This window comes from Pyrus communis, chromosome 4, assembly GCF_041283825.1.
Source record: "Pyrus communis isolate YQ-2024b chromosome 4, ASM4128382v1, whole genome shotgun sequence".
NCBI lineage: Eukaryota > Viridiplantae > Streptophyta > Magnoliopsida > Rosales > Rosaceae > Pyrus > Pyrus communis.
The window spans coordinates 12742747-12814835 of NC_142568.1; the positions used below are offsets into that span (position 1 = coordinate 12742747).

The following is a 72089-nucleotide window of genomic DNA, read 5'->3' on the forward strand; positions in this document are numbered from 1 at the left end:
ACTCAAGAAATGTTCACATTCTTTTCCAAAGAAGGGGATGTATAAATTGTTGGTGGTTTTAATCAGTGTATGGCATCATGTAGATCAGGCCATATTCTTGTCCAAAGACTTGTAATAATTGCATGATAAGATCCTTGAATGATGGCTATACAATGAAGGTCAATGTCAGTTTATATCTCTTGCCCAAAGGTGTGATATAAACATGCATTTAACAATCACTAATGATTGTTTCAAGTTTTCCAGATGATTTCAACTGGTGTATCAGGATAGATTTAAGGACTGGGAATCTTCACGTTTTGAGATTGTGCCGCTGCTGTGTTATGCGGGCAGAAGCAGATGCTGAGGTTTTCAACACTAATAATCTCTATGCTTGAACAAATGTTTGAATAAATCTTCACCAAAGTGGGATTTTATGGAAATTTTGGTCTGGGAAAGGATGCATGGAGTGATTCAATTTCTAAGGCTTTAACTCTTGTTGACGATGAAACCAAGCGAAGATCGCAGGGCCTCAGGAAGATCTTACTGGCCTCGGTCTTGGCCATGGTGGCGGAGACGACGTTTCCGGTAGACGTTACGAAGACTTCCATTTTGCTGCAATAATGACTGCTCCAACGATCATGGATTCAATTGGGGGAAATGCCGAAAATGGCAAACTCGTTTCTCGAGGAGGTGTTGGACCATGTGTTCTCATTCATATAGACGGAGCAGGACCGGAACTTGATCGCGATAGTGTGTGCAAGTTGTGGTACGAGATCAAACGATGGTGCTGGCGGTGGATTTTCGGTAGAAACTGCTATGCCGTCAGCCCTAAGATAGTGATAAGGCGATTCCTGGACGTTAGATTCATCGGGCTCAAGGGACAGCCTCCATGCGCAGACTTCAATCTGGTTCCCCGAGATTGGGTTGGTACGTGTATCCTTGGATCGCCGTCACTGCTACCAATTGCAGGTTTCTCTCTCTTGGGTTCTCGGTGCATTCTTCACCATCTCCAATGGTATCTCCAGGTACTTGTATACTATCGTTGAAACACTACTGAGTATACCTATGCAAACCCTTTTCCCTAATAGCATATTTCTTCCAGCCATGAACATGCACTTACATATACGATAATTGAATAACTGAAATGCAAACTTTTCAACTTGCACTGCATTAAACGAACCTTTATTGTACTCATGCATGTGTGTGGATTCTCAAAAAGGGAACTATGTTTATACAATAAATCTGAAAGGGTATTCATGTATTGTTACTTGAAAAGAAAAGTATGTAAAGTTGGTCAGTGCTTGGGTTCGGCATAGTCATTATGCAGTTGGCCTTCGTTGTTTAATGGAAGCTTGGCAATAAGATTTAAGCAGAAAGACACAAGGATTTTGTACATACGGATCTTACAAATTGATAAAAACTGGGCACTACTATTTATCTACATACGAAGAAAAAAAAAGAAAAAAAAAAAAAAAAGCAAAATATAGAATTGGTTCGAGTTTCGATGTCCGTACAATATTGCAAAGTGGTTCTTTATTATTTTGGATGTATTAGTATGTGGTCATGCTTTGGTTTCAATATGTAGTGCCATATTCTAATGTAAAGTAAATTATGTGGTCAAATAGAAACTACACATATCCCGGGACTACTGGAAGGTTCTCCTACTTATCATATTAATGGTTGAGGTTTTATTTCAGTTATTGTGTATATGTACAAATATATGTATGCAGTATATTGAAATGTTGTGGATTGATGAAAGATTCAGACCGAATGAGCTTAGTATTATAAGCATTCCATTGAAACTAAACAAAAGGTTGACAATGGTGGACCATTCTAATTAGTGGGAGCTTGGAAACAGAGCTTTAAATTTGTTTCCGTATTTGTATCATGCATAAGTTATTTTGGGCAATGTGATCTTAGGGTGCTTGTACGAGTTGATGTATAAGATTTTCTAAGGTGCATTTCTTTGAAATAATTTATGGCAAATATGTAAAGGGATTAATTTGATTCAATACGTTGATTAAGGATTTGATTAGTGATAATTCAAGTGGGAGAATGTTAGGACTCTATTGAATTGTCATTGAGCATAATAAGGACAATCAAACGTGGAATTAATTAATTAATAACAAAGACATGATTTGAGTTGTAACTTGAAATTTTTGTGAAATAGCTTATGCAAATAAGGATGCATGATTAAGATTGCATATAATTGATATTTATGTCTCTTGCCCAAAGGTGTTACATAAAATTGCATGTCATGGTTATTCACTGAATAACTAGTTTATCTGCATAGTGCAGAATTGAGGCTTTGTTGGAAGCATTAGGCAAACTCATTGGAGTTTGATAAAGGATCGAATATGAATGTATCATATTTTGATGTTGTTTCATGGGGAGGAATGCATGAATGGTTTGAGATGTTTTCAGAGTCTAACATTTTTAAGAGAATTAAGTTGACTGTTTTCTTGTCCAAAGACTTGAAATATCAGTTGTTTTCTTAATCTTTTACATAGTTGTTATACAATGAGGTTACATAATCGATTATCAAATAGTGGTTGTTTATGTTTCCTGCCCAAAGGTGTAACATAAACATGCATGAATTATGGACATGAAAAATTTGTCTGCAAAGGAAGAAGTGAGAAAAGGATCGATAATGATTGAACTCATTGATGCAAAATCAATGGTTGCTAATCCACTCATGAAACTATTGCCTCTAGAGTGTTCAAAGAACATATCACGAGGATGGGGCTCGAATCCTTGGAGTCCACTGAAATGTGGGAGTAAGAAATGTGCATTTACATATATATGTTTGTATGCTTATATGTGCATATATGTATGCATGACATTTCGATTAAGTTCTAGCTCCTATAATCTGTCAATTTAAGTGGGACCTATTGGATTGTATGCATCATTTAATCTTAGTGATTAATCATATTGCAAAACATACAGATTAGTTTTGAATGTATGTAATTTCAGAGTGCATGTGCCAATCAGCTGCATATGATTTTCTGGAGTTCAATGTTTGAACTAATCCTGGTAGATGTGAGGATGCTGGTAGCGACTCAATGTGATCACTAAGGAATCAGTGTTGTAATCGGCATATTATTTCAATACAATGATTAGTTTACGTCCAAATGGGAGAATGTAAGAAACCTAATTGGACTAAACTAAATTGTATAAGGAAGAAATGCAGTTGCCAATTGTACAAACTGGTGGGAGTTGTAAACGTGTAAAACTGCTTCCTATAATCAAGGAATATGTGGTGATTGTGATCACAAAACAACTTGCAATCTGAAACTGCAAATAACTGTAAAGAACCAACACTCCACGATAGATGGAAGTTGGCAAAGGTTATACTTATAAAAAGGACTCCCTGCTCACAAAGAAAACGTTCTGTAATCAGTGTTCTATCACCATTGGAACATAAGGTCTTAAGTGAGTAGAAGAATTCTTATGTGTTACCAGTAAACACACCCTGCACCAGGTTTTTCAGTTGGTGTTGATGCTGTCTTTGTTGCTGGGCAGATGGGTTCTCAGGTATGGTCGATCTCTTTTTAATGCCAACTCTTGTAATGTTATATGTAAGATATGTTGTTTGTGATCCTTGTTGAAGACTAACCATTTATAGTTCCTACACTTCCTACACGCTCAACTCAACCAAACCAACAAGGTTTGGCCAGGTTTTGCTCGGGAATCCTACAAACTCGCCGGAAATATGGTGGGTTAGATATTCTTCCCTCAAACGCACTGAAACATACATGCATGCTAGTACTGAAAACTTGAGAGAGAGCTTAATGGTGGAAATCCCGAGCTTACCATGGTCGGAAGAGTGATTATTCCATAGGCGATCGTCGAGATACACAACGAAGTTTTATTTGTTTTCTCTAGGTTTCTCACGGTCAAACAGTGGGTAACAAGTCCCAGAGGCTTTAGCTGATTTTTGGTTGAGTTTGGGAAGGTTTGGAGATGGTATGATGGATGCATGGGTAGTGCCGAGAGGAAGAGATGAGTTGCAGAGGAGAGAGCTACGGGTGCGGTAGATTGAGTTGTGGGGGAAATGAGACACAGAGAGAGAGAGAGAGAGAGAGAGAGAGAGAGAGAAACCGGTTGTAAATGGGAGAGAAAGGTTAGTATGTAAAAGTGAAAAGAAAGTGAGAATTGATTTAATAATGGAAAGTAATGATAGTGTCTGACGGAGTTGGAAAAGTGAGTTGTCCAAAACCCAAATAAACCATTATTTTACAGGTCAACTTGCACACACCAACCAAAGTTGTTAGTACATGCAATAAAAAAGGAATTGGATACTCTCCTGAGCTTTAGTCAGGATCCTTTTTGATAAGCACACATGAACCATTATATTTTGATCTAACAGTTATAAACATGAAATCTTTTTAAAATTATAATAATTATACCGTTAAATCAAAATTCAACCGTTATAAACATGAAATCTTTTTAAAATTATAATAATTATACCGTTAAATCAAAATTCAACCGTTCATATAAGCTGATCAGGAGGATTTAAGCTTGTATTTAGGAGAGGATCCAATTCCATCAAAAAAACTGTGCACGAAGGCAGATTTCAGTGTCCCAAAAGATCCATGCAGTGGTGCACGCTGCACAAGGAGGAATTCCAAGTTTTGAATTTAGCTTGGGTATTTTTACACAATTTGGAACGTAACTTGTTCGTTATAATTTCGAATTGATTCGTCTATGATCACGTGTTCGTGAAAATAAGTACTATTCACAAATAGTAAAATATGATTGGAAAAATGAAAGGAAAATTGAGGTCCACGTAGCATGATATGGGTATTTTGATAATTTCACTACTACTGAGAATAAAATATAATAAATTTTGGGACAAGATGTCACAACTCCTACTTTAGGGACGCATGTTTTTAATCTGGCAAGTGTTTTATTTTTTGTAGTGTGAGAAGTTGCTTTAGGGCTGGTTTGGTATTACTGTGCTTTGAAAAAAAGCTGTTTCTGCTGTGCTGTGAGAATAAACAACTGTGAAATAAAGCAGCAGAGTGTTTGGTAAACTTTTTTGTAAAAGTGCTTTTGAAAAAAAAAAAAAAAACAGTATTAGAGTGTTTGGTAAACTTTTATGTAAAACAGATGTGAAAAAAAAGCCGGTTTTTCAAAGCTGGGTTTTGCAGCTTCTTGTTTTTGGCTTTTTTCACCCAAAACTGTGAAAAAAAACTGAAGCTGAGTGTTTACCAAACACAAAAACAGCTCCCAGCTTTTTTTGATAATAGCTTTTTTCAGAATCACCTCAGTACCAAACCAGGTCTTAGTCCAACAATTAGTTTGTCGCATTTAATCAGATACACAAAAGGACAGTTCTTCTCTAGACATGACATCCGTTATTTGTTAAAAACAAATAATAAGTAAAGGGTCATAGAATTAATAGATAACATGTCAATAACAAAACATATATATGAATGTGTTATTGATACAAAATCATCGTCTAACAAACGACACTCGTTCTGCAAGAAAAATTCCTACACAAAAAGGGTACGTATCTCTATGAAAAGTTTATCTTTGTTTTTATTCTTTGAAATGACGAAAATATAGAAGCCAATCGGACACCCAAAATTACAGCAGCAAAAACAGGATATGAAGATTGATCAGACTGACATATATACAAGTTTGAATATCAATTTCTTACCTTATAGATACATATCTCCATTGTTTCCAACACCTGGTCAGAGCCGAGAGAACCAAGAAGCCATTTTTCTGCACTTACACCTGCACCTATATATGGATCGCCGAGTGAGCGAGTGAGTTCATCATCACCAGACATCAGTGCAGTGCGTGTGATGGTACTGAGGAAGAACCCACTGCAGAGACCATATTAGAGGTGCAGGTGCAAATGCAGATAAATGAAACCACCTTGCCCATAACATTTCATTTGAATAAAATAATCTGCAGCCCCTACAAAGACAGGCACAAGTTTTCTCCATTAATGCGGTATGTCTGTGTGAGATTGACATATATATAGAAAGAGAGGGCAACATATTACATCTTTTTATTATATGAAGGGACAAAAAAATGGCAAACTGCAGTATAAAATGGAAAATGAATATTCTTTTTATGACAAACTATATTTTTACGGTAATTACAGTAAGGTGACTAATTTCAACACAAACTTTTTCCTTACACGCACACCATATACTTCGTTTGATTTACAAACGATATTTTACAGTAATTACAGTAAGGTAACTAATTTCAACGCAAACTTTTTCTTCACATGCACAACATATACTTAGTTTGGCCGACAAAAGCAAAACAAGTTGTGCATGGGAGAGCAAAAAGAGCATGAATGATTTTTATATAATAATTTGATGCTCCTTGGTGGCCCTGGGTAAGAATTTTCAAATTTACTAGGGTTTTGGCAAACTGTACCAACTTGTATATATGTATGAGAACAAGAAAGGGCCGAGTACGTAGCGACTGGAGAGAGAGAGAGACCACTGACTGACCACGTGACGCAATGGAGGGAAGCACGTGGGAATTGAAGTGTGAGCCAATAATATGCGAGTACGTACAGAGAGTCCTCATGCCCCTTACCCCACCAAAAGCCCGTGATGAAACTCCACGGACCACCCTCCACTTTCCACTAATATCTGCCATTGGCATATGGCATTACTCCACCAATGTCTCTTACCCACTCCAAGCAACCAATTTACCGGATCACCCTGTCTCAGTTTAAATGTTTAATAATATAATATTTATGCATAAGAGCAACTTTATTCTATGTGAATTGCACTCATTTTCTACTTAAATACGATTACGTAAAAAGCATTTTCAATTGTTTTTTTGTTTTTGGCTCTTTTCTTGTTTAGAGCAAATCGAACAGAATATCATAAATGAATAAATAAGTACTTTTATCCACTTTAGTAATACGTTTGTTACTAATTACGAATGTGAACATCTTTATTAATTTATGTTCTTCGATTTTCTTTAACTCAGTCGATCCGACGTCTGCAAATTAAGAACTCAGGCTTAAAATTTTACTTGAGATAGGAAGATGAGATACGAACTCAGGCGTACGTTTACTTAGCTTAAATAGAAAAACTCTAAATCTTTATTGGTTACAAATCACAATTATAAAATTGAAAAAAGTAAATACTTCTGCCATCTTTTATTTGTTTTGGAGAAAACTTAAAATGTGTTCACTAACACGTATGAAATTAAAAAATGAAAAATATGTGGCTTTGCAATCCATGATCCAATATCTGAAAAATCTGAAGTTTGATTGATCAGAAGGAGGTAATCGATCTTTTTCTCATTCCTACTCTCCCCTACTTTTGACTTCTCCAATTCACGATGACTTTTCTTGTTTCATATGAGAAAATAAGTCATTGGCTTTTTCCAATGAGATAACAAACATGTTGCCAATATTGGAATGACACTTTTCCGTCTTTTTTTATGTCGTCAAATGTCTCCAATTTCTAATTTTGAGCAGTTGAATAATTAAGATTCATAAATCCATCATCTCAACCAATTTCCCCCGACACATTTGAGTAACGTTGTATGCAAAACAAACGTTTGGCCCGCGAGGGGGAGTTGTAAAATGCCACAAAACTAGCGCATCTAGCTAGGAAAATGCCACAAAAGCAGAGAACTGAGCCATCGGACGTGGTCACAGCGGCAGTAGTGACGGATCTGCCCGTATTGAGACACTGCCAAGACAAAAGAAAAAAAAGGTGAAAACGACCAAAAACAGCAGAGGAAAGTAGGGAAAAAAATAAAGGGTTTTGGGCCATAAATAGAAAGCACATAACTATCGAGGATAATGATGCATGGAGGGCCATAAATAGAAAGCACCTAAATATTCTCGGCCGATCAAAACTTCAAACAAGAATGGCGTTGAGATCGGAGACGTGGTTGCTTATGAGCGCGGTGCTTGCTGCTCGCTGTCAAATTTGGATGTTGATGGAGATTTAGATATAATTGCAAGGCTAAATCGAATAATCGGCCTTCATGGTGATTAGATATTCAAAAGATAACCTTTGCGGTAAAAAAATTAACTAAACCTATGAACCTCACGTGCAGCCCTTTGACAGTGACTTGACAGGAATTTTATTTTGGGGCTTATTTCCTAACAGTTTTCCCCACAACAGTTATTCCTAATTTTTTTTCACCACAAGGGCTATCTTCTGAATGTCGTATCACCACGAAAACTATTTATCGGATTTCAAAACACCCATGTGGGGGCTTGAGATTAGTGCCACTACGGATTTCCTTTATAGGCTGCAAATCTGCACAAGAAAATATGCCTTATCACCGGTTACAAACTTATATACAATTATTGGACTATCTCTTATCACGTGAGTCGTGTCACGTGATGAGAGCAATCAACGCATGGTCATATACAACCGGTGATACCCAATAATGCTCAAATACAACTGGTAAAGCACAGGTTCATCAAATTTATGTGTTTCATACAGAAATTTTTTAGGCAAATTCACACCACAAAAAAAAACAAAAAAAAAAAGCACTCCAGAGTCATGCTATCATCTCAATGCAAGGGGATCATACTTTATATTTCCAATGTGCCGATGACAACTTTAAACAATGGATCGTTCACAGGAAACCAACGATACATAAAATCTGTCAGAAGTTAACGTTTGTATCTACTTTCGGTGCACGTTATAACATTTACTAGACCTCAGAAAACAATGTTTTATTTGACTGTACTTGTGTCCAGCAGTCTGATTTGGGCACAACAATTGCTGTATTTACATATGGTCACCAGCAACATACTCACCCTCTGTAATTTCAAATTCTCGTCTTAACTGCTCGATGTTTCCTCCTCTACTACCTTAAAATTTATTCATGTAAAACCCAAATTCTGAATGGCAATACCACCGTAACCAGGATTGTAAAATTGCAAATATATTCGGTGTTCCTTAACAGATAAGATGCAACAGTAATGAAGAAACAACTACTTGGGACAACATAATTTACTGGTTGACCTTACATACTGCAAGAGCAGGGCATGGAGAAAACCCTTAAATGACAATGTGGGATGCAAAGGCCGAACCACGGTGGAAGATATGGATCTTGCACTCAGTGCTAGCCTATGGGTTTGGAGATTTGTCTTTGTGAGAAACTTAGCAGTGAGCACATGGTCTGACCTAATAATTTTGCCACCTGAAATAATCTTTTCTGGATCTGAACTTATAAATTCCTACTACAATCCAGACCCAAAAATAAAAAACTTCCTCCCACACTATCCTATCCAAGCAAATCTCTTCAGGCAAATGACCCAAAGAAGTCATTCTCTAGGGTATGAGTATTTTCAAATTGCTCTAAATCGGCTAACAAAGACCAGTCTGAATTAAAAAGAAATGACTGAATATAGAAAATCGACTTTCTGAAAGGAAAGATCACAGTACCTAGACGATTCGGCAGAGCATTATCTGGAAGACTTCAAGTCATCTGCACGTTCTTCTTCGTCAGGAAGACACACTGGGTCGCATTCTTCTTCTACTCTGAGCAACCATTACCATTCTAAACACAATCTGCACTATCAAGGTGGCAGGTCTCACATAAAACAAAGTTCTCTAAATTTTCTCGTCTTTCAAAAACTTGAATTTAGAGGAAAGAAAATTGTACAATGCAGGTCCCTTCATTCTGTATATGGTTAGAGAATGTCATGTCACTCAATCAAACTAAAGCAGCAATCATAGGGCTTCTAGAGGCCACTGAAAATCTTGTAAATACCATGAAGCAAAATCATAATGTCAAAGCATCAAGGAAACAAGTCTCGAATAGGTGAAAGGTATCTTGAGTTTTCAAAAAGATAAAATGCAATCCAAGAGGCAATAAACGAATGCTATTTCCACACGAGGAACAGAACCCAACCAAAACGTTACAGGAAATGAAATGGCTAATAAGACCTTACATAAGTACAAAGAAGACAAAATTATCTTTCATACCCATTCAAAACAGTTACAAATGCAATATCTATTGTCAAAATATCACATATTTGCCTTCATTAACAATCAAACAGAGTTTAAATCAGCAGACAGAGCACTGCGAAAAGATTAACTATTGCCTCCAATCTGTATGCTAGTTATCTTAATACAGGATAAAATCTTGAGACTGATAAATGGGATGTTTATGCTGCACTGCACTATCTACAACCTGCTATTCCAAACAGATCATTTGTTCGTACTTCATATAGGAATATGCTAATTGTCATAATTTCTTAGTATTTGTTCAAATGAACATGACAAATCCGAACAAATAAATTAATGAATAGAACCATCGAAAAAAATGGTTACATGAGCTTTATCATGATCAACAAGACAAAAATCAGCTATTCCATTAACATTCTGACCAAAAAATTTTGTAAGTACATAATGGAGACAATTATAAACTGAACCTACCTACAAAGATAAAAGTAAACCATACAACCTCCAAATAACCAAACTTCTTATCACTCTAGTTCATCAAGTTTGATCTCATGTTGTTCACCAGAAGAAAGGACTTTCACACTCACCATACCCCTCTGCCACTCTGATTCTCCCACCAATATTAACCTATTAGCATTTATCCGTGCTGCACGCTTGAATACCCTGACAGAGAACAAATTCAAATAACATATTGGAAACACAGTGATTGATATAGAAATCTACAAGCACCTCTAAGGGGGCAGGAAATACCATTTAAGCGGTTTGTTCTCCAAGACTAAATCAACACTTTGACCTTTCCCCCTGAGTATGGTGGCAACTGTTGCAGCTGCTTCTTTAAGTCCAGGATCAAGAGCACACACAATGTTCTCTACTTGCAGGCTCAGTTCCGGCAGAAGGCCCTTCTCCTTAAGCAACTGTAATCCCCACAAGAAAATATCAAATAGATGGCAAACCAAAAAAAATTGGGATAAAGAAAAAAAATTAGTGGCTAAGAATGAAGAATATTTAAATACTAGGAGCGTTATCCAAAACATAAATTCAATTCTAGTAGGTAAAAAACTTCATAAAGCAAGGAATAGGATATATATATATATATATATATATATATATTACATAAGTTTAAACTTACTTCCACTATGACGGCATCACCAAATCCAAATCCACAAGCAGGAATGTCATCACCACCAAAAGTAGAAAGCAAGCGGTCATATCGCCCACCACCACAAATGGCTCGTAACTTTCCTCCTCTATCAAAACCCTGAAAATAAAATTTATTTGTCAGGAACTATTTTCTGCAGTGACAAAATTGGAAGCAATTTTATATACATACAAGGGAGATCTAATCACCATAATTAAGTAAACATGCATACATAAAAACAGTATGTCATATGGCTGCTTATTTTGTCTGTCACCAGCACAAAAGTTTGTGTTACACATAGGCACAACAATGCAGAAGTTCCAGTATGTTCTACATCTGAAATTTTAGGAGGACAAATTTTCACGTCACTTTTCAGTTGTTTCATAAGTAATGACAGTATTACAACCAACTTTTCACTTCACACCGAACAGAACTCTAAAATGTTCCAGTGTAGTATTTGACAAATGCTACTAAATTTTGCTCACAGATCAGTTAAATGCATTTCAGTACTTCCAAATTCATAAATGTATAAACTGGCAGTGAGATAATGTCCAGAAACTACATCCAAAGCAGACTGATGCCCAAAATAGACACGCAGTAGCATATATGATCCCCAGGACATTATTCGCACACAAAAAGGTAATACCAGATTATAAAGAAATATCATCAACTACCAGGAGCAATAAACAACTAAAGAAAATGGAAATGATGGTAGAACTCAAATCATTCTACGAACATGACTAATACCTGCAATGTCAAAATTTTAGGAGGGAAAACACATGGAAATCCTAACCTCGAAAACAATACCAGTGTAGTAGGCAAGGCCACGAACAATAGAAGCATCAAACTGGATCCATTCAGAATAACCAAATTTGTCAGCAAGAGAGAATAGCTGCTTCAAATCAGCAACTGCTTCCCGAGCATCTCCAAGAACCTCTACATAAGAAAACATTGAAAGCATATTAATAATTGCCCCATCACCTTGGAAACTCTACTCACAAATGATTGACAAAATAATCCGACTACTCTTTGAAAAAATTATACAGTTCCATTTATTGTGGTCGCAATTCATGTTAACTCAAGTCTGAACCCACCTCCTCACTATCCTTTCCCACTTTCAAGTCTCAACATTCTTTCACTTCTCTCTGATCTACGAGTAACTACTAACTCCTGAATTCATCATCACCGTTACCCAAGATAATTGTCTATTTCTCTCTCTATTCATTTCTTATAGAGGCACACCTTAAATAATTCCTTTTTCTCATCTAATAAGTGTTTATCCACCTTCACCTAATATACGAAAGCTTAGTTAAGCATTATCATTTTCAATATCTATGTTACATTATATTATCTTGTTACCTTCACTAATGTTCCTCGACCATCAAGAGTACTTGTAATTTCTAGCAGTTAAAGCTTTTGCGTTTAGCTTTTTAACAAACAAATATCACAATGGTTAGTAAAATAAATCATTTGTACAAAAGTTCACTGATCGTAAGAGAACTGGTTAAAAATTTTGATTATTTCAGAACAAGTGCTTGGGAGAAACACGAGTCTCAGACAATCTCAGGCAATCAAATCGGGTTCATGCCAGGACGCTTGACTATGGAGGCAATCTCTCTCTTACAAAGATCAATGAAATGATATAGAGATATGCAAAAGGATTTACACAAGATGAAAAAGCGTATGATAGGATCCCAGAGAACTTCTTTGGAGGATTCTAGAGAAGAAAGGAGTGCAAGTAGAATATATCCAAGCAATAGAGGATATATATATGATGGAGAAAGGACTATATAAGAACTCATGAAGGACAAATTGAAAGTTCCCATAACCATAGGGTTATACCAAGGCTCAGCATTAGGTCCTTACTGTTTTGCATTGGTAGTGGATGAGGTAATGGGACATATTCAAGATATATCCCTGGGTTGCTTTTCGCAGATGATATAGTGCTAATAGATGAAACGTAGAAGGGCGTAAATGTGAAGCTTAACCTTTGGCAAGAGGTGTTGGAATCTAAAGGTCTTCACCTCAGTACGTTGAAGACAAGTATATGGAGTGCAAGTTCAGTGGGATTGGGGTCAAATGAGATAGGGTTAAGGATTGGAGATCAAAAAGTACCAAAGAGTGAACGCTTTCACCATCTTGGATCTGTCTTGCTAAAGAACGAAGAACTAGATGGAGATCTTAACCATAAAATATAAGGAAACTAATGAAAAAGGCTTGAAAACTTTGAGTTTTAATGATAAGAACAAAATAAAGGGTAAAGTGAACAGTATGAGGATTGACTTTTTAGTGTAAAAATATGGTTTTTTGTTAAAGTGAACAGTACCGGAAGCTTTTCGTTAAAGTTCCCTAGAATATAAGCTGATGGATTAAAAGGAAGAGTGAATCCAGTGTGTTGTACGATTTTCATAAGCCAGAAAAGCTCAAGAAATTTTTTTATAGTATGGCAATAATGCTAGCAATGCTTTATGGCACAAAACGTTGGGTGGTCAAGCATCACCACGTGCAGAAAAAATGTGTAGCGGAGATGCGAATGCTTCACTGGATGTGTGGTACATGAGAAATGACATAATTAAGGACGAGGATATCTGTGCTAAAGTATAAGCAGTTGTAATTGAAAATAAGATGAGAGAAAAGTGGTTAAGGTGGTTTGAACATGTGAATCGAGGACCTACAGATGCTCCATTTAGAAAATGCAATTATGAGATAAAGGCTCAGGTCAAAAGGGATAGAGGAAGACCTGAAAAGACTTGGAACGAGACTTTAAAAGACATGGAGTACTTGGAGCAAACGGAAGACTTGGTGGAAAACCAAGTTCAGTGGCATTCTAGGATTCATACAGTTGACCCCACTCAGGAATAAGACTTTGTTGTTATTGTTGTATTTTGGAATAAGTACTACTTACCAAAGGTTCCCATCGGCATACTAAAACTTTTCGTAAATTTTATCCAATCTATAGTCTAATAATCTACTATCAAACTTACAAGTGATGTCATTGCTAAGCCAATGTTTTAAAAACGTGCCCCAAGGCGCGACTAGGCGGCTTTGGAGGCGGGGTAGGGGTGACAACATCTATGCCCTGTGGGAGTAGGCGAAAACTCACCTAGACATGGTCGAGGTGTGCGTTAGGTAGTACTGGGCGTTTTCTTTTTTATAAAACTTCTCAGCCTTCTTCGTTCGACCCTCGAGTCCTCGACAACCTTGCGTTGTTCTTCTTCTTGTGAAACACTAAAACCCTCCCTTATCTTCTTCGCGCGATACCACCAACCGAGTAGCACCGCCACGACCCAGAAAAAAGGGAAAGTGAGCGTTGTATGTGGACTATATTAATGTTGCAAAATGAGTGGATACTGGCAAGAGAGAGAGAGAAGAGAGAACGTATGAGTGAGAGAGTGTACAGAGGGAAAGAGAGTGGGTAGGGGATGTATGTTGGACCATATTAATGTTGTAAAATGAGTGGATATTAACGAGGGAAAGACTTTTTTTTACCATTTTTATTTCAATGTATGTGGACCATATTTGGATGAATGATTTCTTTTTTTGCACGTTTTTGAGTTAAACTTGTTTATGACTTGTGCACTTTTGAACAACAAACAATATTTTTATACAAAATATTATAATTTATATATGTAACTATATATAATATATATTTATATATAGATTATAAATTTTAGGTCCCGTGATGCTTCGCCTCATGCCTCAAGGCTCTCGCCTACGCAGGGCTATCCATGAAACACCTCGCCTACACCTTCGCATTTTAAAACATGGGTTGTACTACACAAAAGCAACCTTTTTTAATCAATTGAAAATTTGCCTCTATGCAGCACAAAAAGTTTTGATCTACAAGGGCGTGAGCCGTGTAGGATACCGAAATATTTAACATACCCTCTTACAAGTTTATATGCAATCAGCTGGATATTTGTGCTGATCTGAGTATACATACGATATATTTTCACATCTTGGAGAGGGGGAAACACGGTTATTTTACCTTTTATTGCCAAAAACTTATATATAAATACTTTCTGAATCAATATTGTTAAGACCAACCTTCCAGCTTTGTCAATGACTTTATGGAAAGAATTTGCAATAACTGTTCAATAGCCTCTTCTGATACACCAGCAGATTTCAACTCATTTTTTATATCATCCACTGGAATCTTCTCTATCTGTTTACAATTCAAATCAAGAAAAGAATTAGAAACTTGTAACAAAAGTCTATATTTTTTGTTAGGGTATATGATCATGCATAAGAAAATGGAGAAAATATTGTAAAGAAAATATCATATTCATTGTACTATCAGGCTAAGAGCAAGACTAGATTCTAGATCCAAAATGCGTACAAAGTTCAAGGACTCTCACCATAAAAGGCACATGTAGACACTATACTCATACATATGTGCACATACAAAAGCAGAACATCATACTACAATTATTGAATGTAAAAGGAACTTAAATATATCGACATGAACTAGCAACTAGCATACTTCAAAGCAATAATTTGAAAGAACTTTTTCAAAATCTAATAAGTCAAAGTTATTAAACTAACAAATAATCTTAGTTTTTCTTCTCAGGAATGTATAATCAAACAAATACAATGCCATCCTGGCTTTCACATCATAATTTTTTTTAAAAGAACAATAGTAAAAACCCAGAACATAATTAGCTGCAATCCAAAACTTGCAACCTTTCACAATTTACCTTGTCTATGATGATGCAAACTTTGCCAAATAAAGATTCGGGTATGGAATAGCGCCTCAGTACTTCTTGTAAAACCTATAATGTAGAAATGTTAGGCCAATAGGCAGTAGTCATAAAATCAAAAATTTTAGTATTTAAAAATGACATGAAAACTCATTCAGAACAAACAGTGGGAGAGCTTTTCCAAAATAATTGGATGTGTCAGTTTCTTTTTCGATAAGCAACTTGAGAATCATTTGGTAATACGATGTCAAAGACCTCTGAATCAAGTAGCTTAAGTTCATGTCATGAAATACCATCCACACCTTACGACTTGAAACCTTAAATCCAACATCTGATGCCGTAATTCCTAATCGCTTGAAGAAAGTGACAATTGAAGAAATAAGTTCTGCTTCAGCCTAGCACATGAAGATAAAAAATAAAAAATAAAACTAAAGCTTGTTAGAGAAATGCATATAACACAACATACACAAATACAACATCATCTGAAACAGATTGAAATTTCAATCAATGCAAGAGTAAGAGGTATCACAAAAAATCGAATAATCATATAGCGATGCAGCGGAATCAGCTCCATACCGTAACCTCAGGTACACCAATAATATCCATATTCCACTGGTAATGCTCCCGACGCCGCCCCCTTGTCATCCTCTCGTACCGCCAACACTGCCCAACCGCAAACCATTTCAATGGCAGGGACAGAGATTTTCTGGACAGGAAAAAACAAGGAGATCAAAATTTTTGGCTTCCGCACCTGGATATAAACAAATCACAGAATAAATAATAAATCTATAGATACACATTATACACTTGTACAACCAAGTCTTTAACTAGCAAAGTAACACGATCAGCAGAATCAGAATCGCAGTACCCTTTCTGTATCACCAGCCTGGCCAAAGAAGGAGTGAGCTCCGGCCTCAACGCGACGCGACGATTGCCTCGATCTTCGAAGCAATACAGCTACACAATACAGTGCAATGTAGGTATATGAATATATACATTTATATATGTATGTATGCAATTCAAATTCAAGCAATGCAGGTAAAAGAAACGCTGAGAAAATCAGCATACCTGGTCACGAATCTCCTCCCCTGCTTTTCTGATAAACAGCGCCTCCGTCTCCAGAACCGGAAAGTCGACCTCTTCGAAGCCGAACAGCCGCGAGACCTCTCTGAAATTGTAGAAGAGCCAGTTTCGGAGGCGCATATCTTCGGGCGGGAAGTCCCTGGTGCCCTTGGGAGGGTTAACGTCGATCTTTTGGAGGTCATCGGTGGCCGGCGCCGGAGATAGAGCCCCGACGCGATCGCCTCCGGTGGCATTGGGGGTGAGAGAAGAAGCGGCCGGGGAGAGTAAAGAGAGGGGTCTAGGGTTTGGGGTGAGAGGGAGTTTGGGGAGGGGCAGTCGAAGAGCGCGAGTGAAGGGCTTGTGGAAGATAAGGAGGGAAGACGAGACTGCAGAGACCATGGCGACGGTGGTGAGGGCTCGATTGTCTTTTCGGCTACTTGGGTCTTTGGTTGTTTTGATAAAAACGCAGAGGAATAGGTTGAAATCAACGTATGGATTTGGCGGGGGCCCAAATTGAATAGTGAAGGCCCAAATATTTTTAGTAGGATGCCAAACAAACCATTTTTTTTTTTAGAAAAAAATGGAGTTAGGCCCGATCCTCGAGGATTGAGGAACACCTTCTCAAGGAACCTCGCGGCCAACTTACAGAGTTTCTTGCTTTGATTAGAACCATTTATATTATAAATTAATATATAAAAATTATTTTTACAAAATCTATATTTGAAATTGTTTAATTGAATAGTATAAAAATAAATAGTCAGTATCGTTAAAAGTGTGACGAGTCATATATTTATTTACTACAATTGACTCACCAAACAGCTTTAGTTTTCATTGGTTTTGTTTAGAGATGATCTTTGTTGAGGCTCAAAAATGTCTTAAAAGTCCCCCAACAATCTTTCTAGAATAATTTATGATATTAACGATTCTGATTATAAGTACGAAGTTTCGTAAATCAATCACAACGTATCTTGAGGAGAACTCCTCCTCAATATTAACAAATCAAGATTATCTTGTTTTTCTTTTTAAAAATCATCCTAGTGTGTATTCCAAATTTTCATTCTAAGGTTGAGATATCATAGCCCACAATATAAACATTCCTTAAATTTTTAATTTGTCACACATAACATGACGTAGCATTATTCTAACATTATATGTTATAGTTCCTTATGCGTTAAATTCCTGGCTCTCTATTGTTCAGTCAATCATGCTTATTCAAAAATAAAAATAAAATAAAATCCTCGAATACTATTGATCGTAATTTTTTCAAAAAAAAAAATGATGACATTAAGGAGTGAGAAAATAATTGCAAAATAGAGTGAGAAAATAATTGCGAAGTCGTTAGTGGAATTTATAACATTTCACTTATAAATAGAAAAAATATATAATACTAAGTGGCATATCGACTTTATGTTAATACATACATATATATATATATATATGTATATAATTCTCATCAATATCACCATTCATGTTTATCACGCGTCATATTATATATTATTTTCTCGATTGTTCATGAAACACGCATGTGCATCCAAATTTCAACCACTGCATACATATGCACCGACCCATTTCATAATATTTAAATTTCATTTTTTTGACGTTTCTAGATGAATGATCAAAACAAAATACAATGTAGTACATTGTAGTACTCTTCTCAACAGGTACTACTCTCTTCTGGCATGCTTCAAAGCAAAAATATCATTCTCTAGATAAATTAGCTTCACCTACTTAATGAAAATTAGGCAATCATATTTCGTTTAGGCATTCACTTTCCATAGGTCATGTTCAAAATGATGATTACCATTAGTTAATCGTACTCGTAAGCTACTAAGGGTAAGAATAATCGTCCAGGTCTTATTGTGAAACAAAAAAACCGCCCCAAGTCTAAAAAAAAAAAAAAAAAAAAAAGAAGAAACCTCCGGTACACCACCGGGCATAGTCTCTGGAGCCTTTCTTCTATTTCTCGAATTCTTTGGGTGGTAGCTTGCTTCCAAGCCGTACCTTATATAAAAGTTGTTTATAATTTGACGTGTATTAATTTATGCATGTCATTTTCTTTATGAAATTTGAACTCAAAATGTTTCTTGATTATTTGACGTGTATTAATTTATGCATGTTATTTTCTTTATGTTATCAGTTTAGGTCGGATGTCCCAAAGAAAATAACAAAAATTTTATTCGTTTAAATGTAAATGCAATAAGAGACCCACCATTAAAATGAATAAAAAATAAATTTAACTTTGATGTCATGACTCCTAATCACAAAGCTTTCAAATCCAATCAACAAATAATACTTCTATTGGATAGACATTTAATAGGATTTTGACATTTCTCTTGGAGATGCAATTAGCCCATCTCCAAAGGAGATTTCAAATTTTACACACAAAATTTAAATTTGAAGGCTTATGTGGCACATTGATCTTTTTGCAAATTTTGTTCTCCAACCAATATGTCAAATTTAAATTATTATTAATTGCATTCTTTATTTTTCATAATTGTAATCAGTATTTTTAAAACAAAAGATAATTATAAAGATTATAAAAAGACATTTATTATCCACTAAAAATAGATTTGAAGCTGCTGTCAAATTTGACAACAATTCTCTTTCCTGCCATTTAGTTGGAAAACATCAATAATGTCTTTTTTTACCATTAGTGCTGATATGGACTTTTTTAAACATTTGGAGATAGGCAATCATTTTGGTTTAGGCATTCACTTCCTTAGTTCATGTCCTAAATGATGGTTATCAAACATTTCAGTGTCTCGTTAATTGTCACTTATGAAATTCGAACTCAAAATCTTTCTTGATAATTTGATGTGTGTTAACTTATGCATGCTATTTTCTTTATGTTATCATTTCGATTAGGTCGGATGTCCCAAAGAAGTTGACATCATTTTCTTTGGCATCGGTGTCAAGTGTCCCCCATTGCTTTTCTACCCAGCTAGCAGAAGATGGCAACATATATCCCACCAGGCGTCTTAAATCCCTAACACAAGAGCCAAACTTTGTAACATCTCCCTAGCTTATCACGAGCCAACCTTCCTCATCAAGTTTCCTCCCATACCAAATGTCCTGCCAAAGCTATTTGAACTTTTAGTGGCCTTTTGGTCTTTTCAAGCTTAAGTTAACATCATTGCCAACTATTGTCAAGCACTTCTTCCTTTATCAATTTGTCTTTGATGACTATTATCAGATAGTATTAAAAACAAGTTCAACGGGATTTATTGACGCCTATATATGATTTTTGCATTTTCATTCATCATAACATGTACAATATATAATCAGAAACATTACATGTGTTATAAAAATCCGACTTTAACTTACTTTTCGTAGAGTTCAAATGTCGTTCGTTATTGTATCTATACATTTTTTTGGTTCGTTCTTTGGAACCCATAATTGGGTGTTGCGGTTTGGACTGAACTTGATAATTAACGACATATAGTTGATGTTGATGTTGTAGCCGAAACCAAATGCGACCATAATACGCAATTGGAGCATCGATTATTTAGGGTTTGGTCAATGCACGCATAATTGCATACGATGCTAAAATATATAGATTAATTTTCCAACATTGTTTTGGATTTTATTGGGAAGAGATAATGAGGTTGAATATCTAGTTAAAGTTGCACTTAAATCGAATTCTAATGGGTGATTCAGTCGTCATATGACATTGATATTGATGAAATTGAGGTTTCACTATAAAACCAATTGGCAATATGGGGAGTAGCCCAATACCATATAAGCACATAGCAAACTTTGTTCCTCACCGATGTGGGACAACTCTCAACATGCCCTCGCACGTGTGGCGGATTTTCAAGCCTACACGTGGACAACAACTCGGTGATGTCCCTCACCGATGTGGGATAACTCTCAACACGCCCCCGCACGTATGGCGGATTTTCAAGCCTACACGTGGACAACAACTGGGTGACGTGGAGGGCGAGTGGCCGTTTGGCTTCACACGAGAGCAATCCGCTCTGATACCATGATGAAATTGAGGTTTCACCATAAAACCAATTGGCAATATAGGGAGTAGCCCAATACCATATAAGCACATAGCAAACATTGTCTCTCACCGATGTGGGACAACTCTCAATAGATATTTCAACGCAGTCTTTTTGGATTGCAAACTCGAATGCTCAGTCCATATTACATCATTGGCATTGGGGTAATTCGCAAAGTTGTCTTAGGTTTAATGATTTGAGTTAAGCCGCAAAATAATCAATCATAAATCGATATCATACTCACTTTTAAGAAAAAAATTGAGATTTCTTGGTTACAAGTGATGAGTAATACAATAGACCGCAGTGCTGATGTAGACAAAGTTATTTTTTCGGCTCCTCCTCGCACATCAAAAATGTTAAAATTGAGCTATCGATCATTTTCTGAATCCTCCTCAAGCATCTAAAGACTAAAATGTCGAAAATGAGCTACTAATCTTATTCCGTTTTACATGATTACTTGCTTTAATTTGCTTCTGCATCCAATTTTCTTCACCATTCATTCATGACGTCTTAGCACGAGTTCAATTTTGTTGTAATTGTATACGTTAATAAAGTCGAGACTCCTGAAATATTTCAAATTTGCATGGCGTATAAATGAGTAATCCACCAATATACAAATGACACTGAACAAGAAGAAAATTAAACGCATTAAACTTGAATTCCTTACCTTTATTTTTTATTTTTTCAATAGAAAGACGAAAAGAAACAGATAACCTACTATGAATATTATATGAATTCATGTTGGAATTTACAACATCCCTCCTCTCAAATAATAACGGTCCAGAACTGTTTACCATTGTTTTTCATGGTGGAACTATTTAATTCACCTTAATTATGTTTAGTTCACCTTTAATTTCACTTAATTGAACAATAAAAAGGAAGGAGGTTGATTGGACACGTCAGGGTCTAGTCATAATTGGCTGACTTATCACAATGCCGTCGTATCTCAACAAACATTAGTCCAACACGGCGGCATTCTATGAAGCCTGTAGTGCAACAAGATAAATTTTCCTTGTGCGTTGAAAATACGATTTAGCACATTGGACCTTTTTTAATCAGTTTTATGAATTTTATTATTTGACTTAGTGTAACAAATCAAAATCGTGTTCTCGTGGTACTTAAAATCTATGGTGCCACAGCCCGTCTCTGCTGACCACAACCCCCATCATCATTAAACCCAATTAAATATCATACGCCCCCCAACCCCCACCCCATACTCATACCCACCACACGTCTCACATGCATACATGCACATACCCCCATACATAAACATACATAAAAATCTTTGAAAATTCCCACATTTCTCAACAAACCCACCTCCCTCCCCTCTCCCTATATATTATCATCCTCCCTACCTCTTTCCTAATTCTCCAATTCACCAATTTACCCCCCAAAAAAAAACACAAACACTCCTTGTTTGTTCTCTCTTTTCATATCGCACGCCCACGCCACCAACAACTACCACTCATGGGTGAGGTTAGTAAAAATTAATCAAAACCTTGTCATTCTTCGTCACTAGTAATAGTTTGCTCCCACCAAAGTTTTTTGTTTTAACGATGGTTCTGAATGTCCTCGCAGAAAAAGGAAGCGCCGAAGAATGACGGCGAGAAAAAGCCGGCTGACGCCGCCCCCAAGAAGGACGACGGGGTGGTCACCGTCGTTTTGAAGACCGACATCCATTGCGAGGGATGCGCCAAGAAAATCAAACGAGCCGTCAAGAAATTCGAAGGTATGTCATCACGAATTATCCACCGATTTCGATATCAAATTTTGATCACATGACAGATTTGAGCTTGTGTGTTCTTATCATTTCTGCTTTCTTAATTGGCTTTTCGGATGACGTTGGGTAGAGCAGTGTGCCCGTCGTCCCTTTCTATCAACATAATATAGAACATTGTAAAGAAAAGGTTCGGAGTTTACCAAGTTCGCCGGACTTCAGACCACACTGAGTCTCTGAGATTTTTCTTCTTCTTTTTTTTTTTTTTTTGTTTTTTTTACCGTTGAAAATTGAGTACCAAAAAAAGGTCCAAAATCGTTTCATGGAAATTGGAAGGGGACCATAAATAAATAAATATCTATTAATTTTGGATAAGAGTTGAGCCTTTTTCAGGCGTTGAAGCAAGGGAAACAGTTCACACAAATTTGACTTTAATGGCGTACATGCATTATATTCAAGCTTTAATTTGATGGTCTAACAACTATTTAAGTAACAAACACGTTTTTATTTTATTAATTGATTTTGGCTAATTTGGTACTAATTTTTGAATTAGTATAGGCGTTGAACAAGTGAAGACGGATAGTGCAGCCAACAAACTGACTGTGATTGGGAAAGTTAACCCCGCCGGGCTTAAGGAGAAACTGGAGCAGAAGATTAAGAAGAAGATCGACCTGGTCTCTCCTCAGCCCAAAAAAGATGGCGGTGGCGGTGGTGGAGACAAGAAGCCTGCCGCAGAGGGAAAGGCTGAGAAAAAGGATGATGAGAAAAAGCCAGCTGATGAGAAAAAGCCGGCTGAAGACAAAAAGCCCAAAGAGGCACCCAAAGAGGTAATTTATTGACATTCATGTATATAGTAATAGCTATGTAAATCGGCTCGAAACAGCTCGAAATTATACATTCTTTATATATTAATATATTAATTTTGCTGCTAAATTTGTTTCTTTTTTGTTGGGTGGTTTCAGAGTTCTGTGGTGTTGAAGATCAGATTGCATTGTGAGGGATGCATGCACAAGATGAAGAGTAAAATCTCCAAGTTTAAAGGTTAATTCCAATCGATTCTCGCGCCTTCCATGACTTGAAGAATAAAATATAGAATTTGGATTATATTAATTTAACTGAAAATTTAACTTTCCCCCTCCAAACTCATTTTTTGTAGCCTCTAGCCCATCATAAAATATTTATTCGAATAAAACCCAATGATTAGGATCCAACTAAGCAACTTACCAAATTAAGTTTGTATGTCCGTTTTTATATTTTTTGGATCCCTAATATACCCCTTCTAAGCTAGTATGGAAAGTTCTTGTAATTTTGTTTTAATTGATCACGTGCATTGAATTTGGCAAGGCTTTGTAGCCATGAAATATGGGTCTAGATAGAGGAATTAATTTGGAATTTTTTTTTTAATTTCTACAATAAATTTCAATTTGAATATACCCAATTTAGTGTTTATTTTCAACAATATCTATTGTTTAATTTTATGAAAATAATTTACCTACTATGAAAACAATATCAATTGTTTAATTTTATACCTACAGTATAATTACATGAAAATAGTTTACTTACTATGAAAATTAATTTTTTTGAAAACAATATCTATTGTTTAATTTTATGAAATAATTTACCTACTGTATAAGTACATGAAAAAATTTACCTACTATGAAAATTAATTTTTTGAAAACAATATCTATTATTGTTTGATTTTATGAAAATAATTTACCTACTGTATAATTACATGAAAATTAATGTGCCTACTTTTTAAATTTGTGACAAAATTAATTTACCTACGTCTTTTTATGGTATTAGTATACATAAATGTAGAATATATGTCCGTATATATTTGATCTAATTAGATTTTGGATTGGAGGAGTTCACACAATATAAAAAATATACTAAACAAATTAAATGTCTAGCAAAAAGAAATGTATAAGAGATTTGGTGGCATGATTTTGTAAATAAACACAAATTCATGGACATCTTTTATCTAACATGACATCATCTTTAAAATTTGGGTTTTATTTAGAAGTTATAATATATATGGGTTTTTGTCTAGAGTTTAAGAGTTGCAAGGGTTTAAATCTAAAGAACCCTTAATTTAATCAGAATGATGCACGCACACCACTGGCACCACGCTATTAAACTAATAATATTTTATTAGATTTTGTAAAAAGACTAATCTAGATTAATAGAAAATTAAGTCATAACGATACTTTGAATGCTGAATTTTCAAATCGGCTAAAAGCATACGAGCGTTTTTACAATATTTGTTTTTTATGATGCATGTGCGTGACGTTATAAAGATTTTAAGGACTTTGTGATAAATTTTAAAAGGTTTATGTAAAGTTTATATTTTCGTTACCAAAAGTTGTAAATATTCATGGGCAAATTTGTCATTCTATTATCTAACAAAGAAGTGGATTATGGTGTTCGCAGGTGTTAACAGTGTGAGCTTTGACGCACCCAAAGACCTGGTAATGGTGAAGGGATTCATGGATGTAAAGGAACTTGTACCCTACCTCAAAGAGAAGTTCCGGAGGGCCGTGGAAGTGGTCCCACCCAAGAAAGATGACGGCGGAGCTGCCGACAAGAAGTCAAAAGACGGCGGTGGTGACAAGAAGGAAAAGGAAGCCGCAGGAGCCGATAAGAAAGAGAAAGACGGTGCTGGTGAGAAGAAAGATAAAGCAGTCACAGCAGGTGACGGCGCCGCCGCAGGAGGAGGAGGAGGAGGAGGCGCCCCCAAGATGGAGGTGAGCAAGATGGAGTATAATGGATACCCACCTCCTTCTTACTACTGGTACGACGAAGGGCACGTTTACAACCACAACAAGTTTGTCATGGAGGCTCAAGCGCACCAGGCGCACGTTAGCCAGGGGTCCTCTAGCCATGGCTACTCTGTGCCGATGGAACACTACCCTGCGCCGCAGATGTTCAGCGACGAGAATCCGAACGGTTGTTCGGTGATGTAGAGTGCTGAACCGATTGACCGGTGGTTGGTTTGACGAAGCTTTGAAATTAAGAAAAATATTATATAGAGGGTCAAAATCGGAATTTCACAAAAAATGTATATATTACGAGATGCAGCTAATACAAGGTTTAATTGTGAGTAGGAACTGATGGGAATTTTGGACTTAAATACACGGTGTAGTAGGGTTAGACCGACCGGGCGGCCGCCCAGATGAGGCAGCCGGTTCAGATGTTGGGTTTGGTTATTGGTTAGTTTAATATAATTAAATTTTCTACTAATTTTTTAGTTGTATTTTTGATACTTTTTAATAAAGATATTAAAGCTTATCTTAATAGTCTCCTCAATTTTGAATTTTTTATTAGCAAAGTACGATATTCAGGAATTAATAAAATGTACAAAGTAAGGATAAGGTGCATAAATGAGATTCGATCAAAATTTTACCTGAGATTTCAACCCACAAACAACATCCTCAACCATACAAACAATGGAAACTACAATGGCCTTTCTTCCACTAATAGTCATGGAGTAGGTCAGGGGTATCATCCAACTATACCGCATCACTAGTTCCTCCAATACCTGAACGGGCTAGTCGGTGTGCTGCATGATTCGCGTCCCGATTTGTGTGTCTGAACTCACAGTGCCCAAGTGCTTGTAGTAAACCTTTTGTGTCTTCAATAATAGGTCCAAAAGTGGACTGATCTTCATCTGCAAGGACAAGGCTGGAGTCTCTTTCGAATATTATTCCAGCATCGGCATGGCTGCTCTGCACCAACACCAGTGCAACAAACCTCGCTGCTAAAACCTCCGCGTGCAGCGGAGATATGACATCTCTGTGCCTTCCTGAAGCCCCTGCAATAAATTTCCCTGGTGGTCTCGAATGATAGCTCTCATTCCGTCGCTCCTTGATCTTTCCTCCCATGCCCTATCAAAGTTGCATTTCAAGAAACCTGAAGCAGGAGCAATCCATTTCTGTCGCGCTTTGCACAATGATTTCCTTTAAGAGAGCATTGCCATTTTTGGAGCGTCTCCAACCATTCTTCTGCCTTATTAATAATCCCCTGCGGGTTTGGTTGAGTTCCATTTTATTGAAGTTTGAATGTCTATATTTCATTACATTAAACAAGATACAATGAAAGCTCAAATATATGAGCGGAAGAAAATGAGAAAACAGAAGCAGAAATCAAGGGACAACACTTCCTTGATTTATGCTTTACCAACAACTAAAGGTAAGGGCAATCTGCTAACAACTAAAGCAAGGTAGAAAATCCCTTGAATTAGTGAGAATGACAACTATGACAGCCATACACAACCATGACAGCCATACTTAGTTGTTAGACTGCAATGCACCATACATACACCTATGCATGCCGACTAGGGTTTGGGATTTAACTTAGACTAACCCTAGAACTTCTTCCAATACTCCCCCTCAAGCTGGATCAAAGGGATCAATTAATCCGAGCTTGGATAGGAGGTGATGAAAAGTGGTAAATGACAGTCCTTTGGTGAAGATATCTGCAAGCTGATCATGACTGCGAACGAAGTGTGTAGCAATTACCTTGGACTGCACTTGATTCCGAACATAGTGACAGTCAACTTCAATGTGTTTAGTTCGCTCATGGAAGACAGGATTTGATGCGATGTGCATTGCTGCTTGATTGTCACAATGAAGAGACATAGGTTGCGGATGAGGAAACCCTAGGTCCAAGAGTAGAGTTTTGAGCCAACTAAGTTCACATGCCGTTGATGCCATAGCACGATATTCCGCTTCTGCACTTGAGCGTGCAACCACACTTTGTTTTTTGCTCTTCCAGGTGACAAGGTTACCCCCTACGAATGTGCAAAAACCAGTGATAGACTTGCGATCGAGAGAGTTCCCTGCCCAATCTGCATCTGTATATCCTGATATCTGAGTATGACCATTATTGCGCATAAGGATCCCTCTACCAATAGAACCCTTTAGATAACGAAGCACACGGTGAACAATCTTCATGTGATATGTGTTTGGAGCATGCATGAACTGACTAACAAGGCTCACAGCATATGCTATATCAGGACAAGTGATAGTTAGGTAAATGAGCTTGCCAACCAGTCGCTGATAATACTCTATATTAGGAATGAGATCACCATGAAACTGCAGCTTCAAGTTGCTATTCAAGGGTGTCCGAGCAGGTTTACAATCTGTCATGTTTGCCTCATGAAGAAGATCAATGATGTACTTGCGCTGATTTAGAAAACAGCCCTTGTGGGAATGTGCCACCTCGATGCCTAAGAAATACTTAAGAGTTCCAAGATCTTTGATAGCAAATTTGTGACTGAGATATTGCTTAAGAGCACTAATCTCAGAAACATTATCACCTATAACAATTAGGTCATCGACATAAATAAGTACAACAAGTTTACCAGATGTGCCCGATCGCACAAATAGAGAGGAATCTGCATTGCTCCGAGAGAAACCAACTCCCTCTAGGACGTGACTGAGCTTGGCATACCATGCTCGGGAACTTTGCTTGAGTCCATAAATGGATTTATGAAGTCTGCACACCAAGTCTGGATTGTTTGATTGAGGATGACCCGGAGGGATTTTCATGAAAACTTCTTCTTCTAGTTCCCCATGTAAAAAAGCATTTTTAACGTCCATTTGGAAGAGAGGCCATGCATTGTTAATGGCAACAGATAACAGCACCCTCACTGTATTCATCTTTGCCACATGTGCAAAGGTCTCTTTGTAATCCACTCCATAAGTCTGAGTAAATCCACGAGCAACCAATCGAGCCTTGTGTCTTTCAATCGTGCCATCTGAATGGAACTTGATCTTGTACACCCATCGACTTCCTACAGCCTTCTTTCCCTTAGGAAGCTTCATGATGGTCCAGGTGTTGTTCTCGTGAAGAGCTTGAAGCTCTTCTGCCATAGCATCCCTCCATTCGCTATGTAATCTAGCTTCTTGAAAGCTTTGAGGTTCATAGGTCTTGGTAACTGTATTAAGGAAAGCAGCAAATGAAGGTGACACTTTGCTGTAATTAATAACAGAAGTCAAGGGGTGCCTGACATTATAAGTTACATAATCATTTAACTTGGGTAGGAGTCTCCTCTCACGGGAAGGATTTCGACGAACTGTGGAAGGTTGAGCCACTTGTAGTTGAGCAGTCTCTTGGTTGGAAGGACTTCTTGAGGGTTCAGATGAGATAAGTTCATCAGGGGCCACTGGCTGAGAATGGACCTCATCCAGTGTTTGGTCCCTTAAGACATCCGTTGCATCTTCTTCATATGGATATGGCATTGGAAACAAGTCAAGCATTTTCTCCCCCTCTTGAGAGTAGTCCAGAGATTGAGTGAAGTAAGGCATTGGTTCCTCAAATCTTACATCTCTTGAGACAACCATCTTCTTAGTTGTGAGATTGTAACATTTGTAACCCTTTTGAGTAGAAGAGTAGCCTAAGAAAACACATTTTGCAGCCCGTGGTTCTAGCTTGTCACGTTTCTGTGCTTGAATGTGAACAAAGCATGTACATCCGAATACCCGTAAGTGTGACAAATCTATCTGTCTGCCTTTCAGAATCTTATAAGGTGATTTAAAATTCAAGACCTTACTGGGCAATCTATTGATAAGATATGCAGCAGTAAGGACACCTTGAGACCAAAATTTTTTCGGCATGTTCGAGTGAAACATCAGTGCCCTAGTTTTTTCAAGCAGGTCTCTATTCTTCCTTTCTGCTACCCCATTTTGTTGGGGCGTTCCAACACAACTGGTTTGATGTAATATGCCATGTGTGCTTAGATAATGAGACATATTATGGGACATATATTCGGAGCCATTATCTGATCGTAAGACATGGATATTTGAATCAAATTGAGTGTTTACAAGTCTATGAAAATCTTGAAAAACTTCCAGCACTTCACTTTTAAATTTCAAAAGATATGACCAAGTTATCCTTGTGAAATCATCCACGAAGGTTACAAAGTATTTGTATCCATCAAATGACTCTAAAACTGGTCCCTAAACATCGGAATGCACGATTTCAAAAGGATTACTAGCCCTAGATAGGGAGGATGTGAAAGGTAACCTAGTGAATTTAGAAAAATGACACACATCACAAGAACTTGTAACCTTGCACAGGTTTGGAAACAAAAAGGATAAGACTTTATCAGAAGGATGTGCAAGGCGTCGATGCCAAAGTTGTTGTTCTTGAATCAGGCTTGAGGTGACATGAAAAGCCTTGGGAGTTTGAACATGCTTGGAAAGGTAGTAAAGGCCGTTTAGAAAAAAACCTTCACCAATCGTCTTCTTGGTGGTGATGTCCTGAAAAATCACAATTTTGGGAGAAAAGATGGCAGTACAATTTAGTGAGTTTGTGATTTTTCCAACAGATAAAAGCTAAAAAGGGAATGAAGGGACATAGAGGGCCTCTGACTCGACATTACTAGAGATCAAATGTATTTTTCCTTTCCCTACAACCATGGCACCCTTGCCATTAGCAACTGACACTTGGGATGGACATGAAAGTTTTTTAAAATCATACATATTTGTGGACTTGTTGGTCATATGATCAGTGGCTCCTGAATCTATAATCCAATAATCATGTATATTACCTATTTTAAGAGCAGTTGAGAATGATCGCAAGATACCTGGAATATCTTGTTGTGTCATGCCTTCTTTCCCAGCCAAAAAACCAGCAAGCTGTCCAAGTAGAGCAGCTGGTTTGTTGTCAACCTGACTGGTTGATCCTTCATTCTCCCCACCACCTTGTTTCTTGTGAAGAAAGGCAGCAAATTCATTTATCAGCATGGCCGGATTAGATGTGAACATCTGTGCTTCCTCGGAATGAGAAGTCATGGTTTTGTTTGCCTTGGGTGATGGGTTGTGTGCTCCTCTAGTGAAGCTCTTGTTGCTGTCTCTCGAGTGCTTGGGCCTTAGTTCAGGATGGAGAATCCAGCAATGGTCTCGTGTATGTCCACCAGTATCACAATAGCTACACTTCACAGTAGGTTTCTTTCCTTTATATCTTCTCTCTTCACTAGCCCTGTGGTTTGAGAAATATACCCTAGATTCTGGTATATTTGACTTTAATTCCACAGTCATGATTTTTCTGCGAGTTTCTTCCCTTTGAATAGTGGCACACACACTTGAGAAGGAGGGACGTTCAGGATTCATGAGAACATGACTCCTGAGATCTTCGTATTCAGAGCTCAAACTTGCTAGAAGCTGAAAGATTTTATCTTCCTCAGCTCTCTTGATCAACACGACAGCATCAATGGTGTGTGGCCGATAAACATTCAACTCGTTCCACATGGTGGTCAACTTGCCAAGATGATGCACAAATGAGTTCCCTTCCTGTTGTAGACTAGCAATATCCTTCTTTAGTTGGAACACTCGAGCTGCGTTGTTCTGATTCCCATACATCTCTTTGAGGTTTTTCCAGAGAACGTACGAAGATTCTGCATAGCTGAAGATTTCTGCAATTTTTCGATCCATAGAATTGAGCAGCCATGACATGACCAGCTGGTCCTTGCACAGCCAATCATTGTAACCTGATGAGGACACATTAGGCGCTGGAATCGCGCCATTAACATAACCAAGCTTCGATCGTCCTCCTAACGCAAGTGTGACAGCCCTCTCCCACGGGAGATAGTTGAACTCATTTAGTAGGACCGAACTGAGACGTTGATTTGGATTAATATCAACGTCTAGATGAGATGAAGAAGACACATCATGCGAGTTTACTTCTTCGCCTTGCACAGAGCTCCTTTCAGCCATGATGGAGAAGAAGGAGAAACAGGAAGACGATACTCAGAAGCAGATCGATGGAGATCACTGCTTTGATACCATATTGAAGTTTGAATGTCTATATTTCATTACATTAAACAAGATACAATGAAAGCTCATATATATGAGCGGAAGAAAAGGAGAAAACAGAAGCAGAAATCAAGGGCAACACTTCCTTGATTTATGCTTTACCAACAACTAAAGGTAAGGGCAATCTGCTAACAACTAAAGCAAGGTAGAAAATCCCTTGAATTAGTGAGAATGACAACTATGACAGCCATACACAACCATGACAGCCATACTTAGTTGTTAGACTGCAATGCACCATACATACACCTATGTCTGCCGACTAGGGTTTGGGATTTAACTTAGACTAACCCTAGAACTTCTTCCAATACATTTCACATGGCATCATTCCACAAGCTCCAATTCAATTTCAATATCAGCTGGTCTATACGCTTAGAACATGTTGGAGAGCATTGTATACCCCAACGAGGTGTAGGGGGATTAGTTTATCCTCTCCCAGGGAGAGAGCATTTTATACCCCAATGGCGCGTACTGGGATTAGTTTACCCTCTCCCAATTGGAGAGTAGACCCAAATGGGTGTTGAGGAATTAGTTTTCTCTCTTGCGCTGGAGAGCAGACCCCAGATGGGTGTCAGGGAATTAGTTTACCTCCTTGTTGGAGAGCAGACCCAGATGTGTGTCGGGAAATTAGTTTACCTTCTCGCGCTGTAGAGCAGACCAAGCTGAGAGTTGGTGGGATGAGTTTACCCTATCGTGTGGGAGAGTAAACCTAGATGGGTGTCGGGGATTAGTTTATCCTCTCTCATCAAAAAGCAGACCCATATAGGTGTTGGGGAATTAGTTTACCCTCTCACATTGATGAGAAGACCCAGATGGGTGTTGGAGAATTAGTTTACCCTTTCACACTAGAGAGCAGCCCCAAATAGGTGTCAGGATATTAGTTTACCCTTTCGCACTAGAGAGCATGGAAGTCATTGTTGTGAGTGCAGCTGAGGACAGCTGGACTGCTGCATAATATAATCATATGCATGTGATGTCTTGTTCGGCGATCTTCTTGAGACTTCAAACAGTTCTCAGACCTTGTCCAAGTGTTGCACCATCCTTAGATGTTTTACCATGTGCTCCCTTGAGGCTTAGTTGGTGGTCAACTGAGAATTTGAATTGATTGCAAACTTCCTCATCGTTAAGTCTTTTGCTAGCCGAGGGGTTGCTGGTTAAAGCCTCATGTTCTTCTTTGTCGTTGAATACTTTGAAGTCTAGAGTGTCGTGAGTCTGATAGGTGCAAATGAGAGTTGTGGAGCATAAGTCGGCGTGGTTGGGAGTCGTGGAGCATAAGTCGGCACGGCTGGGAATCGTGGTGCAAGATAGGCGCGGCTGGGATCCACGTAGCAGGCATTGTCATGTATGGGAGTTGCAGAGCAAGGTTGGCATGGCTGGAACCCGCGACGCAAGATGGACTCAGTCGAGAACAGGTAGGCACGACCGTGAGTTGCGAAGCTGAGGCCAACTTGGGCAAGTTGCACAATAGGAGGAATTAGGCCACTAAGTTCGTGGTATTTATGCTTCCTTCCACTTGACCTTACAACAGTTCTACCTAATCTCTCAAAGATCAAGTCCTTTCTTGTCTATTTGACCAAGTAAAAGGATTTCTAATATCTTAGCTGGTGGCTAGGGTTTTGGGTTTTTACCCATGCGTTCTAGGTTTGAAACTTATTTTCCTGAATTATTGTAATAATTTTACACTCGCTCCTTCTCCTTAATGAAAGTAATTTGAAAAAAAAAAATATATATATATATATATATATATATATATATATATATATATATATATCAAGTTGGTTTATAACTTGAAAAAGAAGTTACAGAAAAAATTGCTACAAATCTGTTCTGCTGGTGGGGAAATAATAGGTCAAGGACTTTATCACTTTGTGGTTTGACAAAGACTCATACCCTTCATTACTTTGGGGATAACATCATGGGATATTTTAAATATTTTAAAAGCATTCCCAAATAATTTTCTGTTGATTCTAAAACATAGACTTTTCTTTTTTTGGACAAAGATTGTAAAACATAGATGATTGAACGAAAGAATATCATATACAAAAGACAAAATAAAAAATATTAAAAAAATATTAAAAAATAGCCATAGGAGACGTGAAATTAGGTGCATACTTAATTTCTTAGTTGAATGAGGACAATGGAGCAGCCAATCATTCTGAGGATTTGAGGTTTCCATTACGCGTCTGCATGCATCATCATGCATGCTCTTTTGCAAGTGACCCAGTTGCGCCATTGAAGTGTGTGATAACGATTTTAATCAGTAAAGAAAAACAGTGTATCATGGTGATAAAAACCCTAAATAATATGATATATGTTAAACATTTAACAGGAGAAGGAATGTCACTTACAAAACCACCAGGGCATTCTATATATTTCAGTGTCTCACCTACGTACCATTGTTTCAATTAATCTATGGGCATGTTTGGAAGTCACTTTGAAAGTAACTAAAAACGCTTTTAGATCAATAATAGTGTTTCTGATAATGCTTGACAAAGAAAGGTTATAAGTGCTTCTAGGTTGAAATCATCACTTGAAGTGGTTTTTAAAAGAAGTATCTGATGTACGATTCCTTTAGGAAACACTTGCATTTTTCATAAAAATTCGATGAATATAAATATAAGCGCTTTTACATATTCCGAGCCCATATAAGTATCTCTATCTCTGTATATAAAGGCAGCACCTCAGGTCCCCATAATGGGGAAACAATCAAACTACAATATATTACCCCTGAAGAACTGCAAAATTACAAGTAAATTAAAAAGAGTTAAAATTAAAAACTTTAGAAAAAATAACAAAAACACTCCACTTTAGTGAATGGTTTATAGGTGACTTCCATTTTCTTTTTGAATAACCTTTTTTTATAAAACAATATATAAATAAAAAATGCAATTTCCTAAATCAATTTTTTTGTAAAAAAAACTTATTTTACATACCAAAGTCAATTTGTAAGCGTGTGATAATAGACTTTGTATTTAATATCCAAATAAACGTACTACATGCTAAATGTTTTTTGAGAGTATATGATCGTCTTGGTTACTGACAAAAATAATGGTGGTGGAAAGAACAATGACCGTGATGATAAAAGCGACAGCAAGATAAAGAGGTGGTAGTGACCATAAATTGTGAAATTGGTGATAATTATGACTATGCCAGTGGTGGCACCGTGGTCTAATTCTAATGTCATCTTTTAGGATTGTCAATAAATTAATAGTTACAAAGCTACCACATGAGTTGTAATTTTTTTTCCCTAGTTAAACATGCTCTGTAATGACACACACCGACCGAAATCAAGACGTGTTGGCCGTCACAAGAACTTACAGAAGGATTCAAGGATTGCAATTTGGAGATTACTGACACACCTCGACCGAAATCAAGGCGTGACGCACGCCTTGATTTCGGTCGAGGTGTGTCAGTAATCTCCAAATTGCAATCCTTAATCCTTCTGTAAGTTCTTTTAAACAAGGAAATAGAAGTGTTTCTTATTAGGAAGTTCAAACAAGCTTAATTTTTTTTTCACCTGCTCTTTCTCGAGTTCAAATTCTTCACCTATAGTCCTATTCCTAGCTAGTTTATAAGAATATCGTAGGTGTTATAAAAAAGCACTGAAAACAAATCATTTTAAATGATCAAGGCCACATCAAGAGCTTAGTTAAATACGAATTCAATATTAAAAAAATTATAATCTAGCTGGAGCTAGGTGATAAAAATTACAACTTTACAAGAACAATTAAGAAATATTTGGTTGTATCGTAAACAATAATAACATGGCAACATCAAAGTTAATTCATACATAGACGGTTTGCGAAACACCAAGCACACTTTGACCCAAAAAAAAAGAAAAAACACCAAGCACATTCACCTTGTTTCATTCGGCCACTCGATTTTCCATTCCATAAGTTCTATAACGTTGTTGTCATGAGCATGAAGTGCAACACCATAAGCAACAAGAATACTTATATTGGATTTACTTAAATATTAATTTTGTTGAAACTTTCCTTCTTAAACTCTTCCCATCCAAGATTTCCCCTAATTCTATATTATATGAATAATGTTGGCAATTCAACAATGAGTAGGAACTCCTACTCAAAATTACTCATGTTTGAACCATAGAGCTTTGTGTTTATGATTGGAACCATTCATATTATGAATCATACTGTAAAGATCACCTATGCAAAAAATGAATTAAAACTAAGTTGTTTAGTCAATCTATTATAGCAAATACATAGACAATTCGTAATGCTTTTACCAATTCAGGACATCTGATCACAAACATGTAGTTCTATGAATCAGCAAAGAACATTTTTGAGTTGGCACTCATACTCGTCCTTTGAGTAGTCAAGTATTATTCATATTATATCATGACTTTTGGAATTTATGATATTTTGTTCACTGTTCTAAAAATCCCCACTAGCACCGCCTAGGCCCTAGGCGGCCAGTCACCACCCCGATTAATGTCTATGCATTTGAAAATTAAGAAAGGGTGCCTAAACCTACTGAGTCACTCGCCTAGCCCGTCAAGACCCGCCTAGATTGCAACTCACTTAGACAGAAAATAGATAACTTTCATTTTACATTTTATTTTTTTTAATAAATTGTAAAAGACTTGTTGAATACTTAAATGAACACACATTATATGCTTGTTTCCCATGTTTTCATTATGTTCCGATAACTCATAATATATATGTCATTATATTTTGTAGTTTATGATGAAATTATATATATATATATATATTAAATATAAACATACACTTATTTACACGAAATATAATAAATTTAATTAAATCCACCCAGTCCGCCTAGACCTTGCCTAGCCGTCTAGGCGCTAAGCCTCAGCCTGCCGCTCAACTAGACCTTTGGGAAAGGAAATAGAAGTCAAATTAGTATACCGCTTATATAATGATCCATGTTGGATGATCTAATTAATATATTACTTATTTAGTTAGATGCGAATCAAAACTGCACATTCACACATAACTCTTTTTTATAAGCCGTCCTTGTTCACAATAATACAATCACCATGATAATATATATAACACGCCAAACTAAGTAAACATCTCTCAAATATCATCCTTACAGAAAATTACTCAATAATTATGAATACAATTAAAGATCTAATTAATTCGAACTTTGGAACCGTAATCAACAGAGTCGGTTGATATGTCATATACATTAACCACACACTAGCCCACATACTTATTAAACACACGACACCTTTTTTTGAGGCAAAACGATAGCAATTTTTGTGACATTCCACATCGCCTAGGGGAGTGATCCTTATATGTATATTCTCATATTTACCTAGCACGAGGCCTTTTGGGAGCTCATTGGCTTCGGGTTCCATCGGAACTCTGAAGTTAAGCGAGTAGCGCGCGAGAGCAATCCCATGATGGGTGACCCATTGGGAAGTTCTCGTTTGAGTTCCCAGAAACAAAACCGTGACGGTGTGTTGGGGGCCTAAATCGGACAATATCGTGCTACGGTGGAGTCGGACCCGAGAAGTAGTCCCGCCAGGGGCGGGATGTGACAATTTTACTATAAATATTAAAAAACAAATAAACATAAAAAAATAACAGTATGAATAATCTCAAACCTATTGTAGTCCTATTAGAATAGGAATGTGATTGTGTAAATCCTAGTGTATCTAGAAGTATATTTGTATATTCCCTTTAGTAGTTTAATTCCTATTAGAGTTGTAATCCTAATAGGTAAGGATTTAACATTCCCTATTACTATAAATAAAGGCATAATAGGGTGATACAACACACACCTCAGAATTACATCTCTCTTTTCTCTCTCTGTTGCCGCCGGCCCCTTTCCCTCTCTGTCCTAAATACAGTTCAGTCAAATAGGCTTACAACACGTTATCAACACGTTCTTGCCAGAAGCTAAGGAATTGAAGGATCGTGGAGGAGGCTTTCTTCTACAACATCAAAGGCTTTAATTATTTTCTACCAATCAGGTTCTTTTAAAATAAATTAAGATATTTGAAAAAACCTTGAAGCATGAAAACATTCCCCGTGAGCATGAACCCCCTATATTTATATTTTCCTTCCAATTATATATAGTGTATATGCGTTCATATATTTTGTCAATATATATACTTGTTTATGCAAAATTTGTGAGTCAAATCATTGAAATTAATTTAGAAGCAATTAAGGTTTTGAACCCTAGAATTCGAAAAAAAAAAAAATATTATGGGATTTTGCAGCATAACTCACGACGGTGCTGTGCAACGTCGTTGCCCTGCGGCCCAACCGCATGGAGCACCTTGGGATGACGTTGTTAGACATCTGGACCACACGGCAGCAGCCTTTTGGGCTTTGTTGCGCACGCATGACACCCAGGCCCTTGGCCTAATTAAGGTTTTGAAACGAGCCTGCAGCCCTAGCTCATTCTAGCAAGCCTGTAGCTTTGATGGGCTCACCCATGCACCTCTGGCCCATGTTCAGTAAGCCCAATGCTTGTTGGGCTCATCCCACTCACCATTTGCAGCAAGCCTGCTTGCTTGCTGGGTTCCCGCGCCTTAGCCCGCGATCCGAAGCCATTGTTTTGGCTGGGCTTCTCGTACCCAGCCCACACCCAGGCCAGTCCCCATGTCGGGCCTATCCCAGACCCTGACCAGTGGCTTGCAGCTATGATTAGGCTGCCCCAAAGCAACCCGTGGCCTACTAAGCCTTTTTAAGGCCTTGCCCTGCACATGGCACCAAAGCCCACTGAAATTGGTCGGAAAGATTAACTGATTAACCTGCACCAAAACATCTTCCAAAACTCCTTTTGGATATGCATTAGAACGATCGGCTAATTGGATAATAACTCCATCATTTTTAAGCTCTCTTAGATTCATAGATGCATAAACAGAATATGGCATAACATTAATGGAAGCACCTAAATCTAGCATAGCATGTTCAAACCTTGTATTACCAACTACGCAAGGGATAGTGAAACTACCTGGATCTTTGCATTTAGGTGGCAGCTTCCTTTGCAACATTGCAGAGACATTTTCACTTACATGTGCCACCTCTTTCTCCCAAATTCGTTTCTTTGTTGTACAAAGCTTCTTCAAAAACTTAGCATACTTCGGAATTTGCTTTATTGCATCAAGAAGCGGGATATTGACTTGCATTTTCCTAAATGTCTCTAGAATGTCTTTTTCATTTTCTTCGTTCCTAGATTGCATAAACCTGCTAGGAAAAGGTATATTTGGTGGAATAGGGTTAGAAACAATTGAATTTGAACCTACCTTACTTGTGCTGGACGACTTAGGGTCCTTAGGTGGCTATGGCAAGGGTTGTTCTACCCTTGCCGTGGCCTTGTCCTTCTCCTCTTCCTTGTGCAGCAGCTTTTCGTCCTCCTTTTGACTTGATTTGGACGTTTGTATGGTGGTTCCCACTTCCTTGCCACTTCTCAAAGTGATGGCATTGGCGGTTTCAAATCCTCCCTTTGGATTCACAATGGTTGAACTTGGCAGTTTGCCTTGTTCTCTAAACTGTCCCATGAACTCCGCTACTTGCCCCATTTGCTTCTTCAATTCGTCCACCTCTTTAGCTTGATTTTTCATCTCTATGGCGTGATTTTGCATATCTTTGGTTTGATTTTGTACTCCCTGTGTCAAAGAGGTGAGTAATTGAATAAAGTTTCCATTATCCAAAGACTTACTTGAATTTGGTTAGGCCGAATGTGGTTGAGGTTATGGTGGCTGCATAGGTCTTGAATAGAACTCCTCAGATGGCTGCCAATATCCTTCTTGTTAAACTTGTTGAGGTTCCCTCCACATAAAATTTGAATAATCACTCCCACCTGGATTGTAAGTGTTGGAAAACAAGTTCTTCCTTGATTGATTATGGCTAAGATAACCCCAAGCATTGACATTATCCCAACCTCCATTCTCAATTAATTGAGGATGTTGATTAGTTTGATATCCTTGCCTATAGGACACACCAAATGTACCAACTCTTTGCATTCGGGACCTTTCAATATACTGTGACAAAAGAGAAGTAAGATTCGCCATTTGAGCTTGAACACTAGCATTTGCCATGTCTTGCTTCTCTAGTACCTAAAATCACGAAAGAAAACTATATCAAATATCAAAAGTAAAATAAAAAAAAAAACAGAGGGATTAGCAATTTTACTAATCCCCGGCAACGGCGTCAAAATTTGATGTGATATAAAATAACACACAAATTAAACCCTATAATTGACAATTGTCGTATGGATAAGTAGGGATCGTTCTAGGCCGGGGATTAGAAGGGCTTCTAATCTACTCAAATTAGACTCAATTACACTTAACTAGACTCAAAAACAGAAAACTAGACTCTAATGACTTAAAACAAACTAGAATGACTCAAAACAGTACAAAACAACCAAATTGACTCAAAACAGAACCTAAGGGTGAATTTGGACGAATTCTAACTTATGTTGACTCAAAACACTAAAAAGAAACTAGTTTAAACAAATTCTAACTAAAAGACACGAAATATAAAGGGGGATTTGGTTTTTGACGAATTTAAAGTAAAAGCAAACAGATTTAAAGACTCTAAACAACATTGGACGAAATTGGGTGTTTTAATGGGTGAATGGCTAGCTAGAGGGTTCATCTCCACACATGACACAGATGCATACAAATCGATTTCCAGTTATTATTCCTATAAACCATGAATGACAATGCCCCAAATTAATTGTGAACTGCACAAATTAACTCTCAGATTTTCCTAATGTCATTAAATTGGACTCAGCGACGCAATCAAATTATTCTTATCAAGTTCCCTATATGAACTGCATGATAGAGATACATATCAAATATCATTAAGTTCTATGAAAATCATTAGCATTGACATGACATTCGTAACTATGAATTGCATGATACTCCTGCCATGGATTCACTTAACACGATTGTGACTAGCAACCTCCACTACTTATAAATATAAGTTTATAACGATTAGGTGAAATTTCCTTATATTTTAGCATCAAATTCATGCATGCAAACTACGTATGCATCCTTAATCAACATACAAGAATAAGTTATCAATCAAATAGTTAAGTAAATCACATTCATGTTTTATGAAACAATAACTGGAGGAAATCAATTCATATCACATATATGTTCATGGCTTTGAATTCACCTCTAGCTAAAATGAGTTTAGTTTCTTATATTCGCACTTAAACAAAGATAACTTAAATTAAACATTGAAAACAAAAGATAGAAAACACCTAGGAATGTTCTAGCAATCCAAGCTTGAATGGCAAGGCACGACTCTAAGGGTCTCGTCTCCTTTCTCCTTGCAAAGCTGCGGCACAAGGGTGATTTCTGTGATTGATGGTTGTGTGGTGCGAATTGTGGTGAGAGATGGGTGGTGAATAAAGGCTGCGGCGCTATGTATTTATAGGGAGAAGGGAAGGCACGGCAAAGGCTGAGAATGAGGGGAATTAGGACTCCAAATCAACAAGGAACAAGGACACTTTCATTCAGATTTCAAGGAGGACAAGGAATGATCCTTGCGGCAAGAAACATGGCTTCTAGAAGGGGTACATGCGGCATACTTTTAGGGATAGGGATAGGGCTTCTAGAAGCCTGATATTTAGGTGTCCTAATGTCATATAGATGTCTTCCTTGTAGCTGGAATTAAGGTAGCAAAAGATTAGGATAGGATAAGATAAGATAAGGTTGGATAAGGTTTGGATAAGATAAGGTAATTTGGATAAGGTTTCCTTCTTTATAGTTGATTCCTTATCTTCCAAGTCTTGAATCAATTCTTCCAGATGTTAAGCACATTCCTAGCCTCTTTTAATCTTCAAAAACGTCCATCCACCTTGCTCCATGCATGTGCTATCCATTCCAAGCCCAAAACTGCTCTAAAATGCTCCAGATTGCACTTTCTTGCCAACTTTATCATTTGAACCTGAAAACACACGAAAATAGTATAAAACACTCTAATAAGTAGAAATTAGCTATGTAAATGCAAGAAAACAAGCTAACTAAGTAGCATAAATATGCTCCTATCAAATTACAAAATCAATTACATACTCAATTTAATATAAATTACAATTTGTCTGAAAAATAAGCTAAATTAAATCACAATTACAGAAATCATCTCCACAAAATCACCAAATTCTATCTTCTCTCTTTTTACCACCGGTCCTTTTCCCCTATAATCTCTATGTAAAATAGGCTTACATCGTTTTGTAATGTATATGGCTGGAACGAGACATGGTTTTTTATTTTTTATAAATTTTTAATGGGATGTAACTCTAAGCTACACAATTTGTGATCCACAACCAATGATAAATCCAAGAATATACGTGGTAACTTCACCATGAACTAGATTGAATAATGCTACACAACATGAATCTATGACATAAATCAACTTTAGTCGAGCACCTGATGTGCGCTGCCGAGTTCTGCCTATATATGCCAACAGATGCGCGTAATGCCTGCAAGAGATGGCGACATCTGTTGGCATTGTAAAGTGTTAGAGCATTGCCATAAATACTAGCTAAATTTTTGTTATTGTAACTAGCCAAATGACTTGAATGTTAATTTGGCTATAGCTGTCACTTCCAACAATACTAGCTATTTTAGCATAAGTTAAAATATTTTAATATTATATTTTCCTAAACTTAACAACCCAAGCCTTTTTCTTCTCTTGAAGCCCACAAACAATGCAATTTTACAGTTTTTAATGTTTGGCAAAATTGAACTTTCTCTTATTCTAGCTAAATCTAGCTAGTTACTGTTCACAAACTTAAGATAACAAGTCATTTAGCTAGCCTGTTAAAGCTTTATTTTTTTGCATTTTTTTTGTTAAAGTATTAAAAATCCTCATTTAATTAGGTTGTTGGAGTTGCTCTTACCTAGTAATTAACTTGTTATAGAACCATTTTTTATTTTATTTTATTTTATTTTTTATTATTATTTATTTTTATAAAAATGGAAACGAAAAATATGATTTTACAATTTTAAGACCTAAGAATACGTCTAATAAACTAATTTCATAACAATGTTTTGAGATCAAATTAATCAGTGAAAACGTGTCTACTATCAATGTTCTGAGGGTATTCATTCAACTCATCTCTACATGCGCATACATGCAACTACTAGGGGTGGGCACTTGAAATCGAAAACCGAAATTGAAACACGAATCGAATCGGACTGCACATAACGGTTTGATTTTGCGGTTTTGAAATGGTTGCGGTTTCGAAACTGAACTGCAGCAAAGAAAACGGTTTGGTTTCGGTTTTGGGTTCTCAAAACCGCACCGAAACCAAAACGCAACATATATTGAATGTTTTTGCTGCATTGTTGTTGGTGTTTTTGCTACATTTGTGAGATTCTGGACAAGTCCTTATGTCATGAGAGTGAAAATTGCTTTGGCAGAGAAGGGAGTCCATTACCTCTATTTGGAAGAAGAACATCTTCTCCATAAAAAAGTTCTTGTCCTCATTCATAACGATAAGCCCGTATGTGAATCCCTCATCATTCTTCAATACATTGATGACGTTTGGAGTGATCACAAACCTCCTCTACTTTCAGAGGATCCTTATCGGCGATCTAAAGCAAGAAAATTAGACCGTTTTATGCGTAAATAGGTGTACATTTTAAATTATACATTTTTTTCTCAAAAACCGAACCAAAACCGTTTGAAACCGCATCGAACAAAACCAAACGGTTTGGTTTCATTTCGGTTTTGGTTTCAAAACCGCACCGCATAAAGTTTCGGTTTCGGTTTCGATTTCACTCGAAACCACACCGCGCCCACCCCTAGCAATTACACGTGATTTATTCTCCCATTTCGATGAGGAGATATGTAGGCAATCATTCCTCTTCTCAATCACCCCAAACAATCCCCTATTCTTTGAAGTTCATGAAATTATGACGATTGTTCATATATGACATTCATGGAATTATGACGATTGTTCATATACCAATGGTTGTGCGCAAATTTGATTTCAACATTTGATGGTGCTGGTAGTCACTTGCGAAGCTACAGAGGAGCAAGCATGGGTGACCACCCCTCCGCTCGTCTGAAATCTCCACTGAAAGTGAGGATTCCACCTCTCTGGTCTTCTAAATCTGCGGGAATCTGGGTTCGATTTGGTTCTAGTTGTGCTATAGTGTTGCGTTGCTGCCTGAACGCTGTCGCGCGTTATAATTATTATTATTATTTTTTTTTTAAATACTCAGGCCAAATGATGCCATTTGGACTTAGAGATTTAAAACAAATAATAAACAAAAGGTGCAGCTAGTGGGAGTGGGAAAGGGATCATCTCCAGATCACTTCCACCTAATCCTCCTCATCAAACAATCCGGGTCCTTGAAATTTGATCCAACAGCTAAAAGCACAGGCCTACTTTAAAAGTTATAATAAATTTAACCGTTGGATTAAATTTCAAGGATCCGAATTATTTGATAAGAAGGATTAGGTGGAAGGGATTCGGAAAGGATCCCTTTCCATGAAAGCAATGCCAATCAGATTGGATTGTAGCCTTGTAGGGACCACCTGATGAAATTCCACCGGGAAAAACTATATTGGTTTTGGCATAAACGTAAGGCTTAACACAATTTGTATTGTGCATGATATAATCAATTTTTTCTTCTAGTCTCATCTAAAAACAAAACAATATGAAAATAGATATAAAAAAATTATTATAAATGTGACATCCCGTCCCGGGATTATTAAAACGTACTAGTGAAATGACTTTTCTACCCCTAGTTCGTTTCGTTATGTTTTTGGTTGTTTTGTGTGGTGTTGGCAAGTGTAGGGCCACACACACACACACTGTCTCACTCTCCCTCACCCTCTGTCTTCTCCCTGTCTCTCTCTCTCTCTCCCGTACTCCCATTTCTTCTTCTTCTTCCTTTAAACTTGTACGGACAAACCCAAAACCCCTCAAACCATCACAGATCGAGGAAACTAAGGACACCTTCGAACTCGTGAAGCTCGTGCGAGTGCAACCATACCATTTTCAGGTGAGAAATACATCGTTTTCACGTCGTTTCGAGGTAATCCGAGTTGTGTACTGTTCATGCAAACTTAATCTAGCTTGTTTTTGGGATTTTGAAGCTCGTAGATGTCTTAGTGAGGTCCTAAGGAGCATCGGAGTAGCTCGTTGGACGAAATTGGACGTCGGGATCGTGGGTTTCGAAGTTGGCCGGTTTTTGAGTTTTGAGACAGGTATGATCCCGTGAGTTTTAGCCCTTAAACTTGTATGGTTGTGTTCTACTAGTCTAGGGCTTCATTTTGGTTCAAAAATCACGAAAAACGGTTGAAAAACGAGTGAGAAAACTCGAGTTGCAGGTTTCCCAGTTTTCCGGCGCCGGCGACGGCGCCGGAGATTGAACGGAGAAGGTGATGGAATATTCCGTCAGAGTTGACGGAATATTCCTGACGCCGTTGACGGAATCCGTTAGAAATAACGAAATATTCCTCACGGGGTTAGTTGACGCCGTCCGTGTGCGCCGCACGTGCCTGCGCGTGGCCGGCGCGTGTGGCCGTGCCTTGGCCAGCGCGTGGGGGCGCGTGCGGCGGAGGAAAATTTTTCTAAAATTATGGTTGTGATCCTGAGGTTGTGTAGAGCACGTTGGTATATTCATTTGTCCATTTTGAGCAATGTATGAGAAGTTATTACGAGAAGTTGGTTATGTGCTTTAAAGTTAACGTTTTTATAGTTATTTCGCATATAGGTGACACATACCCCGAGGACGAGCGTTCGCACTCAAGGCAGGGGGGCTACGACCCTTCCACTTATCAGTGAGTGGGCTTTTGTTTTCCGTATATACCTATATACATTTATATTCCCAGAAATTGATTAAAAAAGGGTTATTTACGTTATGCCATGCACCATATTATTATTGTTTATGCATCATCACATGCATTAGTAGTGGCATACATTTATATATGCGTATTGGGTGCCGTGGACGCACAGGTAAGTGCCAGGTAAGAGGTATGCATGTTTACATTTCAGTAGTGGGTTGAGATGATTAGAGAGCTCATAACCTGCACCCCCGGTGTTAGTGCTCCCGCCCAGAGTAGGGCACACCTTCACGTGATGTTCACCTCTCGCACCACACGCTCAGCTTGGATCCAAGTTAGGTGCACAGTCCTGTCGTACAGACCACCTTAGGTGGTTCCGACTCGTAGGTGACCCGCGATTATTCGCACAGCCTTCACGTGATCGTAGCACTAGAGCGTATCTATGTATTACACCCAGGCCTGTCGTACAGACCACTTTAGGTGGTTCCGACTCGTGGGCAGGTTCAGTTATTGATTTGAGATTTGAGCTCTATATGCAGCCGTACAGGTCACGTTAGGTGACTCCGGCTGCCAGATGTTATGCTATTGATGTGATTTATACCTGAGCACTTGCATTTCAGTACGAGGTTCTGACATGGCATATGCTTGAGTATGTTTGGCATATTTATACATACGTATATATGTTTATTTTCTGGGAAGTATACAGGTTTTACGGCGAGGGGTTAGAATGTATTTTGCTAAATAGTTTTCAAAGATATTTGTTTTTGCCCACTCACGCTTTTGTTTTGCGCCCCTCCAGGTTCTAGTTGCTTAGCAGTTTCGGTGGTCTCCCAGAGGGTTCTTCCGGCTTTTCTGACAGATACTCACCAGCGTAGGGTCACCTTCGGGTGTACTTATGTCGCAACTTTTCTTTTGGACTGCTATAGTCTTGCTCTGAATTTGTATCTCACTTATACTAGCACTTGCTTTAGTACTTTGTATGCTAGTTTTTAATTATTCGTACCTTTATATTACTACTCTATTAGCTTCCGCACGTGCACATGGTTACGTCACCTTCGTGTGACGGCCAGCACGCCCTGATTTTGGTCGGGGTGTGTCAGTTTGGTATCAGAGCCTAGGTTTGGCAGTCCTGTGTCCTTGTGAGTATTCTAATGGTTTTGGTGTCTTCTGTCAGAATTATGCCGCCTCGTCGGGAACCACGTCGTTCTTCTGAGTCTAGCTTCCCCGATGTTGCTCAGTTGGGGGAAGTTATTGCTACAGCCCTTCAGTCAGTGATGCGCCTTCCCCAGAGGACTCCTCTGGAGACTATGTACAATCTGAAATTGGATAAGTTCAAGGGTAGTGAGGGCCACAAGGGCGCAGAGCGCTGGTTAGAACACATAGAGAAGACTTTCTGTGTGCTGCATAATCAGGGGAACCTTCCTATGGAGTGGTGGGTCGATACGACCTCAAGGTTTCTGGATACGGAGTCTGCAGCTTGGTGGGAGCAGGAGCTTCGTAGTTTGACTCCAGATCAGAGGACTGATTGGAATGTTTTTACGGATTTGTTCAAGATGAGGTATATGCCCCCTGAGTACATTGATAGAAAGAAGCAGGAGTTCACCGAGCTGAGACAGCGGAAGATGTCGGCGAATGAGTACTACCGCAAGTTTACTGATCTGTCTCATTACCATCCTGATGTCGCTGGTAATCCGGCGGAGATGCTTCGTCGTTTCCGCCTAGGTACTAAGAAGTTGTGGCGTTCGATGACGTCTACTACTCATTGTGAGACTTACCAGGACTTCTATGAGATACTGTTGAGGATCGAGGACTCTGAGAATATGTCGAGCGACAGTGATGAAGAAAAGGATGGCAAGCAGAAGAAAGATGACAAGGGAAAAGGTTAGGCGTCGCTCGGGCCCCGTCAGACTCAGAACTTCAAGAGGGGTGGTGCGAGTTCGAGCTCTTCGAGTGGTGGCTTCAGTGCCACTGGACAGGGTCGTGGAGGTAGATTTTCTGGTGGTGCTAGAGGCCAGAGGCAGGGCGATGGTGGTCGAGGCAGAGCCCCAGTTTGCCGTAGGTGTAACAACCGGCATTTCGGCGAGTGTAGACGTGGTAGCAGTGGTTGCTTCATGTGTGGACAGATGGGACATAGAGCGGCGAATTGTCCCCAGGGTCAGCAGCAGTAGAAACCGCAGCAGACCTTTATGCCACCACATGCACCGCTCCAGCAGATCCAGGGTCCTAGTAGCTACGGCCAGACGGGTCGAGGTGGTGCTTACCACTATCAGGGTGATGCTGTCCCTTATGCTCCGGGGCAGTATCAGTACCCCCAGGATCCCTATTCCCAGGGTGGCTATCCTCAGTATTCTGGCGGCTATATGCCGTATCCTCCAGCTCCAGCGGGTGGTTCTCAGTGGTATCAGGGAGGACAGTATCAGCAGGGTGAGATTGCTACCAGCAGTGCAGGGTCTTCGAGACAGTCGGGTCAGCCCAGTCAGGGGCGTGGTGCTCAGGGACGCGATGTTCAGGCGAGCAGAGGCCGCGGCGGACATCAGCAGGGACAGGGGCATCTTCACAATATTTCTCTGCAAGACGCTCAGAACAACCCAGACTTGATTATGGGTACGTTAAACATTCTTGGTTGTTTTGCTAGAGTCTTAATTGATTGTGGAGCTACACATTCCGTAATTTCTCATACATTTGCTTAAGTGATGCAACCTCGCCCCACACCTCTAGGGTACGATTTAGAGTTCGCTATGCCTAGAGGAGAGATATGTGTTGTAGATTGTGTGTACCCAGGATGTCCAGTGATCGTAGAGGGTGTTGCTTTGTCAGCCGATCTTATCCCGTTAGATATTGTGGACTTTGATGTGATTCTGGGCACGGATTGGTTGCACTTCTATCGTGCCAACATTGACTGTTACGGGAAAGTAGTTACATTTCACCGACCTGGACTACCTGTGCTAACTTTCGTGGGTGAGCAGAGTGGGGTGAGACACGGCGTTATTTCGGCGCTGCGAGCGAAAAGGTTGTTATCTAAGGGTTGTCAGGGGTATCTAGCTCATGTGGTGTTAGATGAGGCTGTTCCTAACAGAGTTGAGGATGTGAGAGTGGTCAGACATTTTCCTGATGTTTTCCCCGAGGATTTACCTGGTTTACCCCCAGATCGAGACGTGGAGTTCACTATTGAGTTGCTTCCAGGTACAAATCCTATTTCTTTAACTCCTTATCGTATGGCTCCCGCGGAGTTAAGGGAATTGAAAGTGCAGTTGCAGGAGTTAGTGGATAAGGGATTTATCCAGCCTAGTACTTCGCCTTGGGGCGCTCCAGTTTTGTTTGTGAGGAAGAAAGATGGAACTTTGAGACTATGTATCGACTACAGGCAATTGAATCGGGTGACGATTAAAAACCGTTATCCACTGCCTCGTATCGACGATTTGTTTGATCAGCTGAGAGGTGCTTGTGTGTTCTCTAAGATTGACCTGAGGTCTGGTTACTATCAGCTGAAGATTAGTAGGGATGACGTCCCTAAGACGGCGTTCAGGACTCGTTACGGACATTACGAGTTTCTGGTTATGCCATTTGGGTTGACGAATGCACCAGCTGCTTTCATGGATTTGATGAATCGGGTATTCCAGCCTTATTTGGATAGATTTGTTATTGTCTTCATTGACGATATCCTGGTGTATTCTAAGTCCAAAGCGGAGCATGTTCGACATCTTACTTTGGTGTTGAAGAGGTTGAGGGAACACCAATTGTATGCTAAGTTTAGCAAGTGCCAGTTCTGGTTAGATCAAGTTGCGTTTCTGGGGCACATCATTTCTGCTCAGGGTATTTTGGTGGACCCTCAGAAGGTCGCAGCTGTGGAGAGTTGGGAACAACCGCGAACCGTCACCGAGGTGAGAAGTTTCCTTGGTTTGGCAGGGTATTATCGGAGATTCGTTAAGGATTTTTCGGTGATTGCTTTGCCACTGACGAGGTTAACGAGGAAGGATGTTAAATTTGAGTGGGATGATAGGTGTGAACAGAGTTTCCAGCAGTTGAAGCATTGTCTCACTCATGCACCTGTTTTGGCACTCCCAGACGATAGTGGTGATTTCGAGGTTTATAGCGATGCTTCCTTGAATGGTCAGGGATGTGTGTTGATGCAACATGGTAGGGTAATTGCTTATGCTTCGCGGCAGTTGAAACCTCATGAGTTGAATTACCCTACACATGATTTGGAGTTGGCTGCTATCATCTTTGCGTTGAAGTTGTGGAGACACTATCTTTACGGAGAGAAGTGTAGGATCTTTACAGTTCACAAGAGTCTCCAATATCTCTTTACTCAGAAGGAGCTTAATCTTCGTCAACGGAGGTGGTTGGAGTTGCTCAGCGATTACGATTGCACGATTGATTATCATCCTGGTCGTGCGAACATAGTGGCTGATGCACTTAGCAGGAAGTCACAGGGCCGTATTAATGCGTTGTACGCGAGTCGTGTTCCTCTTTTGGTGGACTTGCGTGCTACGGGAGTAAGGTTAGAAACAGAAGATCGAGAAGTGGCGCTACTTGCTAATTTCCAAGTTAGGCCAATTCTTATTGATCGGGTACTTGAAGCTCAAGTAGCTGATCAGGAGACTCAAGAACTAATCCAAGCTCGAGATCAAGGAAGGAGGCGAGACCTCAGAGTTCGTGATTCGGATGGCATGTTGATGCTAGAGGGTAGAATGTTCGTGCCTAATAATGTGGAGTTGAAGAAAGAAATTCTCGATGAAGCACATATCTCGGCTTATGCCATGCATCCAGGAGCTACTAAAATGTATCATACCATTCGACCATTTTATTATTGGCCGGGTATGAAGAGGGAGATAACCGAGTATGTGAGCAGGTGTGCGGTTTGTCAGCAGGTTAAAGCAGAAAGGAAAAAGCCGTTTGGGTTGTTGCAGCCGCTTCCCGTTCCAGAGTGGAAATGGGAAAATATCACTATGGATTTTGTGTACAAGTTGCCGCGTACACAAAATGGCTTTGACGGCATTTGGGTGATCGTTGATCGGCTCACTAAATCGGCACATTTTATTCCAGTGAGAGAGAAGTATTCTTTGAGCCGTTTAGCGGAGTTGTTTATCTCGAAGGTTGTGAAGTATCATGGTGTCCCAGTGAGAATTGTCTCGGATTGTGATCCACGATTCACATCGAAGTTTTGGGTGGCTTTTCAGGAAGCTTTGGGCATGAGATTACTTTACAGTACGGCGTATCATCCACAGACAGACGGACAATCAGAGAGAACTATTCAGACTTTGGAGGATATGCTGCGAGCTTCGGTGTTGCAGTTTGGTGATGCTTGGCACCAGCGGTTGGATTTGATGGAATTTGCTTACAACAACAGTTTTCATTCGAGCATTGGCATGGCGCCATTTGAGGCCTTGTATGGCAGAGCTTGTCGCACACCGTTGTGTTGGTCAGAGGTTGGTGAGAGAGTTTTAGTGGGTCCGGAGATTGTCGAGGAGACTACTCAGAATGTTCAGGTAATTAAATCTAACCTGAAAGCAGCTCAGGACAGGCAGAAGAGTTTAGCGGATCGGCATTCTACGGACAGAGTGTATGAGGTCGGAGACTGGGTATTTCTGAAGCTTTCACCGTGGAGAGGTGTCGTACGGTTTGGAAAGAAGGGGAAGTTGAGTCCCAGGTACATCGGACCATACATGGTCACAGAACGAGTTGGTGAGGTAGCTTACAGGTTGGAGTTGCCTCCGGAGTTGGCTAGAGTGCTTAACGTTTTTCACGTGTCTATGCTCCGACACTATGTTGCTGATCCATCTCACGTGATACCTCCCCAACCGTTAGAGATCAATCCAGATTTGACGTATGACGAGGAACCGGTGACGATCATCGATTGGAAAGAGAAGGTTATGAGGAATAAGACGGTGAACTTAATAAAAGTTTTGTGGAGGAATCATTCAGTCGAGGAAGCTACGTGGGAGACAGAAAATCGGATGAGGGATTTGTATCCTCGATTGTTCTTTGACCACTAGGGGTTGTTACTTGGTTGTTTTGAATTTCGGGACGAAATTCTATTAAGGTGGGTAGGTTGTGACATCCCGTCCCGGGATTATTAAAATGTACTAGTGAAATGACTTTTCTACCCCTAGTTCGTTTCGTTATGTTTTTGGTTGTTTTGTGTGGTGTTGGCAAGTGTAGGGCCACACACACACACACTGTCTCACTTTCCCTCACCCTCTGTCTTCTCCCTGTCTCTCTCTCTCTCCCGTACTCCTATTTCTTCTTCTTCTTCTTCCTTTAAACTTGTACGGACAAACCCAAAACCCCTCAAACCATCACAGATCGAGGAAACTAAGGACACCTTCGAACTCGTGAAGCTCGTGCGAGTGCAACCATACCATTTTCAGGTGAGAAATACATCGTTTTCACGTCGTTTCGAGGTAATCCGAGTTGTGTACTGTTCATGCAAACTTAATCTAGCTTGTTTTTGGGATTTTGAAGCTCGTAGATGTCTTAGTGAGGTCCTAAGGAGCATCGGAGTAGCTCGTTGGACGAAATTGGACGTCGGGATCGTGGGTTTCGAAGTTGGCCGGTTTTTGAGTTTTGAGACAGGTATGATCCCGTGAGTTTTAGCCCTTAAAACTTGTATGGTTGTGTTCTACTAGTCTAGGGCTTTATTTTGGTTCAAAAATCACGAAAAACGGTTGAAAAACGAGTGAGAAAACTCGAGTTGCAGGTTTCCCAGTTTTCCGGCGGCGGCGACGGCGCCGGAGATTGAACGGAGAAGGTGACGGAATATTCCTGACGCCGTTGACGGAATCCGTTAGAAATAACGGAATATTCCTAACGGCGTCAGTTGACGCCGTCCGTGTGCGCCGCACGTGCCTGCGCGTGGCCAGCGCGTGGGGGTGCGTGCGGCGGAGGAAAATTTTTCTAAAATTATGGTTGTGATCCTGAGGTTGTGTAGAGCACGTTGGTATATTCATTTGTCCATTTTGAGCAATGTATGAGAAGTTATTACGAGAAGTTGGTTATGTGCTTTAAAGTTAACGTTTTTATAGTTATTTCGCATATAGGTGACACATACCCCGAGGACGAGCGTTCGCACTCAAGGCAGGGGGGCTACGACCCTTCCACTTATCAGTGAGTGGGCTTTTGTTTTCCGTATATACCTATATACATTTATATTCCCAGAAATTGATTAAAAAAGGGTTATTTACGTTATGCCATGCACCATATTATTATTGTTTATGCATCATCACATGCATTAGTAGTGGCATACATTTATATATGCGTATTGGGTGCCGTGGACGCACAGGTAAGTGCCAGGTAAGAGGTATGCATGTTTACATTTCAGTAGTGGGTTGAGATGATTAGAGAGCTCATAACCTGCACCCCCGGTGTTAGTGCTCCCGCCCAGAGTAGGGCACAATCCTTCACGTGATGTTCACCTCTCGCACCACATGCTCAGCTTGGATCCAAGTTAGGTGCACAGTCATGTCGTACAGACCACCTTAGGTGGTTCCGACTCATAGGTGACCCGCGATTATTCGCACAGCCTTCACGTGATCGTAGCACTAGAGTGTATCTATGTATTACACCCAGGCCTGTCGTACAGACCACTTTAGGTGGTTCCGACTCGTGGGCAGGTTCAGTTATTGATTTGAGGTTTGAGCTCTATATGCAGCCGTACAGGTCACGTTAGGTGAGTCCGGCTGCCAGATGTTATGCTATTGATGTGATTTATACCTGAGCACTTGCATTTCAGTACGAGGTTCTGACATGGCATATGCTTGAGCATGTTTGGCATATTTATACATACGTATATATGTTTATTTTCTGGGAAGTATACAGGTTTTACGGCGAGGGGTTAGAATGTATTTTGCTAAATAGTTTTCAAAGAGATTTGTTTTTGCCCACTCACGCTTTTGTTTTGCGCCCCTCCAGGTTCTAGTTGCTTAGCAGTTTCGGTGGTCTCCCAGAGGGCTCTTCCGGCTTTTCTGACAGATACTCACCAGCATAGGGTCACCTTCGGGTGTACTTATGTCGCAACTTTTCTTTTGGACTGCTATAGTCTTGCTCTGAATTTGTATCTCACTTATACTAGCACTTGCTTTAGTACTTTGTATGCTAGTTTTTAATTATTCGTACCTTTATATTACTACTCTATTAGCTTCCGCACGTGCACATGGTTACGTCACCTTCGTGTGACGGTCAGCACGCCCTGATTTTGGTCGGGGTGTGTCAATAAAGTCAAATAGAATTTTACAAGATATTTTTATTTAAACTAGGAGAAAATATAAAATTTTGTATTTCATTTTTTATTTTTCTGTGCTAAGTGGTAAAGGTTTTCAATGAATATAAGCCTTTGGAATATATATTGAAAGTTTTAACGAAACACTTTTGGTATTGTTCATTTTTAACGAAAATGACATTTTTACTCTAGAAAATCACTCCTGGTACTATTCACTTACAACACATTTTTGTCCTTTTGATTAAAACTCAAAGTTTTCAAACCCTTGTAATTAGTTAGGGAGTTTTAACGAAACACTCTTGGTACTGTTCACACAACAAGGACATTTTTTATTTTCTTCTGCTAAGTGGTAAAATTTTATAAATATAAGTTTGTGTGATATGAATAAAATCTTATATTTTCTATATTAGGTTAGAGTGTCAAGTTAAAGAGAAATTCTAAGTGGAATTGTTTTGTTGAAGAAATCCAGTAGAAGTTAACAATGCATTACAAGATTGTTGCGGTGTCATGCCTTAAAGTATATAATTAAGGACTAATCATTGTGGTTTTTTACATGGGTACTATACTATGTTTGATCTTCATGGCCTAGACTTATGATGACCTTGGATTTTCTACATAGGTACTAAACCATGTTTTTAGGGACATGAAACGTCACCGGTAATAATTATAACTTGTTTGTATTGATAAATTATAAAAGATATTAATATTGTCTGCTATCCAAAAGGATTTTGTTGCCTACATTTTTTTTTTAACCTTATACACTTTTTTTCGCCTTCCTCCAAAACTTCCTGACTTCGCCACTGGTGGTAGTGACAATGGTAGTGGTGAAACGTCTAGTTTTAAGCTCTTCTCGCCTTCTTCTCCAACTTTCCTCCTCCATTGACGCCACCTCGTCCCCTCCAACCTCTCTCCTGCCTTGTCGTCCTTCCTCTGCAACTCCGACCAAACCAGCACCTGACAATACTTGTGTTTTCCTTGGTGCCCTTCTAATTTCCTCTCTCACTACCACCAGCCAACGCCCCTCGCTCGAATTCATGACACCTCTATTATTGTGATATCTGAATCTAAAATGAAAGTATAAACCAAGAAGGCAAGAACATCCCACCCACCATCCACCGAGTTGTCTTTTTAATCTACCAGCATAGTTAGACTTACAAGGGTTGTTGAAGATATGACATGAAAATGGAGTATGCCGACATGATCTGGTGCTTTTGTGATGAAAAAGGTTAGTGTTTGGTTATGGATTGATGGAAACTGAGTGTTGGTTATCCAGTGCTCGGTTAATTTTTTTTCAAGAATTTTAATCGACACTTGAATTTATTTCGTTGGGCCACATACAAAAGTTAGTATATCAGGTATTCTCCCGTGAGCATCCAAATATTATTCCCACAAAAATCCAAAATTAATAGAGAAACCCCTCATGGAACACCAGGACTGTCTAAACAAATCTGTATAAAACGCATGAGTGAACCACACCCGTGAACGTTTTATCAATTTTTGTTTAGCTGCACACGAGGACCATCTAAACAATTATTGTACTGTTTTGGGTAAGCAACAATTGTTCAATATATCTGAGGTTTTGCCCAAGGCTTCTTTCTAAAATATTCAATCAAGTATGTGATTTGCTACCTAATAAGGAGATGATCCTTCGGAGATCCCCCATAAGCAACCTTAGCATTATTTTCCTATATACTTAATTATTAGTTGACAATACTGTTGGAACCTAATTGGACTTTAACTTAGTATCTTAAGGTCAAGTGACGTTAAACTTGAAATCAGTTAGAGTCAATAATTGATTAAATCATATCCCTTGAAAGTAGGACAATAAGGATGTGTTTGGACCCGATTTTACACTATCAGCCCAAGTAATCTAGACCGTTGAATGAGCACAGCCCTTAACACGTCTTGATGGAAAATGGATATTGTTTGGGCCCAAAGCTTTTCCAAATGTATTATGGGCTGCTTGGTAGCCCTAGGCCGTTTAAGTAAAGGTGGCCAAGTCTTAATGCAATTTGGATTCTCAGCCTGGAAATGAATATGGCCTGATAAGAGGAGGAATTCAAAGTCCTAATAAAAGTAGGATTGGTCGAGATAAAGTTGGATCAGAACAAGAAGTCCTAATCTGAATATAGTTTCAACTCGAGCTCGAGGAGGATTTGTTGCTATAAATAGAGAGTAGAGTGCATCATTTAAAGGACCTCCAATTCAACACACAACTGCCCTACGCAAAACCTCTCAAACATCTTGAGATTTTTTTATTTTCTTTTTTCCGCCGACACATCTTCAGTTTGGATAAACAGCACTGTGAAGGCAACCGGCGAACATCTTCAGTTTGGATAAACAACACTGTTGTCGTAGAATCAGCCGTTCCCGAAGCACCTTCAGTTTGGATAAACAGCACTGCGTCGAGGCCGACTGGTTATCTATCCAAGTCTCGATCGAGAAGGATTTTCGAATCCTTATTGGCAGAGGTCATCTCATTAGCCTTCTGGGCAAAGTGAGGTGTTACTAGGTTACTACATTCGGCACCCTAAGAGCCGAATTTGATATTGAACTTCGCAGAACTAGCAGCCTTGTCTTCAGGCTCGAGAATCCAAAGGCCGAGATTTGTTCCTTCCTCGGCCGCAATCGCAAGATAAAGAAGTCAGCAACGCACTCAACGCAACATCAACAAATTTTACTCCTCGGCCGACGAGTTGGCACGCCCCGCATTCAACCGAAGGACGTAGTTAGCTTATTAGTTACTCGCCTACGTGCCACGTAGGCTTTGTAATTTTTAGCGCCAACAGGATGACATACCAGTAAGTGGATAGCCCTCACGTTGGAATTTTTTTGGATGTGCTGGTTGCCAAACTGCTTTCGTGATAGGAGGAAACAGTTAGGGTTTACATCTATAAGAGGATTTGTCCCTACTCAAGAGGAATACGTTCTATTTTCTGAAAACTAGCCCTGTTCTAGTGAGAACATAAGGTCCCCATTGAGTAGAAGATATTTCCTTATTCACGGTTCCATGACTTTATCAGGCATGCCCATCCAAGTTTACCCAATGAAGATGCCCATCGTTGTTTCTTGAGTTCTGAAATTGTCCCCCAATGTGATGGTGCTTGATCATTGCGTCAATGTCCATAACGTCAAGGCATACCTACCCAAAGGTGAGAGTTATTTCTTTCTTTCTAACAAATGCATTTCGGTTGAATTCATAGCCAAGTTCTTGTTCAGATACATGTATGTGTATTGTAATTTAGGGTTCTTGCTAATTGTAAAGTTCCAACAAATACATGTAGTTTAACAGGTAGTGTTGCATTGTATCGATTAGACCTGGCATTCGTGTCGTGTTTCTCGTGTTCGTGTCGTTTTCGTGTCATACCCGATAGCTTAACGGGTCGTGTCGTGTAATACCCGTTAAAGTAAATGGGTAATATGACCCGACCCGAAATCAACCCGTTAATATTTTCAGGTAATATGACCCGACCCGTTACCCGTTAAGAAAAATATATTTTAAATCAATAAAAATGAAAATGAAAAACATAATTTGACCCAAAAAAATGTAAAACATAATACTAAATCAGTATATACATACTAAATTTCGGAGTTGACCCCTTAATGAAAGTTGTAAAGCTTTTTATTACGAGTGATTACATTTTTCACACTTCTACAATAATTATTATTAATTTTATTAATTTTTCACTAAAATAAATAACATTGTTCATGAGATTTGGAGGGTTTTAAAAATCTAAACGACCATGTAACCTTGCCAATGGAACTCAAAGCTTACATGTTATTCCTTTTACAAAATCCTCAATTTTCATAGATCATCATGACATAAGATTTTGTGGTATATATCCACTTCTGTAAATATTTTAAATTGACGATCAAATTAGTTCATTGTATTCATATAGGATCAAGGAGTGTAGCTGTAAAAAATCATCAAAATCAGAGTTAAAATAACCGTTAAATCGTGATTTTTCGTTTATAACCGTCGAAACATTTTGTCTCGTTACTTGATCTCTGAATGTTTGTTTTTTGCAATTTTTGGCGTATGCGATCTCGAAGCATATATAAACAAGTTTGACGGTTCGATCGTTGAAATTAGTTTCGTAGGATGCGTATCCCATCAAAACAATAGATTCACCAACACTTAAGAGTTTATTTATACTTTCATCAAGTATAACATAAGATTTTGTGGTATCTACTAGTGTAAATATTTTAAATTGAAGATCGAATTCATTCATTGTATTCATATAGGGTCAAGGAGTGTAGCTATAAAAAATCATCAAAATCGGAGTTAAAATAACCGTTAAATCGTGATTTTTCATTTATAACCGTCGAAAAGTTTTGTCTCATTACTTGATCTTTGAATGTTTGTTTTTTGCAATTTTTGGCGTATGCGATCTCGAAGTATATATAAATAAGTTTGACGGTTGGATCGTTGAAATTAGTTTTGTAGGATGCGTATCCTATCAAAACGATAAATTCACTAACATTTAAGAGTTTATTTATATTTTCATCAAGTATAACATAAGATTTTGTGGTATCCACTAGTGTAAATATTTCAAATTGAAGATCGAATTCATTCATTGTATTCATATAGGGTCAAGAAGTGTAGCTGTAAAAAATCATCAAAATTGAAGTTAAAATAACCGTTAAATCGTGATTTTTCGTTTATAATCGTTGAAAAGTTTTGTCTCTTTACTTGATCTTTGAATGTTTGTTTTTTGCAATTTTTGGCGTATGCGATCTCGAAGTATATATAAACAAGTTTGACGGTTCGATCGTTGAAATTAGTTTCGTAGGATGCGTATCCCATCAAAACAATAGATTCACTAACACTTAAGAGTTTATTTATACTTTCATCAAGTATAACATAAGATTTTGTGGTATCTACTAGTGTAAATATTTTAAATTGAAGATCGAATTCATTCATTGTATTCATATAGGGTCAAGGAGTGTAGCTATAAAAAATCATCAAAATCGGAGTTAAAATAACCGTTAAATCGTGATTTTTCATTTATAACCGTCGAAAAGTTTTGTCTCATTACTTAATCTCTGAATGTTTGTTTTTTTCAATTTTTGGTGCATGCGATCTTGAAGCATATATAAACAAGTTTGACGGTTGGATCATTGACATTAGTTTTGTAGGAAGCGTATCCCATCAAAACGATAGATTCACTAACACTTGAGAGTTTATTTATATTTTCATCAAGTATAACATAAGATTTTGTGGTATCCACTAGTGTAAATATTTTAAATTGAAGATCGAATTCATTCATTGTATTCATATAGGGTCAAGGAGTGTAGCTGTAAAAAGTTATCAAAATTAGAGTTAAAATAACCGTTGAATCATGATTTTTCGTTTATAACCGTTGAAAAGTTTTGTCTCGTTACTTGATCTCTAAATGTTTGGTTTTTGCAATTTTTGGCGTATGCGATCTCGAAGCATATATAAACAAGTTTGACGGTTAGATCATTGAAATTAGTTTCGTAGGATACGTATCTCATCAAAACGATAGATTCACTAACACTTAAGAGTTTATTTATACTTTCATTAATTATAACATAAGATTTTGTGGTGTCCACTAGTATAAATATTTTAAATTGAAGATCGAATTCATTCATTGTATTCATACAGGGTCAAGGAGTGTAGCTGTAAAAAATCATCAAAATCGGAGTTAAAATAACCGTTAAATCGTGATTTTTCGTTTATAACCGTCAAAATTTTTTGTCTCGTTACTTGATCTCTGAATGTTTGCTTTTTGCAATTTTTGGTGTATGCGATATCGAAGCATATATAAACAAGTTTGACGGTTGGATCGTTGAAATTAGTTTTGTAAGATGCATATCCCATCAAAATGATAAATTCACTAACACTTGAGAGTTTATTTATACTTTTATCAAGTATAACATAAGATTTTGTGGTATCCACCAATGTAAATATTTTAAATTGAAGATCGAATTCATTCATTATATTCATATAGGGTCAAAGAGTATAGCTGTAAAAAATCATCAAAATCAGAGTTAAAACAACCGTTAAATCGTGATTTTTCGTTTATAACCGTTGAAAAGTTTTGTCTCGTTTCTTGATCTCTGAATTTTTTTTTTTTTCAAATTTTGGCGTATGCGATCTCGAAGCATATATAAACAAGTTTGACGGTTGGATCATTGAAATTTGTTTCATAGGATGCGTATCCCATCAAAACAATGCATTAACTAACACTTAGAGTTTCTTTGGGTTAAATATTAGGCGGGAAATGAATGGATATAGGCTGCAAAATTTCCCAAACATTAGGCGGGAAATGGATGAAACTCTTGAAATATTAGGTGGGAAATTAATTATTATAATTTTTTTATGTGTTTGGTATTTTTATATTACTTGATATTTTTATTTTTAATGTGTTTTATGATTTTTAATCTCAATCTTTGCCTATAATATACTATACAAATAAATAAATAAATAAAACTTAAAATTTAAAGTTTATATAGAATAATAATTAATAAACAATATATACATATTCATTATATCTATTGCATTTTATAGTAAGTTTTTTTTAGTAGTTTAAAAAATTAAAATCATCAAAATAGCATTTTTCTTATCGTGTCGAAACAGGTTACCCGCGTGTCACTCTCGTGTAAACCTGTTAAGGACCCGTTATTAACGGGTTATTATCGTGTGACCCGATAATGACCCGATTAGTTATCGTGTTGACCCGAAACCCGTTATTTTCGTGTCGTTTACGTGTCGTGTTAACGGGTCGTGTAAGAAATTGCCAGGTCTAGTATCGATCTACTAGGACCACTTAAGCATGCATGAATTAATTTGTTATTTCGATTGACTGTTTAACGTGCTATGTTGAAATCAAATTATCTAAAACCGTATATGCTTTTTAACAAGAGAACTATATTATATATAGGTTACTAGAAATAGAAGTTACCAAACACTGACTTACATTTTGGTTGGTAAGTTGCTTAATAACGGGACGACTGTTTTGACAATGTACCAAATTAATTGTCACAAAAGAATTACTATATCTCAGTTTGATAATAATTTGGTTTTTAAGTTTTACATTTTATGCTTGAGATATGCAATTATAATACATGAGCGAAAGGGGTGATGAAAAACAATGATAGTGAGAAAGAAGGGAAGAATATAAAAAAATGAATAGAAACAAAATTTTGCAAGTGAAAATAATTAGAATAGTTTTTGTTGAAGATAATTTGGGACTTTGTATGAACTTATAAGGAGTTTGGTACTCTTTATATTGGCAATTGGTTTATGGTGGAACTTTACATTTCTTCATTGTATTAGAGTATTTTTTTTACGTGCGTAGCCCAATAGCTGCACATGCTCTACGTCATTCTATTTGTGTTGTCAGCATGTTTGACTTGAAAATTTACCACGTATAAAATGGTATGTTAAGAATGAATTTCACATCAAATTTTAAAACACTTAATCACATCAAAAATAATATTATGCTCAAAACTTGAAAGCGACGATTCACATCACATATTGTAAAGGTGTGCCGATCGAATTTATCATGGTTGAGGTAGCAAACTCCTTCCGACTCGTGACATACCAAAAATCATTACAAAATTGATTACGGGATTTAACTAATTTAGCAATAATAGAAGATAATCAAATTTAACTTGAGAATGCATTTGTCATTTGTCAGCAATTTCATCACATTACTACAAAAGACAAAATCTGGAAAAAGAAATAAAAATAAAAAGTTGATGGAGGAAGGTGAGTCATGAATGAGGTCCTAAAATCTGACTAAGCCATGACCACGACTCAGAATTGCTACTGAGTGCTTGGCCGCTTCCTTTCTAGATGTTGCCATTTTCCTGTTGCCTCCCACCACATACATGATGATGCTATGACATGCATGCATGCATGATGGGTACATATATCCATGTAGATGCATGCAGTGGCTTGTGCTTATGGTGACGTGGTGGGTCCTGAAGAGTTTGAAAAGGGTTTTGGGTTTTGTAGGTTCGATCGGGTGGGCGCTGGGTATATTGACCATCATCAGAATTATGTAGTTTAGCCCCCGGACAAGAGGGGACCTATCGGTCTCATTCCGCGTCAGCTGCACAAAGCGCCGTGTTGGAGTTTGAATTTGCACGCCAAGAGCGTGCGGGCTAATTTGTTCCATTCGGATACGTCTCTTGCATGTTCTCAAACCCTATTTCTTAGAATTTCTTAGCACGATAGAAGAATTTAATTGTTGACCTTGTTGTTACGTTTTGAATTTAGTACACTTGTGTGCAAAATCTTTAAAGAGTAAGATGTTATTCTGTGAAATAACTGATTCAATGGTTGTCTTACATTTTACCATAAAATCTTCTTTTGAAATCATCTGATTAAAATATAATGCAAGAATGCAACATTTTGACTTGCTCATTCAGTGTTTGCTAAGATTTATTCACTTATAACCTGTTTCCTAATGGCCTAAGAATAGTATCAATCTAGATGATGTGGAATTTAATCTTAAGAAAACCAAAATCTATGACTTTTGGCTCTTTGTTTTTGTTTGCTTAACCTGAAACGGTTTCCTATTAGTAGTCTTCAAAAGTTTCAACCTTCAACTAAGTAGAAAACCTCTAAGACCATTAGACTTGAAAATTTAAACTTTAGTTTTCTTAATGACTCTGCATGCTCAATGAAAAGTGAGTAAAAAGTTGTTTTTGTTTGTCTCGATAGATTGTTATCGCAGTCGTTTAGCTGAAACTTTTGAATACCTCAGCGCAGCCGGCATTACCGTTGTCTTATTATATGTACACAAACAAGGTAATGAAGAAAGTCCAAACGTGAGATATATATATATATATATATATATATATATATATATATATATATATATATATGTTTATAAAACAATTTACAAAGAAGATAAAGTTTCTTTGATTTTTGTGTACATCATCACTGTAGAACCCTAACATGGGAGAAACCAACGTGCGCATACTTCAGCTGTTTTTGACTTTTGAATTCGATACTGCTTTTGTTTTCTCTTCTTCTTATCTATTTCTTATCTAATGGTAAAGGACGATAATAGTTTTATTATTTTTTATTATTTTATTATTTTTTATCTTTCTGTAAAATAATGGCCAGTTCCATTCACTTGATGATAGCTTGGACCAAACGACAAGGTCTACATCAAATTACCAAACTCTACAGAGCAAATAAAAAATAAATAAATAAAAGATCAAACACACTTTAAACGACATAATTATGCCTTACATTTTTTTTAACTATTTATGACAGAAAGTAATAGTTAATAGTTGTGAGATAAAGTTCGAGCCACTGTTGAATTTCATTACAGTGTTGTATTTAGGATCAAATAAATAGCCAAAGGCCATAAGCAATCAAATAATGGCCTCACGCTTGTTACAAGCCAAAGGGATGGCAGCTCAGAGATTAGCAGAGGTTCGACCAAACTGAATAAAAATGTAATGGGATAATAGTATATGTTTAGTTATTTGAAATAAGATAAGTCAAGAATCAAGAAAAAGAAAAGGCTAGGAATCTTGTTTTACATAATGTGAAATAGCTGTGGTTATGCGCTATCCACCTATTATCTCATATTATGAAAATGAGATCACTTTTTGGAAGGTCTTTGTTTAAAATATGTATTGAAATAAGTTAAATATAAATTTGAAACTACGCAATTTGGATACAAATACAATATTGAAATACAAATACAAGTAGCTGGTGATATGTGAAAAAAGTTGAGGTTCCAACATAAAAACAATTGGCAATATAGGGAGTAGCCCAACTTACTTATAAGTCTATGAAAGGTCTTTTCTCCCATCAATATGAGATTTATTCTTAATACCGTCCCCTCAAGTGTGGTGAATTTTCAAGATAAATATGTTAACAACACAAACAGGGTGACGTGGAGCATGTGGGACAATCTGCTCTGATACCATAAAAAAGTCGAGGTTCCACAAAAAAACCAATCATTAAGAGTAGCTAACTTACTTATGAGTCCATGCAAGGTTCCTCCTCCCATCAATGTGGGATTCATTCTCAATAATATAAACTTAATTTAATTTTAAACCAAAATATATGACTTTTGGCGTGTGCTTTTTATTGTTCAACCTTCAAATTCTTTGTTCAATTAGTCGTCGTTTAAAGTTTCAAATTTCAACTAATTAAATAGACAACATCTTGACATTAATAACAATAAGACTTGAAATTAGTTTTTCGTATGACTTTGTAGGCCTCATGAGACCCTTATGCCTTAGTTTGCTTGATGAAAAGAGAAAGAGAAACATCGTTTTGTTTGTCTTAATTAAGCAGCCATTAGTTTCACCTGATGAATTGTTTGAAACCTTCGAATTCTTCAATTCTATATTACTGAACTGAATAGATAAACGACTTAAGCTGCAGCAGCCGGCATGAGAATTGTCTTATTATACATGTAAATAAGTTAAAAAGTGCAAACATGAGATATGCCAAAAACAAGTTACAAGCACAAGCAAGTTAGCGTATTTTTCAGTATACCTGTGTTGTTTTGGACATTTGAATTGTGGATAATGCATTCCTTTTATTTCTTAGTTATTATAAGAAAAACAAAAGCTTTTTTCTCAAAAATATCCAATTGGTTTCATCCAAATGGATGATAGCATGGGAAAATTACTGGGTCATCTTAATCAAATTACCTTATAAAAAAATTAAAAATATTTGATAAAATTACGGAAGGAAAATGATGAACCTTTATGAGCCTCACACATACTCATGTTTAATGTTTAATATATAGGAAAATTAATAAAAAATACTTTAAAACTTTGCATTTTAACAAAAAACCATCTAATAACTTTATTTAATGATAAGAACAAGAAAAAAAAATAGTTTTTTTATATTAGCACCCCACAAAATGTTGAATGCATGCCAGATTAAAATTTAGTATTAAATAACTTATTTAGCATACAATGCAATGACAATTTTGACCTTATTAGGTTTTAAAAAAAAAATTATCTAAATATACCTCAAATCACTTTTAATGCATTGTTTTTCTTCTTTATGTAACATCCCACATCGTCCAGGAGAAGGGGAGTGGATCTTGTAAGTCTTATATGTATATTCTCATCTCTACCTAGCACGATGCCTTTTGGTAGCTCGCTGGCTTCAGGTTCCATTGGAACTTCAAAGTTAAGCGAGTTCGTGCGAGAGCAATCCCAAGGTGGGTGACACACTTGGAAGTTCTGCTTGCGTAAGTTCCTAGAAACAAAACTGTGAGGGCATGGTTGGGGCCCAAAGCATACAATATTGTGCTACGGTAGAGTCGAGCCTGGGATGTGGTGGGGGCTTAGGCTGGGATGTGACAGTTTGGTATCAGAGCCAATACTTGACCAGAAGTGTGCTAACAAGGACGTCGGGCCCCTAAGGGGGGTGGATTGTAACATCCCACATCGCCCAAAGAAGTGAATCATGTAAGCCTTATATGTATATTCTCATCTTTACTTAGCACGAGGCCTTTTGGGAGCCCACTGGCTTCAAGTTCCATTGGAACTCCAACGTTAAGCGAGTTTGTGTGAGAGCAATTCCAGGATGGGTGACACATTGGGAAGTTCTGCTCGCGTGAGTTCCCAGAAACAAAACCGTGAGGGCATGGTTGGGGCCCAAAGCGGACAATATTGTGCTACGGTGGAGTCAAGCACAGAATGTGGTGAGGGCTCGGGTCGTGATATGACACTTTAACTATCAAAACCCTTCCGACCCTCCATTGTTAAACAAAACCCTAACCAATAAAACTAAAAACATGTTGATTGAGAAAAATTATTTTTGACGAATGAAACACGAAATCAATGTTTCGGAAGCTTCACATGAGGTAAGACTTCATACTTTTTAGTGATTTTGATGACATCGATAATTATTTAATTAACCTTGCTTTTGTTGCATTATTCAAGCTTCTATGTTCGTATTCATCTTATAGGGATCACATGGATTACACAAAGAATTAAATATCTAAAATTACCACCAAATATTAAAAACAGACGACATGGGTTTTAATGTTGGAATTGAAAACAACCCACATATGCTTTAAATCTTAGGCGACATCTTTTGTCAAAATTCTAGTCGGCATTTTTTGTCCAAATTAAAAGCTTTATAAGATTTGAAAAATGTGGGGTGTATAGAAAATTTGGGATGCATGTAAAAATGTAAGGTGTATATTGAGAACGTAGGGTGTGAGGGTATTATGGGAAAGTAAATGGGGGTGTATTAAAATAATTTTTAATTGAAAAAAAAAATGTGAGGTGTATTAATTATGTGAGGTTTATTCAACAATTTGTGAGGTGTTAATATAATAAGCCAAAAAATAAATAAAAAAGGGTAAATTACATTTTGCACCTTCAAGTTTGGGTGTAATTGCAATTTCATACAATATTTTTAAAACATTTCAATCACATACATTTACTTCTATTTTATTTCAATATCGTACAACCGTTAAAAAGTCTGTTAAGTTAGCAGTTAAATGATGATGTGGCTACCAAACTTCTATAAAAATATTTAATTAAAAAAAAGATCACTACTTTTCTTTTGTATAATTAAAAACATAAAAAATAGAAAGAAAAAAAAAAAGACAACTTTAATGAAAAACTCTGATACTGATCACTTTAACGAAAAATCATATTTTTACACAAAAAAATCAATCCTGTTACTATTCACTTTACCTTTTATTTTGTTAATTTTGTTAAAACTCAAAAATTTTAAATTATTTTATTCATTTTCATAAAAATATACCCTAAATCTTCGACTGCCACCGCCATTTCCACCCAAACTTGCTACAAATGCAGAGCCCAACCTTCCCCTCCGATGGCCTCAACGGCTGTCACTATCAAAGCCAACCGCAGCAGCCAATCTTCCTTTCTTTTCAAAACCTTGCAGAAAAGTTATCACATTTTTTTCCCAAATTTAACTATTGCAATTAAGCTTTCCCACAGAGTCACGAAGCCTCAATCGAATGCGGAGAGCCACCTCCGTGTCCGTCACCGATGCCAATCGTCTCTCACTCCGTCGAACTCTGGCCACCAAGGGGGTGGCCCAGAAACTCAAGGATTTAGACCTCGAGCAGTCATAGTCCATCATCGTTATCATCGTTCGTTAATTCAAATTCGGATCTGCAAGGAGTCGAGGTAGACGTCGGCGGACGCGATCAACTCGCCGTTGGGGGGGGGGGGGAACCTGGCGACGATGAGTCGTTTGTGTAACATGTATTGACGAGGTCAGCTTCGGATATTGATTAGAGACAATCGGCGTAAACGGCGATGTTGAAGGGGCAGAGTGGAAGAACGCGGACAACATGAACAAATTCTGGGTTTTTGCATGCTTCCAGGAACAAAAATTTGATGAAATAAGGTAGAAATTGGGACTGGGTATAAAGAGAGGGTTCTATTACTATCAGTTTTTGGGTCGTTGGTGATCGGAGGACAGCGGCGCCATCGCCGTGGTGCTGCGTCTGGGCTGCTGTTGCAGCGTAAAAGTAAATGCGGGAGGATGGAGAGGAGAGTAGAGGAAGAGAAAAATTAGTGGGTGGGGGGCCACATATATATTTTATTAGTTTTTAAGTCTACATGGCATTTTTTTATTTCCACGTTAGCGCCAAGATATGAGTATTCTTCATGCCACGTCATCACTTAATGGTAACATAACGGACTTTTTTAAAGGAGGTATGAAATTGTAATGAAATCAAAGTTTATGTATGAAATTAAAATGTTTTAAAGACGTTATATGAAGTTGCAATTGACCACAAATTTGAATGGTAAAATGTAATTTAACGAATAAAAAAAACATAACCCAAATCGCGTGCAACACCCATGCCCTTTTCTTCCTTTCTTGCTAAGGGCTGGTTTGGTATTGCTATGCTTTGAAAAAAAAGCTACTTCTGCTGTGTTGTGAGAATAAGGAGCTGTGAAGTAAAGCAACAGAGTGTTTGGTAAACTTTTTTGTAAAAGCGTTTATGAAAAAAAGCAGTATTATAGTGTTTGGTAAACTTTAATGTAAAACAACTATGACTGTGTGAAATGACAAAAAATGATATAATACTAGATGTGTCATTAATTTAATTTTCTCCATCTGCATTGAGTAGTCTCCCCCACTCCCCACTACTAAACTATACTTTCCAGAAATCAAAAACATCTTTCTAGAAGTCTCCCCCACAACTCTAATTTTCTCATTTTTTTTTTTTTGCTCTGTCTTCTTCTTTTTTATTTTCTGCTCCGTTCCTCAATCTCTCTCACCTGTCATCTGATTTGCAGTACATATATGGCCTAGCTGCTCGAGGAGTTCATTATATACATCAGGCAGGGCCAACACTCCAGGATGCTGGTTTCTTCTTCTTCCAGGACTAATCATTTTTTCCTTTTGAAACTATATAGTGTGAATTTGATCATACGAAGTAGTTTTGTGTATTTAATTTAGGGTATTTGGAATAACTGAGTTTTGGTGTCTATCTAAGCAATTTGGGTTCTCCTAATTTGCAAAAATACAAAGATCAGTCGCCTGTAAGCTGTGCAATCTGGGAAATCTGCAATGCCAAAACCGAATCTGGTCCTCGCTGGAAAAGTTGGTGGTATTTCTCGACGCAATTTTGTTGGCATGGGAGTGAGAGAGGACGGACAAGAGATGGGAGGAAGGACAGAGGTATAAACAACATCCTAGGGTATGGAATTCAAGGTCAATAACGGTAATTGTTGAAGCTGGGAGTGAAAGGCGTTGTGGCGGGATCAACGAGGACGATCTCCCAATTGAAGTTGGTGACGTCTTCCAGTTGGTATTATGTGTAATTATTTAATTGTTTAAGGTCATTTTGGGTGTTTAAAATTTTCATTAAAGGGCTCAGCGTCTCTTTGCAAATTAGGTTTGCGTAGAAGCTGTGAAAGCAAAAAAAAGTTGGTTTTTCAAAGCTAGCTTTTGCTTCTTTGAACTTTTAGCTTTTTTTCACCCAAAACTGTGAAAAAAAAAGCTAAAGTTGAATGTTTATCAAACACAAAAAAACTCCTAGCTGTTTTTTATACTCGTTTTTTTTAAAAGCACCTCAGTACCAAACCAATACTTAAGCTGGTTTGGTATTGTTGTGCTTTGAAAAAAAACTACTTCTACTGTGCTGTGAGAATAAGCAGCTGTGAAATAAAGCAGCAGAGTGTTTAGTAAACTTTTTTGTAAAAGTGCTTTTGAAAAAAAAAAAAAAAGCAGTATTACAGTGTTTGATAAACTTTTATGTAAAACAGATGTGAAAAAAAGTTGGTTTTTCAAAGCTGGGTTTTGCAGTTTTGTGTTTTTGGCTTTTTTTCACCCAAAACTATGAAAAAAAGTTGAAGCTGAATGTTGCTCAGCTCTTTTTGATAGCCATTTTTTCAGAATCACCGCAGTACTAAACTAAGGCTTAGGCCTACGACCTTCCTGAAGGTCTTTTTCTGGAAGGTTAATGTCCTCTTTTTGCAAGTGATATATTTCGGGCCGACATCCCGTTGATCGCCGTTCATCTTCTAGAAGCATTGCTTTGTTTTCCTTTTGAAGCGAGGACTATTGTTGGATTTGTAATCACACCAGCTGTAAATCATGTTGTAACCTTTACCGTCAAGATTTAAGAGACCAATGCATGATACCAAATTTTATATTTGGTGTAGATCATTATTATCTGTTATACAAGAACTCTAAATGGGAAAATGATAGCTGGATTCCTTGAAAGAATTTTTTTAAAGTCGTCAGCCCCAAGCGGCTGGGTATGGAAAACTCATTTGAACTTCAAAATTTAATTGTTGCTGGAACCAATGTTTGGAATATAGACTTGATCAATGCCAATATCTTTGAAGAGGAAGCACGGCTGATCCGTAAGTTACTTACAACCACTTGAAGGTTTGTGTTCCAGGTAAATTTAAAATTTGTGTTTGTCGAAGTTGCATGGATGCCTTGCCCACAAGGGCAAACCTGTTAAAGAAGAGAGTTACCACGGATGCGTCGTGCATGTTTTGTGAGGGGGTGATGAAAACAACGGAGCACATGCTATAGAATTGCCCAGGGATGGCAAGAATTTGGCTTTCGAGCCCATCGGGTATTCGAGTGCATGAAGCACGTCAGTCTGTTGGCAAGATTGGATTTTGAGCTTAGCACATGCTTTGGCAAAGAAATTTTTCATTGTGACAGGAACATAGGTGGTATACCACGTGTTTTTATGTAATTGGTGGGAAATTTTATTTTTTAAGTTATTAACTTTCTAACACACAAATCCTACTATTTGTATAGTGACACGTGGTGTATCACCTCGTGTGCTGGTTACACTAAAAAATCTCTTGCTTTGGCAAGGGGGAATTTTGATGCTCATTTGGAGCATTTGGCAAGAACGTAATGCATTCCTTTGGCAGGGAGTATCAAGACAACTAATGGATATTCATTGTAGCAAACAAGCTTGGCTGCATGGGTACAAAAAATGGCATGGGAAGAAAAAGGAGGCAAAACATGTTAGTATGCAGAAAAGGAGGAAACCTGAGGTTGGGTGGTTAAAATGCAACTTCGATGGGGCGTGGGAGGAGAACGGAGATTAGGAGGAGTGGGCGTGGTGTGTAGAGATGAACGGGGGAGTTCGTGGCAGCAATGTTAGCAAAACATGCTGGAATTTCCTCGCCATTAATGGCATAGATGATGGCAGCCCGTGCTGCTGTTCTGTTCGCTCGAGACTTGCAGGCCGAATCGGTGGAGCTTGAAGGTGATGCACATGTGGTTCTCGCGGTAATGCAACGAAGTATCGAGGATGATGTATCCGCTTTGGACATATGGTGAATGATGCTCGACACTTCTAGCATTCGATCCCCCACACAAGGTTGACTTTTACTAAAAGGGAAGTTAACAAGGTTGCGCACAGGTTGGCAAGGTTGGGACTATTTCTGGGTGAACAAATGTTATGGTTTGGGAAACATCTTGATGTAATCATGGACCATATGTTTGAGGATAGTATAGCATTGTATTTTGCTTGGTGTGGGATGCTCATTTTCTCTTCGACCGGGTTGAAATCCCTGGCAAGGAATTTATTGAGCCTTTTTAATGCACCCTGATGCATCATATCCCCTATTTGTACGTATTTGTATCTTTGTATCAATGAATGTCATACTTGGACTCAAAAAGGAAGTCTGAAAATATTCTATTAGTTTTTTTTTCTTTTTTGTTTTTTTTTTTAAAGGAAAAGTTCCACAAAATTAAATAGGAGGAAACTTACAGAAAGTCATTAACAATTCAAGTCATAAACCAAATGTAGACCCTGTAAACGTGAGTTAATATTAAAAGGGCATGTAAAGATTGTGTAAATATTAGGAGTCCTTTATTAGGAAGGATATATATTTATGTCCTTTATTGTTTCCTTATGGAACAAGGATTGTATGTGTATATATTTTAATTATGTAATACAAAGAAATTTAAGTCGTAAAAAATTTTTCCGTTACCGTGCTGCACTTGGCTGACCTTGTTCCGGTGTTTCTTCTGTAGTAATAAGTCAAGTTGTGTTCTAGCGGAAGTGCAGCAGTGTAGTTCTTGTTGCTGTTGTGCGATGTTGTGCCGTGTACTTTGTGGTGCTATGAAAGTTTTTTTCTTTTTTCTTTCTTCTGTGAGTCAAAATGACAAGTGTGGAAGATGACTCAAGGTTGAAGTTGGAGGGTGGTCCTCGTACACCAACCAACAATCCAGTTTTAAACCCCGTAGTCATCCAGAGTGATGTTTTTGCCGTACCAAATACTGTGAAACTCAACGGATCAAACTATCCTCTTTGGTCCAAGGTATTGTTGATGCACATTGCTGGACGTGGTAAAAAAGTGTTTGTAGCAGGAAGTATCAAGGAACCCGGCGAGGACAGTGCTGCGTACGAGATGTGGGAGATTGGGAATGCTATGGTGAAAGGGTGGTTGATCAATTCTATGGAGCCTGCTATCATGGGATTTTTCATTCACCTTCGTACGGCTAAAGAGGTATGGGAAGCAGTTGCTCGAACATATTATGATGGTTCTGATATTTCTCAAATTTATGAGTTAAAGGTGAAATCGTTTCGACTTCGTCAAGAAGGTCGTCCTGTTGGTGTGTATTATGCTGACCTCAAGTTCCTTTGGCAAGAGTTCGTTTGGCAAGAATCCAACCTGTATCTGAAGAAGAGCTAATGCAGTTTGAGCGGCTCATGTTAGTAATTTACAAGAAGTGTGGTTATTGCATCACTGGCTAAGCCATGCATCTTTTGGGTATTTACGACGTATCTTGCCTAGTTTATTTAGTGGAATAAGTGAATCAAACTTACATTGTGAAGTATGTATTCTTGCTAAAAGCCATCGTGTTTCGTTTCCTTCTAGTATGAATAAAAGCACTTTTTCGTTTAACCTTGTGCATTCTGATGTTTGGGGGCCCTCTTCAGTTGTTACCTTTTCTGGAATTAAATGGTTTGTCATATTCGTTGACGATTGCACTCGTATGACTTGGCTATATGTGTTAAAAAATAAAAGTGATGTTGGTATGATGTTTCAATCTTTCTCTCAGATGATTCAAATGCAATATTCTTCTGTTATTAAAGTTCTCCATTCTTACAATGGAGGTGAATATATTAAATTTGAACTATTGGAGTTTTTCCATGATCAAGGAATTCTCTATGAAACAACATGCCCTTATACACTACAACAAAACCGGGTTGTTGAGAGGAAAAACCGTCATCTTATGGAAACTGCTTGTGTCTTGCTTACTGGTCATCTGTCCCTAAGCGTTTTTGGCCAAAAGCCGTTACCTATGCCGTGTATGTGATTAACCGTATGCCATCTCGGG

At 37.9% G+C, this 72089-nt stretch overlaps 4 protein-coding genes and 2 long non-coding RNA genes across 9 annotated transcripts; 3 read left to right on the forward strand and 3 right to left on the reverse strand.

Annotated features, from left to right (window-relative positions):
* Positions 1–3017: 3017 nt before the first annotated feature.
* On the reverse strand, positions 3018–3975 carry LOC148697469 (uncharacterized). Its single transcript, XR_015961580.1, has 2 exons — positions 3793–3975; positions 3018–3672 (listed from the first exon to the last, which is right to left on the reverse strand). It is a non-coding gene; the product is annotated as an uncharacterized LOC148697469 (long non-coding RNA).
* A 4389-nt stretch (positions 3976–8364) lies between these two features.
* LOC137721772 (histidine--tRNA ligase, chloroplastic/mitochondrial) lies at positions 8365–17401 on the reverse strand. Of its 4 annotated transcripts, XR_015961581.1 has the most exons (12): positions 16809–17401; positions 16609–16697; positions 16317–16446; positions 16043–16135; positions 15738–15812; positions 15088–15205; positions 11834–11976; positions 11032–11160; positions 10653–10816; positions 10377–10565; positions 9381–9506; positions 8365–8803 (listed from the first exon to the last, which is right to left on the reverse strand). XR_015961581.1 is itself a non-coding variant. In XM_068460791.2 (10 exons), exons 1-10 carry the CDS (start codon positions 17199–17201, stop codon positions 10427–10429), a joined length of 1473 nt encoding a protein of 490 aa, XP_068316892.1. In that variant the 5' UTR covers positions 17202–17401; the 3' UTR covers positions 10278–10426. The 4 variants fall into 4 exon arrangements, 1 of the variants encoding a protein (XP_068316892.1); XR_011066715.2 differs by having other exon boundaries at positions 8501–9506; XR_015961582.1 differs by lacking the exons at positions 8365–8803; positions 9381–9506 and adding an exon at positions 9902–10131.
* A 4722-nt stretch (positions 17402–22123) lies between these two features.
* LOC137722598 (Heavy metal transport/detoxification superfamily protein) lies at positions 22124–25817 on the forward strand. The gene is made up of 5 exons (XM_068461640.2): positions 22124–22282; positions 22385–22535; positions 23082–23350; positions 23486–23564; positions 24954–25817. Exons 1-5 carry the CDS (start codon positions 22274–22276, stop codon positions 25484–25486), a joined length of 1041 nt encoding a protein of 346 aa, XP_068317741.1. The 5' UTR covers positions 22124–22273; the 3' UTR covers positions 25487–25817.
* A 4043-nt stretch (positions 25818–29860) lies between these two features.
* LOC148697470 (uncharacterized) lies at positions 29861–31240 on the reverse strand. Its single transcript, XM_088691932.1, has one exon. The coding sequence runs from the start codon at positions 31238–31240 to the stop codon at positions 29861–29863; it is 1380 nt and encodes a 459-aa protein (XP_088548058.1).
* A 24914-nt stretch (positions 31241–56154) lies between these two features.
* Positions 56155–61528, forward strand: LOC148697471 (uncharacterized). Its single transcript, XR_015961235.1, has 2 exons — positions 56155–56454; positions 61290–61528. It is a non-coding gene; the product is annotated as an uncharacterized LOC148697471 (long non-coding RNA).
* Positions 61529–70906: 9378 nt separating this feature from the next.
* Positions 70907–71440, forward strand: LOC137721975 (uncharacterized). The gene has a single exon (XM_068460990.1). It carries the CDS (start codon positions 70907–70909, stop codon positions 71438–71440), a length of 534 nt encoding a protein of 177 aa, XP_068317091.1.
* Positions 71441–72089: the final 649 nt, after the last annotated feature.

Coding starts and splice junctions, on each gene's coding strand:
- LOC137721772 (XM_068460791.2), bottom strand. CDS start 17,201: ATGGTCTCTGCAGTCTCGTCTTCCCTCCTTATCTTCCACAAGCCCTTC. Junction 11,161..11,833: donor ACACTGGTATTGTTTTCGAG/GTTAGGATTTCC, acceptor TTTTATTTTCAG/GGTTTTGATAGAGGAGGAAA. Junction 10,817..11,031: donor GTGATGCCGTCATAGTGGAA/GTAAGTTTAAAC, acceptor TGGGGATTACAG/TTGCTTAAGGAGAAGGGCCT.
- LOC137721975 (XM_068460990.1), top strand. CDS start 70,907: ATGACAAGTGTGGAAGATGACTCAAGGTTGAAGTTGGAGGGTGGTCCT.
- LOC137722598 (XM_068461640.2), top strand. Junction 22,536..23,081: donor AGCCGTCAAGAAATTCGAAG/GTATGTCATCAC, acceptor GAATTAGTATAG/GCGTTGAACAAGTGAAGACG. Junction 23,351..23,485: donor CCAAAGAGGCACCCAAAGAG/GTAATTTATTGA, acceptor GGGTGGTTTCAG/AGTTCTGTGGTGTTGAAGAT.
- LOC148697470 (XM_088691932.1), bottom strand. CDS start 31,240: ATGGCTGAAAGGAGCTCTGTGCAAGGCGAAGAAGTAAACTCGCATGAT.